This window comes from Nicotiana tabacum, chromosome 23 (genome assembly GCF_000715075.1).
Source record: "Nicotiana tabacum cultivar K326 chromosome 23, ASM71507v2, whole genome shotgun sequence".
NCBI classification, from domain to species: Eukaryota; Viridiplantae; Streptophyta; class Magnoliopsida; order Solanales; family Solanaceae; genus Nicotiana; species Nicotiana tabacum.
The window spans coordinates 144204576-144276664 of record NC_134102.1 but is presented as its reverse complement, the minus strand read 5'-3'; the positions used below and the strand labels follow the sequence as shown (position 1 = coordinate 144276664).

At 36.1% G+C, this 72089-nt stretch overlaps 2 protein-coding genes across 3 annotated transcripts; one reads left to right on the top strand and one right to left on the bottom strand.

Moving 5' to 3' along the window:
* The first annotated feature begins 33465 nt into the window (after positions 1 to 33465).
* On the top strand, positions 33466 to 47663 carry LOC107759507 (uncharacterized). Its single transcript, XM_016577466.2, has 7 exons — positions 33466 to 33972; positions 34382 to 34565; positions 34648 to 34898; positions 45072 to 45186; positions 46502 to 46594; positions 46848 to 46991; positions 47336 to 47663. The coding sequence occupies exons 1-7, from the start codon at positions 33575 to 33577 to the stop codon at positions 47450 to 47452; spliced, it is 1302 nt and encodes a 433-aa protein (XP_016432952.1). The 5' UTR covers positions 33466 to 33574; the 3' UTR covers positions 47453 to 47663.
* A 650-nt stretch (positions 47664 to 48313) lies between these two features.
* On the bottom strand, positions 48314 to 58569 carry LOC107759506 (putative inactive purple acid phosphatase 27). Of its 2 annotated transcripts, XM_016577465.2 has the most exons (12): positions 58102 to 58569; positions 57465 to 57556; positions 57221 to 57290; positions 57009 to 57131; positions 56527 to 56619; positions 56220 to 56349; positions 55086 to 55167; positions 54854 to 54986; positions 50673 to 50878; positions 50457 to 50582; positions 49546 to 49855; positions 48314 to 48711 (listed from the first exon to the last, which is right to left on the bottom strand). In XM_016577465.2, exons 1-12 carry the CDS (start codon positions 58273 to 58275, stop codon positions 48406 to 48408), a joined length of 1845 nt encoding a protein of 614 aa, XP_016432951.1. In that variant the 5' UTR covers positions 58276 to 58569; the 3' UTR covers positions 48314 to 48405. The 2 variants fall into 2 exon arrangements, with proteins under 2 accessions (XP_016432951.1, XP_075102733.1); XM_075246632.1 differs by lacking the exon at positions 57009 to 57131.
* Between the last annotated feature and the right edge of the window lie 13520 nt (positions 58570 to 72089).

Genomic DNA, 72089 nt, shown 5'->3' with positions numbered 1-72089 from the left:
ATCCATATTAATCACTTCCCATTTCCAAGTTGGAATCTCTATAGCCTGTAATAATCCACAGGGTTTCTGATGCTCAATCTTAACCTGCTGACAATTAGGGCACTGAGCAACAAACTCTGCTATATCCTTCTTTATTTCGTCCCACCAGTATATTCCCCTGATATCATGATACATCTTCGTCGCTCCTGGATAAATAGAATAACGAGAATAGTGAGCTTCTCCCATAACTTGCTGGCGCAACCCTGCCACATTAGAACACATAATCGACCTCGATATCTGAGGACTCCATCTCCTGTAATCCCAAATGGTGTATTCTCTTTTTGAGGGGATGTATCTCTATAATGAGCTAGCACAGGATCCTCATACTGGCGTTCCTTCACTTCAGTTACTAAAGAGGATGTTGTCGTGTCCTGAATAGTAACTCTGGTAGCACCTGAGTCCAGTAATCGAATCCAAGACTAGATAGCTGATGAATCTAATGGGCTATCCCACACTTTTCTAGCTGTAAATATGACAGGCTAACCTTAGATCTATGGTTGAGGACGTCGGCTACTACATTCGCCTTCCCCGAATGGTATAAAATATCAACATCATAGTCTTTTAGTAGTTCCAACCATCGCCTCTGACGTAAATTCAATTCCTTTTGCTTGAATATATATTGAAGGCTATTATGGTCCATATAGATATCAACATGAATGTCATACAAATAGTTCCTCCGCATCTTTAGTGCACGAACCACCGCGGCTAACTCTAAATCGTGGGTCGGATAATTCTTCTCGTGCTTTCTTAGTTGTCTTTAAATATAAGCAATTACTTTTCATGGTAGTTCTGCCACTTGTTGCATGAATACATGGCTTATCTCATTTCCCACAAATACTGGAATTTCCTGTAACTCATATGATCTCAAATATCATCTTTTAATTTTTTTTCCATTCATTAGCCAGGATAGGTGCCACTTTCTTATGGAGTACATATAATGTTGTTGTGAGACTATTGTTACAAGACCATTTCTTCCTTATGTCACTATGCTTAAGTTAAAGCCTTCTTCCTTATTCCCTCAGCTAGTCTTTCTTTATAGTACTTAAGAGAAACCCTTTGACTTCTGTAAAGTTGCAAGCTTATTACATCGTATACCCGAAATAATTTTTGATGTTTTTACTCACCAATAATTATCTTTAGTTACTTACCTCTGCACCCTTGTGCTCGTAAGGTTGATTCTAAACTAAAAATTTTGACTGACTTCTCAGTGGCACCGTTTTTTATTTTCGTAACACTTATACGGTACCTTTAACAACCCTAACTCCTATCTGAATATTTCTCAAGGATTACGAGGTCATCAGATTTGCGAGACTGAATTCCCTATATTGGGTTTCACTATGTTTATCTTGCACAACTTGCTAATTTGTCTGTATCTTCTTGTTTAGCCATGGCTAGGCTCTTCATGAATCAACTACTAACTACACGTTAGTCCATTATCTTATCTATATTCTGCGTAATCTCTCATGGGTTATATCCTTTGTCTTAACTTACCCCGCACACTGGCTCCTTATGTATCCATTGTTCATTTGCACTTACTTATCAATAACATCTAGTGATGGAACCTTATTGCCTCTCCCCGTCATCATACTTACATAATGTTCTAGAGTCGTATCATATCCGTAGGATCTGAATAAATGCAATCTCATTTCTTTAGCCTTTCTACCACATTCTTCCTTTACTATTCCATAGTTACCTTAACCACATAACTTCGACTTAATACCATATCACACCATCTCCCCCCCCCCCAGGGGAGTACTAACATTTATTGCTATGAAGATTTACCTATAAATGTTTTACTTTTTTATATTTGGCATCTTTTCACATCTTCACGGACTCTTACTTGCCTTACGGTAACCCTTCTGTACCAGGGATAATTTAATTCCTTACACACAAAGGTGACACCTAGTGTAACTGTCACACTTAGTCCATTAAGCTTAACTCTGCTCACAGTGCTTGTTTTAGGGAAGCGTCTTCCTTATTTACCTTTAAAGGTTATTCTTCTGTTGTCCATTCAATTATCGTCGGAATGCAACCTCTGAAATTCTCATGATGTTAACTATTATCAAATCCTTCGGTCCCGAATTCATGTTCAGTTTATCTTATTCACTAGATCATACTAATTTCTATTACTCCAGGGTCTAACTTTTCCTTCTCGTAATCATGTATGAGTCACTAACTCATTTCTCGAAATGGGGACATGACTTTATGGCTTATACTCTTTTATTGTCTCAAGGCCTGTAACTTCTTGTCTTTTCCTTCACTTGACTATAGAATCTGTAGTCCTGTCATATTTTGATTTACCGTTATCATCCATTTATCACATCTTACTCATAATGCTTCATTTACTTTCTTCTTATTCTCCTACTAATATTTCTGTCTATCACCTTATTATAAAACTTCTTCAAAACATTCTTTCACTTTTAGCCCCCCTTGATTAACCTTACTGGTTCTTCGGGTCGCCTAACACTCTCTCTTTACTAGGGACGAGAGTCATACAAAGGTAAATATTTATCCCTTCTAGGATTCTAATGCCAATCTTCTGAAATTTTTGAACATTTTAGTATTCATATCTGATTGTACTATTCTAGAGTGCACCATCTGGGTGTCTCACAAGGAGAACCATTACCACGTTTGCAATATCCCTCGGAAATGTGAGCTAATGATAATAATCCGTCCATAATTATGGGTTACTCTAACCCTAGCTGGATGCTGATATCCCATCCTTCTCTTAATTATATCTGTTAGCTCCCACAGGGCATAACTGAAATGGGTGTTGTCAAGTGAATATATCTTTGTTATTGTTGAAAGTAACTCAAAATGCTTATATTTCTCTGCCTGAATTGTAAATACAGATAATCTTCACTAACTGCGTACCTCGTATCCTTCATCACCTAGCTTCTTTTACTTGTTGAAACTTGTATCTACCTTGTGATTCTCTAGTTGCTTTTTACCATAGGGGTAGATAGATATTCATGCCTTAGGGCTCCTTATCAAGAGGCTCACACGTCGTAGTACACACATATCTACTGAAGGCCTTACATTTACTCATCATAAGCATGACACAAAATCGAGTTTCTCTGACTCAACTCTTCCACAGCCACATTCAATCTCTTACCAACTATCTTTTTGGATGTAGATGTCATTGTATAACGAATAAAATAGAATTTAGGAGTCTGAATTTCTTACAATTAAGCTCTACCACACGATCTAGAGTAAGAAGAAAGAGTGATAGTCCTAAATGCCCCGTAGCCTCCTGCTTATAAGTGTGGTGCACAACACACCCATAAACAAGACTCTACTAAACACAGCTTGTAGACTCCCTAGGACAGAACTGCTCTGATACCACTTCTGTCATGACCCAAACCGATGGGCTACGACGGGCACCCGGTACCTTACTCAACCGAGTACCAACGTAACGTATCTTTCGTATCATACTATCATAGGTAATTGAGCCGGAGAGGCTGTCGCGAGATAAGTAGAATAAAACATGAGGAAATACTCAATATAGGGTGACCCAACTTGATATACCGACTTATACAAATGGCGTACTGGCCTATAAGGCCATACCAGTATTAGTATACATGACATTTGTCTACAAGCCTCTAAGAGTACATAAAAATCATAAAGATCGGGACAGAGCCCCGCCATACCAAACAATACATATTCAAATCATACTGACCAAATAGGCAACTCCGGAGCAAGTGGAGTGCACAAACACCTTCTGCTGAGCTGATAGCCTACTAGGAGAACTCTCAACCTATCTATCGGGACCTGCGGGCATGAAACGCAGCGTCCCCAGGCAAAAGGGACGTCAGTACGAATAATGTACTGAGTATGTAAGGCATGAAAATCAGTACATAAAAGACATAGATGAAACATGGAGTACAAAATTTCACCTGTGAGTCTAAATAACTCTGTGAATCATGAAAATTTATAGTGTCATGCATGTGCGTATAAATGTCATACAATGCATAGGTATATGCGTACATAACATCAACAAGCCTCTGAGGGCATCCCATCATATCATCTCAGCCATTGTGGGCAAAATCATCAACGTATACCAGCTGATCAGGTGGTGGTGCGTATATAACACCTTAACCTTTTTCCAGATCCCATATACATATAATATACGCGTATATAACGCCTTTTGGTCATGGGTCAATGTACATGTATAAATGCATGAAATACATAAGAAATACGTTAATAAGATTTCTTGAATATAATAAAATTAATATGCCTTTCGAACAAACTTTATCAAATACATATTTTTCTGAGACCCATGAACAGAGGATATAATAATAATTCACATGGGGAATCAAGAATATAGACATTCCTAGTATTTCTATGAATAGAGTCTTTTATGAAAGTTGCATATTTGCTCGTTTCGTTTGTATCGTACGGATCATGCCAAAAGGAAAAGAGGGATAGCCTTAACATACCTTAAATCCATTGAGTCCTTAATACCTTCCAAGAAATTCTTCAAACAACTCAATTCAATCTACCACATCATAAGGAGATTCAAAATCAGTGTTGAGTAAAGGCTAAGTCTGCAACTTAAACTAGTAGTTCGTTTACGTAAATCTGGGCAGCATCTCCCCTATAACTAGGCCCTCCTCCAATACCATATACCAACAACAACAAGAACACAACAATAACAACATGTGAGCATCATTTTACAACCTTATCTCCATCATAATATACCACAAAACAGCCCACATACCTTAATCACTTCATACATAAAATGACAACCAAAGTAGTGTCAAATAACTTAAAATAATATAACGATGAACGTCCAGCCCACCATTCCGTCATTATGTGGTGTTTATCCACACCATTTATCCTCCAAAACTCCATTAAACAGTAGAAAAATATACAACCCAAAGGAAACACGAAACAGTCGATAAAACAGTCCACTACAAGTCAAATAACTCGAATTCACGACTTCCGATCACCGTCCCGTAAGTTCTAACTATTAGGAAATGAATTTATCAACCTTAATTGATATTTAAACACTTAAATACAGAAATTACACGTTTTCTTAACTATGAAGTACCTTCCAAAACTCAAACTACAAAGAAAACGAGAGGTGATATAGCGATACTTACATTATAGGGATCGTTTTAATGTTATCGCTTCTTGATTCCGTGCCTGGGATGATAATATTATTTGAAGCTCTTATAGAGAGATTAAGAGTAAAGTAAGGGGTGTTATTTGGGCGAGCTCTCTGGAAAATTGGAGAAAGAAACGAGATGGGATGCAAATATCCCAATTGTTTTAAAAGTCATAAAGGTGATACTTGGCACCCCTTGATTTGCCCTTCTTCCAACACTTATAACTTTCTATCTGGGTGTCGTATGAACAAACAGTTAAGTGAGTTGGAAACTAAATTCCAGTACCTTCAATTTGATATATAATATCTCCCAAAAAGACCTCATATAGCACACGAAATATATTTCTCAAAAAGCTCTGTTACATGGAAAATCCTTAGTCGGTGTTTCCACAACTTTAATCCAATTTTTCTCAAACTTCATATTTTCTATCCAGACATCATATATAGACATATTATGACTTTAAAATTATTTAAATCATGATTAAAAAGTCTCATATTCATTACGTCATCTTGGGACGCACAGGGTGTAACACTGTGGCTAATGAACGGGAAGTAAAATCAAAAGTGATATTCAAGATCATATGAGTTGTATGGGATTCCAATATGCATGGGCACGAAGATAAGCTACGTATGCATGCAAAAAGGGGGGGAGAAAGATCAAGAAAAGTAATTGCTTACGATTGAAGAAAGATGAGATGGAACAAAAAGAATTATTCGATTCATGATCCAGAGTTAGTTACATTATAAACGCACTTAAGAGTTTGGAAGTTTTATACATGCAGCATATACAACCGTAGAAGATTCCGGTATAAGTTAAAAGAAAAAATTGAGCCCAGGTCATAGACGAAGGATTTTATTATTAGAGGATTATAGCATGGATATTCCTCAGCACCCATGAAAGGCTAAACGTAATAACTAATACCATGAACCGCAGATCAGGAGGTAGCTTAAGCCTACATAAAGGCTGATCAGAAGAAGGAGGAAACTAAAGAGTTTCATCAATGAAGTAAATTAGGAATGATAGCAGCGTCGCCAGTGGCGTACCTTCCAGCCTATGGTTTCTAAGTACCGAGAGATCTAGTCAGGAGAATAAAGAAGAGTTAGAGACGATGTGATATTTCGCTTGGTGTTCCAGAATAACACAAGGAAATCTATGGTGCAAGCAAGTTGAAGGAAGTATGCGAATAGTATAAATAGATATGTATAGGTCACAAGCTAAAGTATAGTAAAGCGATAAGGTTTTAGGAAGACAAGAGTAAGGACAAGAAAGGGTGAGTCAGAAGGTAACGAGAAACGGATAGCCCATGAAAACAAGATAGTTGATGGCTTCTCTAAGTTATAGAAAGCTCAGTATAGTCTGAATAAAATCAAAGGAATTTAAGACTAGTAGCATTTGGAAGAGATGGAATGCTGCCCTGGTAATAGAATAAAGGTGTAATTATGATAGATAAAGGATGACGTTTGAGCCCTCGACTGAGTAATGATTTGAAGAGGATTTCATGGATTGTACGGAATTAAAATACCCATGTAAGGTGAGTCACATTGGGATGATATGAATTACGGTTATTGAAGCATGGTATCACCCTAGGTGGATCAGTCTAATCATTTTAGATGTTCCCCGAGAGACATGAGCCCTAGCGGCAGTGTTATATAAAAGGTCAAGTTATCAATGGTAGATTATAGATAAATATTGAGGTGAATCAACAATGGATGGATAAAAGTTATAAAGTATGAAATGAGATTAGGCCGTCATTCTTAAAATGAATAGTAATGTGGAAGCATTAAAGGACATAGATTTATACATATTGGATAAGCAATGAAAGTAACATGGAGTTCGGTAGCAGACCTCAGTAACGATAAATCGAAGTAAGAGTTATGGTATAGTATGACCTACGTAAATGCATTAAAGTCATACGAATGGATAACCAGGTCTATGAAATAAGATATAGCAATATTCGCAAGTTCTACAAAGTACCGAGCGAAGAACTTCAGTATACCTATAGATGCCTAGAGAGACATCTTATTAAGCTCTGTATAAGTAAGGCCTAGAGATTGGCTAAAAGCTGGAGGAAAAAGGAGAGAAGAATCGCATAGGCGCACTTACAAGGTCAAAGTCGTACAGGTTGCGTGATAGAAGGTAACAACAGTGAGGAGATTGGAAGGATTCCGACCATAAGTCATGGTGTGAGAAAGAGGCCTAAAGGGGGAAATGCCCTGGCCTTTGGAATTATTCACAGAACAATTGCCTATATGGAAAGAAGAGGACTAAAGTATTCGGAAGGCATAAGTCATGAAAATGATAAGTGCATCAGTCAACATTCGAGGACGAATGTTCCAAAGGGGGGAATAATGTTACACCCCATATTTTCGTACGTGAAAGTACGCCATAAGTAAATTGATATAAGCTCGGAAATAAGATATTACATTCCGCATTTTCGTACGTTAAAATTTCGTCGTAAGCTAATCACGTAAGTTCGGGAATGAGATTATTTAAGGATTATAAGTATTATGTTATTTCAAACAAGTAATAAGTAAATTCGTGAAGGTGAGAGGGTGATCGAGTGGAAGAAAATGAGTTTCGTCGAAATTTGACAATTTGGGATAAAATACGATCCGAGCTATAATACCCGATATTTATGGACTAGCGCCATACAAGGTACCACATGACCATGATAGTAAGATGTATAAAGTGTGTTAAAGGTGAGTAGTATTTTAAATAAGTTGAGATAATTCTTAATTATGTGGGTAATTGGTTAATTACTGGGTAATGGGATATTACCTAATTAATTAAGGATATATTGGATACGGATAAAAATGGATTATGTGGCAGCCCCAACTTTACATTAAGTGACTCATGCATTTGGTTGAAAGGTGGCAAACTAAGAGGTTAAGTACAAGACACTATATATCTTCCTACGTGTAAAGACAAAAGATTGGCATTTGGACTTTAAATAATTAAGGGAGTGATCTTATGATGCTTTCCTATTGTAAAGATTACAAAGCATACGGTTAGAATATATAAATAGAATCCATAACATTCCAACCAATTCCTATAAGGATGATTATGCATAAGTTAAGAGAAAATTTCATAAGCTTAAAAAATAAGAGCTTACGGATGAAAGTTTCAGCAAAAGTCACGCACAATATATTGATCAAATTCAAAGGAAAGATTCAGCAACTTATTCAAAATATTAGCAACGGAATTTTGCGATTATAATGGAGTACGGTGTAATATTTCTCAAGAATATCATACGGATTTTTTCTACTCCGATCTTGTCGTTACGTGTTATCGCAATTGACGTGTGTTAGAGGGATTGTCAAGAGAATCGACTCAGATATGTTAAGGCTATTCTTTCTTTCTTTTTGACATGATCTATACGACACGAACGAAACGAGCAAATGCACAACTTTCATAAATGACTCTATTCATAGAAATACTAGAGATGCTTATGTTCTTGATTCCCCATGTGTCATATTATTTTATCATCTGTTCATGGGTCTCAAAAATACGTAAGTTGGTAAAGTTTATTTCATGGTATTAATCAGAGGCATAATGGTCTTATGACGTACTGAGAGATTTTATTAACGTATTTCATATGCATTTCATGCATTTATACATGCACATTGACCCATGACTAGATGACGTTATATATGTGTATATATGTATTTTATATGTATATGGGATATGAAAAAAAGTTACGGCGTTATATATGTATATATTTATATGTACATGGGATATGGAAAAGGTTATGGCGTTATATACGCACCACCACCTGATCAGTTGGTATACGTTGATGATTTTGCCCATAGTGGTCGAGATGATATGATGGGATGTCCTCAGAGGCCTGATGATGTTATGAAACATGTACCTATGCACGACACTATAATTATTTCATGATTAACAGAGTTATCCAGACTTACAGGTTGAGTCATTTACTCTATATTTCTTTCATGTCTATTATGTACTTATTTATGTGCCTTACATACTCGGTACATTATATGTGCTGACGTCCCTTTTGCCTGGGGACGCTGTGTTTCATGCCCGCAGGTCCTGATAGACAGGTCGAGAGTCCTCCAAGTAGGCTATCAGTTCAGCGGAAGGTGTTGGTGCGCTCCATTTGCTCCGGAGTTGCTTATGTGGTCAGTATGATTAGGACATGTACTAATTAGTAGGGCGGGGCCCTGTCCCGACCTTTATGACATTTATGTACTCTTAGAGGCTTGTAGACCTATGTCGTGTACGTGAAAGATTGTACGGCCTTGTCGGCCTATGTTGAGTTTATAAATGATCATGTTGGCCTATTAGGCCCGTATATCACATGTATATGATGAAGTAATAAGAAAGATATGTTACGTTGGTACTCGGTTGAGTAAGGTACCGGGTGCCCGTCGCGGCCCATCGGTTTGGGTCGTGACAGCTCACTCAAACCTTTACGGTATTTATCTACTCTTAGAGGCTTGAAGACATATGTCATGTACATAAAAGATTGTATGGCTTTGTCGACCTATGTTCAGTGTACGAGTGATCATTTTGGTCTTATAGGCCCGTACGTCTAATGTATAAGTTGGTATTATATATTTTATTCTAGTTATCCCACGGCAACCTTTCCGTTTCATGTACCTATGATAACATGATACGAAAAGATACGTTATGTTGGTACTCAGTTGAGTAAGGTACCAGGTGCCCGTCGCGGCCCATCGATTTGGGTCGTGACAAAAGTGGTATCAAAGTAGTTCTATCCTAGGGAGTCTACAAGTCGTGTCTAATAGAGTCTTGTTTATTGGTGTGTTGTGCACCATACTTATAAGCAAGAGGCTACAGGGAATTTAGAACTGTCACTCTTTCTTCTTACTCTAGATTGTGTGGTAGAGCTCAGTTGTAAAAACTTAATTTTCTAAACTCCATCTTATTCATAATACAGCGATACCTACATCTAGAAAGACGGTTGGGATTGAATGTAACTGTGGAAGAGTTGAGTCAGAGGAACTCGATTTTGCATCATGCTTTTGATGAGTAAATGTAAGGTCTCCAGCAGATCATGTGTGCACTAAAACGTGTGAGCTTCTGGAAAAAGAGCCCTAAGGCATGAATATCTATCCACCCATATGGTAAAAAGCAACAAGAGATTCAGAAGGTAGATACAAGCTTCAACTAGTTAAAGAAGCAAGGTGAGAAGGGCACGAGGTACCCAGTTAATGAAGATTATTGGTATTTACAATTCAGGCAGAAAAATATAAGCATTTTGAGTAACCTTCAATGGTAACAGAGGTATGTACAATTGCCCACACCCATCTCAGTTATGTCCTATGGGGGCTAACAAGTATAGCTTAAGATAAGAACGGGATATCAGGATCCGGCTGAGGTTAGAGTAACCCAAAATGGTGAATGGATTGTTTGTGCTAGTTGACATTTTCGAAGGATATGGAAAATGTGCTAATAGATCTCCTTGTGAGACACTCAGATGGTGCACTCTAGAATAGTACAGCTAGATATGAATACTAGAGTGTTCAAAAAGAAAATTTTATAAAGATAGGCAACTCGAAGAGCCAGTGGATGGAGCAAAGGAAGCTAAAAGTAAGAGAATGTCTTATTGAAGTTTTCATAATAAAGTGATAGACATAAATGTTAGCGGAAAATAAGAAGAGAGATAATGAAGCATTATGAGTAAGATGTGATACATGGATGACAACGGTAGATCAAAAAAATGACAGTATTACAGAGTCTAATAGATCTCCTTGTGAGACACTCAGATGGTGCACTCTAGAATAGTACAACTAGATATGAATACTAGAGTGTTTAAAGAAAATTTTATAAAGATAGGCAACCCGAAGAGCCAGTGGATGGAGCAAGGGGAGCTAAAAGCAAGAGAATGTCTTGTTGAAGTTTTCAGAATAACGTGATAGACATAAATGTTAGTGGAAAATAAGAAAAGAGATAATGAAGCATTATGAGTAAGATGTGATACATGGATGACAACGATAGATAAAAAAAATGACAGTATTACAGAGTCTATAGTCAGGTAAAGGAAAAGATAAGAGGTATCAGGCCTTGGGGCAATAAAAGAGTATAGGGCATAAAGTCATATCCTCATTTCGAGAAATAAGTTTGTGACTCCAATGCGACTACCAGAAGGAAAAGTTAGACCCTAGAGTAATAGAAATCAGTATGGACTGGTGAACAACATAAACTAAATAGTCGGCATCATGAGAATTTCAGATATTGCATTCCGACAATAATAGAATAGACGACATAAGAATAACCTTTAAAGGTCATTCAGGAAGACACTTCCCTAAAGCAAGCAATGTGAGCAAAGTTAAGCTTAAGGGACTATGTGTGCCAGTTATACTAGGTGTCTCCCTCGTGAGTAAGGAATTTTGTTATCCTTGCCACAGAAGGATTACCGCAAGGCAAGTAAGGGTCATAGATGATGTGAAAAGACTCCAAAGATGAAGAGGTAAAACATCTATAGGTAAAATCATCGTAGCTATAAATCTTAGTACTCCCCTAAAGGGGGGAATATGGAGTGATGTGGAATTAAGTCAAAATTAAGTGGTTCTAGTAATTATGGAATGGTAAAGGAAGAATGAGATAAAAATAAGAAAGGAATGAGATTTCACTTATCCAAATCCTACAGATATGCTACGACTCCAGAACATTACGCAAGTACAACGCCGGGGAAAGGCAGTAAGGGCTTCCCCCAGGATGTTATTGATAAATAAGTGTGAATGAACACTTGAGAAATAAGGAGCTAGTGCGACATGTAAGTTAAGACAAAGAAATAACCCAAGAGAGATTACGCGGAATATAGCTATGAGAATGGGCCAACGAGTAATTAGTAGTTGATTCAGGAGAGCCTAGTTATGGCTAGACAAGAGGATACAGATAAATCAATAGATCGTGCAAGATAAACATAGTGAACCCAACATGGGGAATACAGTCTCGCAGATATGACATTGTGATCCTTGAAAAATATTCAGATAAGAGTTGGGGTAGTTAAAGGTACCAGATGAGTATTACAGAAATAAAAGAGAATGTCATTGGGAAGAAAATCAAAATATCAAGTTCAGAAGCAACCCTACAAGCACATGAGCATAAACTACGGATAATTATAGGCGAGGAAGGACATCAAAAATTTCGTCGAGTATTCAGTGTAATAAGCTCGCAGTTTTATAAGAGTCAGAGGGTCCTCCCTAAGTACTACAATGAAAGACTAGCTGAGAAAATAAGGAAGAAGGCTTCAACCTAAGCATAGTAACTTGAAGAAGAAATGGTCATGTAAAAACAGTCTCACTACAACTTTGTATGCACTCCATAAGAAAGTGGCACTTATCGTGACTAATGAACATGAAGTAAGTGATATTTGAGATCATATGGGTTACCTGGGATTCTAGTATTCGTGAGCGCCAAGATAAGCCAAGTATGCACGAAACAAGGGGAAGAAAGACCAGGAAAAGTAATTGCTTACGTTTAAAGAAATGTGAGAAAAAACGAAAGGAATTATTCGATCAATGATCCAAAGTTAGTTACGTTATGAATGCACTTAAGATTTCGGAGTAGTATCCATGCAGCATATATGTTGACAATGATATAACCGTAGAAGACTTCAGTATAAGTTAAAAGAAAGAATTGAGTCCAGGTCATAGACAAAGGATTGAATCGTTAGAAGATTGTATCATGGATATTCCATAGCGTGCATGAAAGGTTAAAGTAATAACTAATACCAGGAGCCGCATATTGGAAGATAGCTTAAGCCTACATAAAGGTTGACCAGAGGGAAGAGGAAACTAAAGAGTTACATTAACTAAGTAAATCAGGAGTCTGATTATTGGACCCAGAAAATTATAGAAATCATGATTGAGAACATTGAAGAATCACTCTTAATATCAGAGGTACATGAGATATAGTACAACAACCATTTTCTATAACGGCTCTACAAGAAAGCCAGTTAGAAGAGTACCAGCCTCATAAGAAGTCAGTATGAAGCTACTATCGGATTGTGTATGCACCAGAGGTGCAAGTATTATAATAGAGCTTCAAGTGGTGGGTGTAAATTATACCTATACGGAAGGGAGGTCATGAAAGAGATGAAGATGTGATGCGAGACTTTAAGGTAAGTAAGGTAAAGGTGAACAACGTACAAGATACTCAAATGCAGAAGGTTATGAATAGTCCATACTTCGGATAGAAGGCTAGAAGTGCGGGGATTCTGTATCCAGGAATGATAGCGGCGGCGTCAGTGGCATGTCTTCCAGCTTATAGTTTCTAGGTATCGAGAAGTCTAATTAAGAGAGTAAAGAATAGTTAAAGATGATGTGATGTCTCACTTGATATTCCAGAATGACATAAGAAAATCTATGATGCAAGCAAGTTGAAGGAAGGTTGCGAATAGTATAAATAGATATGTGTAGGTCGCAAGCTAAAGTATGGTAGAGCGACAAGGTTTTAGGAAGATATTAGTAAGGATAAGGAAAGGCGAGTGAGAAGGCGACGAGAAGGGATAAGTCCTCGGGATTAAGCCCATGAAAACAAGAGAGCTGATGGTTTGTCTAAGTTATAGAAACCTTAGTATAGCCTGAATGAACTCAAAGGAGTCTAAGGCTAGTAACATTTAGAAGAGATGGAGCACTGCCCTGATAGTAGAATAAGGGTGCAATTGTGATAGATAAAGGATGACGTTTGAGCCTTCGATTGAGTAATGATTTGAAAAAAAGGGATTTCATGGACGGCACGAGATTAGAATACCCCCGTAAGATGAATCATATTGGAAAGCTATGAAATACAGTTATGGAAGTATAGTATCACCCCTAGGTGGATCAACCTAATCATTTTAGATGTTTTCCAAGGAGACGTGAGCCCTAACGGCAGTGTTACACAAGAGGCCAAGTTATCAATAGTAAATTGCAGATCAACATTGAGGTGAATCAATAATGGATGGATAAAAGTCACAAAGTATGAGATGAGAATAGGCCATCATTCTTAAGATGAACAATGATGAAGAAGCATTAAAGGATTTAGATTTATACATATAGGATAAGCAACGAGAGTAACCTGAAATTTGGTAGCAGAACTCAGTAACGATAAATCGAAGTAAGAGTTATGGTATAGTATGACCTACCTAGATGCAATAAAGTCATACGGATGGATAAACAGATCTACGAAATAAGGTATAAAAATATTTGTAAGTTCAACAAAGTACCGAGCGAAGAACTTCAGCATACCCATAGATGCCCAGAGGGACATCTTATCAAGCTCTGTATATGTTTACAAAGTGAGGCCTATAGATTGGCTAAAAGCTGGAGGAAAAAGGATAGAAGAGTCGCATAGGCACATTTACAAGGTCAAGGTCGTACAGGCTGCATGACAGAAGGTAGCAACAGTTACGAGATTGGAAGGATTCTGACCACAAGTCGTGGTGTGAGAAAGAGGCCTAAAAGGGGGAATGCCCTAGACTTTGGATTTATTCACAGAACAGTTGCCTAGATGACAAGAAGAGTACTAAAGTATTCGCAAGAACTATAAGTTATAATAATGATAAGCTCATCAGTCAACATTCGAGGACGAATGTTCCAAAGGGGGGAATGATGTTACACCTCATGTTTTCATACGTGAAAGTATGCCATAAGTAAATTGGTGAAACATCGGAAATGATATGTTGCATTTCGCATTTTCGTAGTTAAAGTTTCGTCATAAGTTAATCGACGTAAGTTCGGGAATGAGATTATTTTGGGATTATAAGTATTATGCTATTTCAAACAAGTGATAAGTAAATTCGTGAAGGTGAGAGGGTAAGCAAATCGAAGAAGATGAGTTTTGTTGAAGGTTGTCGATTTAGGATAAAAAATGGTCGGATGTATAATACCCGATATTTATGGACTAGTGCCATACAAGGTACCACATGACCATGATAATAGGGTACATAAAGTGTGTTAAAAGTGAGTAGTATTTTAAGTAATTTGAGATAATTCTTAATTATGTAGATAATTGATTAATTATTGGTTAATGGGGGATTAACAAGTTAATTAAGAATTAGTGAATGATTAATTAAGAACCTTGGATAAAACCAAGGGACCCCTTATCGTGGCAGCCAAGAGAGCCAAGAATTTTGACTCATCAATTTCATATATAGGTGGCACATTTAGAGGATATGTTGCTTAGTCATCTAATATGTGGGGCCCACACCCACCAAGCTTTATAAACATCTCTAATTCACTTAAAGAGATATTGATATCTCTATAATATGAGAAATGAAGGCTTCAGCAAATTCAAACAAAAGTTTGCATCTTAGCATCTTAGTAACGTGATTTTCTTGAAACAAAATTCAAACAAGATCTCTTAGCATCTTAACAATGTGAGATGTTGCAATTTTAAGGGAGTACATTGCAATCTTTCTTAAGAATATCATACGGATTTTTTCCTACTCCGATCTTGCCATCACGTGTTTTGTCGCGATTGTCATGTGTTAGAGGGATTGTCAAGAGAACCGGTTCAGGTATATTAAGGCTATCCCTTCTTTTCTTTTGGAATGATCCACACGATACAAACGAAACGAGCAAATGTACGACTTTCACAAATGACTCTATTCATAGAAATACTAGAAATGCCTATATTCTTGATTCCCCGTGTGTCCTATTGTTCTATCATCTGTTCATGGGTCTCAGAAAATATGTAAGTTGATAAAGTTTACTTCATGACATTAATCAAAGGTATAATGGTCTTATGACATTCCGAAAAATCTTATTAACGTACTTCTTATGCATTTCATTCATTTATACATGCACATGTTCCATGACCAGATGGCATTATATACGCGTATGTATATGTATATAGGATATGGGAAAGGTTACGACGTTATATAGGCACCACCACCTGATCAGTTGGTATACGTTGATGATTTGCCCACAGTGGCCGAGATGATATGATGGGATGCCCTCAGAGGCTTGATGATATTATGTACGCATATAGCTATGCATGTTATGACATTTATACGCATATGGATGACATTATAAATATGAAATGATTCACAGATCTATTCAGACTTACATGTCGAGTCTTTTACTCCATGTTTCTCTCATGTCTATTATTTACTGATTTTCATTCCTTACATACTCGGTACATTATTTGTATTGACGTCCCTTTTGCCTCGAGACACTGCATTTCATGCCCGCAGGTCCCGATAGACAGGTCGAGAGTCCTCCAAGTAGGCTATCAGCTCAGCGGAAGATGTTGGTCCGCTCAATTTGCTATAGAGTTGCTTATTTGATTAGTATAATTTGGACGTGTATTGTTTAGTATGGCGAGGCCCTGTCCCGACATTTTTGGTATTTATCTACTCTTAGAGGCTTGTAGACACATTTCATGTATATAAAAGATTGTAGGGCCTTGTCGGCCTATGTTTAGTGTACGAGTGATCATTTTGGTCTTATAGGCCCATACGTCTTATGTATAAATTGGTATTACATGTTTTATTCTAGTTATCCCACGGCAGCCTTTCCATCTCATTTACCTATGATAGCATGATACGAAAAGATACGTTATGTTAGTACTTGGTTGAGTAAGGTACCAGGTGCCCGTCGCGGCCCATCGGTTTGGGTCGTGACATGAATTGAAAAAGAAAATAAAATTTTTTGTTGTATTGTTGTGCATATATATATATATATATATATATATATATATATATATATATATATATATATATATATATATATATATATATGTGTGTGTGTGTGTGTGTGTGTGTGTGTGTGTGGATCAGGTTGCACTCCGCAACGAGCCTTATGGATATTTATATATTATGGGATCGGGCTGCATGCTGCAACGATATAACGCTTGTGCTAAAAGGAGCCCATTCAGAGTTTGCACACACCCAGTGAGTGCATGTACCTATCGAGTGTGAGTGTTGAGGGTTGAGAGTCGAGTGATGAGCTATTGAGAAAGAATGAGTGACTGTTGCCCTGAGAGACGGTATTTGCTTCCATTGTTGTTGCACATAGTTGTTATATATCATTGTTTTGAAACTTCTAAGGGATATTATATCAGGATTTTACTTGAACTTGGAATTTATAAATTGATTTGACTTAAACTGCCGAATTTGAAAGCATGTCTTCTTTCTTGTTGGTATTACTAAAAATGAACTATAACTGTGTTGCTTGTCATTATCTTTCAGTTCCTTATTTATTATTATTACCTACTGAGTTGGTTGTACTCACGCTACATCCTGCACTTCGTGGGCAGATCCAGGTATTCCCGGTCATAGCGGGAGTTGATATTTGAGCAGCTAATTTCGGAGACTATCGAGGTAGTTATATGGCATTCGCAGGCATTGGCTCTCCTTCATTATCTTTATCGCATTTCAGTTCTTATTCCTTAGACGTTGTATTAGACTGCTCCTGGTATAGATGCTCATGTAATCGATGACACCCCGGTGTTTTTGGGATAGATTGTATTGTGATGCGAGTTTATTTCTGTTCCACAAAGGTTTTTCTTAAATATTAATTTCTTTCGTCTATAATTTTGAAAGCTTTTACTGTGTTAAGATAGTGAGTAATGGCTTGCCTAGTACCACGATAGGCGGTATCACGACCGTTGAATTTTAGGTCGTGACACCCGACCTAACTTCAGGCGAAAATATCTGAAGTTTTGCTTTGATAAGGCCACACTTCAGACAAAAAATTCAGAAGTTCAAACTTCAGACATAAATTTTTGCTATTTCAGACCCGTATGTCTGAAGTTATCCAAAAAGTGTGTAGATTTGTAGTTTTTTGTGTAAAGTGGATATAAGTTCAATGATAACCTAAAAACTGGGTATAAATACAAATGCTCCTTCAACTTTTGATCCTTCTTTGTCATATGAACAAAATTTTATTAAATATTAAAAGTAAAGTAAAGGGCAATACTTGTTAAATTTGAAGACCGGTTCATGGAGCAAGTGGGGACAAATTTTTTAGATCACCTAGTTGGGTGTGATGATGACCAAAACGTCCCTCATATTTGATATAGGTTTATATTAAAATTTTAGATACATTTCTGAGCAGTTTTAATCTTTGTTTGTTAAATTTTGGTCTTCGTTAAATATTTAACAAATTTTGGCAGCCAGATTTAATAGAAATTGTAAAAAAGATAACTAAAATACCGAAATATTTTTATAAAATTCAAAAAACTACAATACCAAAAACAGTACCAAATGTCACACCTCCTTTTTTCCCCGAGGGATAGGGAATAGGGGTATTTTTCTAATTAAAGTGACATTAATCGAAATGGAATTAAATATTTAATCAGAGTCGCCACTTTGAATAATTTATGGTGTCCCAAGTCACCGGTTTATTTTAAATCCCAAATCGAGGAAATTGACTCTATTTATGGTCCGCGAACACAGAAGATCGGGTAAGAAATTCTGTTAACCTGAGAGAAAGTGTTAGGCATTCCCGGATTTCATGTTTTTAGCACAGTCACTCAACTATTAATAATTGGCCTAATTATCTGAATTATTACATGTTTAAACCTTTTATGCGTTATTTTACCTTTTACCGCTTTTAATTATTTGACCGCTTTTAGTATTTATGGTATTTATTTGAACAAGTCGCGATGTCGCGCACTCGTTTGTTTTTATACATATTATGAATCGCGCCACGTGAAACGTACCCGCGATTTACATGTTAATTTTTATTATTATTTGAAGTTATGGTTGAGTCACGTGAAACGCACACTCGAATTGGGATTTACGTATCGTGACCATGCCACGGGAACCGTACTCATAGCCACTGTGATTTATTAGTCGCGCCTAAAGCAAAACTACGAATGTTTATAAGTTATTTATTTTACCACGCTTTGAGATCAATGTGTAAGGCTATTAATTTTGGAATTGTTTTGGGAAAATCAGTGTACATGTGCCTAATCTCATGAATGATGGAAATTTGAAACTTAAAAGGAAATGCTAAAGGACAAAAACTTTGGTGACAAAGTATGATAAGAAATTGATGAGGAAAACGTGAATTGCCCCTTTATTCTGGTTCGCAACATTTGAATTCAAGCATTTAACCTCTCAAACTCTTATACCAAAAGCAACAGTACTGGCCAGATTCAGTTCAAGTTCTTAAAACTCACTAAACCCATTACTCGTAATAATATAATGGCATTTTGAACTATGACCCTACTCCATTAAGATAGTTCTACCATTAATAGCAACTAAACTAATTAATGCATAATTTGTAGCTTTAAATTTCATCCTAAAATTGAAAATCAGATCTTCAACCTAACATAGAAGCAGTTATAAGCAACAATCAAACCCACAATATTAGTCATAGAGCATAGAAGATAACATCAACATTTCCGACTAACCTTAGAGCAAACAATTTCAAATGCTAATCAATTAACACACAATTCATTTTGAAGCTCAATTAGCACTTAACATCTGTGACTTACGACTTTATAGCAAAATCAGATTCAACACTAACTAGATAACCTTAACACAAAATTTGAGCAAACAAACATCATCCAGGACATCCAATCTACAGATAAGTAACTCAGTAGCTCATTTTCATTGAAGAATACTCATATATAACATGAGTTTTTTTTGTATTTACCTCTCTGCCAGAAGAAAAAAAAAATGAAATGCCAAATAAAGGCTGAACACTAAGGCTGGCGCTTAGCTACGAACTCAGCAAAAACAACAACAACAACAAATCACACTTCTCAAGCTTGTTCGCACTTGAATTTCCAGAAAAAGTAGAGCATGCGAGTAGAAGTTTAAGCTAGCTTTCAAATCCTTTTTTTTTTATTTCCCAACTTTTAGCTGTTCTCCGAGATTATGTTCAAAAATCGGATAATGAGAGCATGTGTGTGAGTGTGAGGAGTGTAGGCAGACCTTAGGGAGTGGAGAAGGAGGGGGTGGCGGCTAGGGTTTGGTGTTCGAGAGAGAAGGAGTCTGTTTGGAGATGATGGAGAGAAAAAGAAGAAGAGGCGGCTTAGGGTTTTTTTTCTTGAGGGAGGGGGTTCTGTCGAAGATGAGAGGAGGGAGGGGTGGCGCTAGGGTTCTCTAAAGGGTGGGGGTCCGGTCTCTTCAAATAGAGGAGGAGCATTTATAGGGATAGAGGGAGTTGCGACGGAATGGGCAGACGGGTTGGGCAGGGGAATGGGATTGGGGCGGACTGGGGGGAAATAGAGGCAACTGGGCCATTTAGAGATTGGCCTAGTCTGATTTTCAACTTCACAATGGCCCATTTTCCTTTCATTCTTTACTTTTCTTTGATTTTAAATCCTAATTAAACTAAATAAAACCAACATTAAATTCTAAAAATGTAAATAAAAACCTAAAATGCTATGCAATGGAAAAATTAACATTTTTTATGATTTTCAATGATTTTAAAACAACTCTAAATATGCATGAACAACTCTAATCTATTTTGGAATATTTTTAGGAGTGATTTGCATTAGGGCAAAAATTAGGTGCTCACAGCTACCCCTTTTTGCTCGGAAACACGAAGAGTTTTCGGACAAAGATAAAGTGAGCAATCATGAAAAACCTTTGCCTATTTGAAACTCCATGGGAAGTGTTTTTGAAAGAGTTCGACTGAACCTTGCTTCGGAGGTTGCCTACATATCCTTGGCTATAAAGGGATCAGGTTAGTGTAGTTCTGAAAGTTTTGGGTAGCTAGGACTACCATGAAGCTGTGGTTTCACTGTTGTTGTTGTTGCTGTTACTGCTTGTTGAACCCCTTATTACACCAAAATCAAAATGAAAAGAAACTAAACAAGCCTATATCAGCTATGGGTTGCAAGATTCCTATCTCTATGTCTTCTCAAACTTAATCTTGAGTCTTGGTTGGTTCTTCTTGCAGACTCTGATATGAACCCTGATGCTTGCTAGCTGCAGGTGCTAGTTCATTCTTCTACGGCTTCTTCTGATAAAAAACGGAAAATTCAAAGCTCGTGACTTCAGTCATGTGTTGAGCAGTCCACATGTTTTCACCCGCTTCTGTATTTTGGATTCAATTCTGTTTTTTTTAAGTTCTGGATTGAGACTTCTTCTTTTGGTCATCCCGAACCGTATGCCCCGAGGTAAAACCTACTCAGACACCAAAACAAACAAACAAACGAAATTTTTCTGCCCCAATTTTTACTAGAAAAAGTTTGTAAGTTATTTGTAATAAAAATCTAAACTACTTCTTTATTGAAAGCAATAAAAAGGTCGGAAGTGGTGTACCCCGAAAAGATCATGATGATTTTTTTTGTTTTTTTTGGATGGTGTTCATTTATTATCGAAAAGATGTCTCAACTAAGGATTGGTGTACCTTATGTTGGGAAAATATGGCCAAGGAATGGTATACCCTATATTGGCAAAAATATCAGGGAGTGGTGTACCCTGCATTTAAAATCAAATTAACTAGGGAGTGAAGACCCTATGTTGGAAAATGAGACTAGGGAATTGTGTACCCTATGCTAAAACAAACTAAGAAGGATTTTTTTCTCTTTTTTTTGGTTGAGAAAACCAATTTCATCATTTGTTATTTTTTTTTTTTGAGAAAATCATTCTTTTAAACAAATTGCCCCAATGCTTATTTTCTGAGGGCATGAACAAATGACCTTTTTTTTCACACCACACTTCTTTTTCTTCTTTTTTAACTATCCTAGGAAAAAATTAATCAGACTAGATTTTCTTATCTTAGGAGAAAGATTCATCAGACTAAGACGTCTATCCTAGAAGAAAGTTTATCAAACTAGGTTTTCTTATCTTAGGAGAAAGGTTCATCAGACTAAGACTTCTATCCTAGGAGAAAATTCATCAGACTAGGGCGTTTTATCTTAGAAGAAAGATTCTTCAGAGTAAGATGTTTATCCTAGGAGAAAATTCATCAAACTAGGTTTTTTATTTGATATCTTTGGAGAAAGATTCATCAAACTAAGATTTTTATCCTAGGAAAAAATTCATCAGACTAAGATTTCGATCCTAGGAGAAAGATTCATTAGACTAAGATTTTTATCCTAGGAGAAAATTCACCAGACTAGGTTTTCTTATCTTAGGAGAAAAATTCATCAGACTAAGACTTCTATCCTAGGAGAAAGATTCATCAGACTAGGTTTTCTTATCTTAGGAGAAAACTTCATTAGACTAAGACGTCTATCCTAGGAGAAAGTTCATCAGACTAGGTTTCTTATCTTAGGAGAAAGATTCATCAGACTAAGACCATTATCCTAGGAGAAAGATTCATCAGACTAATTTTTTTTTTTATCTTAGGAGAAAGATTCATCACACTAAGATTTATTATCCTAGGAGAAAGATTCATCGGACTAGGTTTTCTTATCTTAAGAGAAAATTCATCAGACTAAGACTTCGATCATAGGAGAAAGTTCATCAGACTAAGTCTTTTTTTTTGCTATCTTAGGAGAAAGATTATTAATGGTCGGTTTGTGGCCTTGAGTCTTGGGCAGGTTGGCTTTTGCTCAATCAGCTTGAGTCAGTTTCAAGAGACTTTTGCTCTACATCAACCCTGATTATTTTACACCCAGTACCAATTGTATTTGTGGCTCAATCAGCCTTATCCCAACAGGAGATCTTTGCTTAGGTGACCTTTTCTGATATCTTGAATGGCTTCTTGCTTTTTGAGTAATTTGTCCGTTAGAGAGAATCATAAGTTATCTTTGCTTGTGCCAAGTAGGCTGACAAGAGTCTTTTGGGGAGAGCCCTTGCATAAATCCTCAAGGTATGTTAACAGTAACAACTAAGTGCGCTGGTCAAATTTACTTTGTGCAACTTAAAAGCTGGTAGCAGATTTTAAAATATTTTCTTGCTTGTTTTGACAAGGACGGACTCAAAGTTACAGACACAATGATGCGAAGAAACAATATTAATAAGAAATGCCCCTGTCGGGAAGGAAATGATGAATTTGTTTTTTGGGCAGCTAGCCTTAATGATCATGACATGCATTTTGGACTTAGCGGCCTAATCTTTCAATTCAATCTAACATTTTCTCTTGTCACTCCTTCGAGCTTTGAAATCGAGCATCTCTGTACCAATTATTTGCATTACACTCACGACTCACCTTCGACTAGTGATGCCCCGAGGAATTTTCACCAACAAGCCTCTCTCATTTATTTTCTCTACTTATCGTCGCCTTACAGTGCCCGTGAGGGTTTTCACTAGTAAGACTCTCTCATTTTTTTTATTTTTTATTTTTCTTGATTCCTCGAGTGAGAACCATGACCATGTCCTCCATATGACAACCATTGCTCATTGCGGATTTCCCTTGGCATTCTCAAAACTGATCAGGAGGTCTTGTTTGGAAGGCTATTGGATATGGTTAGAAAAAAAGGATGGTATGAAGGTTCAAAGTAGATTCAATATGATGGGTTGTACACTTACAACTCTTGGAATCGACTCTTAAAAAAAACTAAAACAAACTCATGCCCCAATTTTAGATACTAGGATTTTTTGATTTTTTTCTTCTTCTGAATTCTTATTTTGTTGGACCGAACCATGTAAGGCTGCCTACATATCCTCTCTTTTTTTAAAGGAATCAGATCAAACGTAGTTCAAACATCTGACCTAACTATTTTTTTCATCTTTCTTTCTTTTTCTTTTTCTTTTTCTTTTTTTTTTGTTTGTTTTTTGTTTTCAGAACAAGTTTCCCCAACTTCTATTTTCTGGGTGCATGGACCTTTGACTGTTTTTTTTTTCAGTTGATTTTTCTAAGAGGTTGCCCCAGTTTGTACTCTGGCAGCATGGACTTTTCTTTTTATTTTTTTTTCATTTCATTTTCTTTTTTTGAACTTTTAACTCGAAACTTGATTCCAAAAGAGGGTGGTCAAAGAAAATAACACAGGCTCAAAAGGGGTAACAAAAGGGTATAAAGTGTTTGGGTAGCAGAAAAAGGGCCTCCCAGCCTTGAGAACGCCAAACATAGTATACTTTTGCGGTCACAACATTGATGACCATGTTTGTCTTCTTAGTTTGTCGTGGTCGAAAGACACTTTTTATCCCTTAATGTCAAACTTTCCAACAAACTTCAATTGATTCTTTCTCAAACCCGATCTTCACAACGATTTGAAGGTGAATCTTACTCGAGCTTAATTCCAAAGTGTTTCGATTCTTTGTTCATCCTCAAAAATATTTTTTCTTCAGTTATCCGATTCAAGATTAAATCAATTTTCTAAGATCTGGCCAAAAAATTCGCATGCATGTCATGTCACTAGAACTAGCGGCGAAAGAACTAAGCATAGAATGAGACAAAAGGACAAACTGTATTTCATTGAATAACGGATGAAAGGATTTGACAATAAGACAAACAAACTGAAATCTGGGTTACAACCCTGGATAACTCAGATAATAGAAAAGACGACAAAATAAGCTACCAAGACTCCTCCCTATCAAAAAGAGGAGTGACTTTTCAGTTGCTAAGCAACATCTTAGCCACAAATTTGTACATCATCACTAAGACGACATTGAATCCTTTTATTCCTTTTGGTTCACCACTCAAATTTTAACTTTTTGACCGAACCGTTCCCATATTGGCTGTCGGATTTCAGTACTGACGTCATGAGAAGTTTCAAAGCAGCTGATTTACCAAAGGACTTCAAAGAATTCTCATATCTTCCTATCATCAAGTTATCCCGAGCAGGGCATGTCCTATCGCTCAAATCTAGTAAAGTCAACCAATACTTGCGTCCTTTTTTACCACCAATTTTGTCTGCTTGCCTTTCCGTGACCTTAGTTGGATCCACAATAGTGATACTTGTTCCTTCGGTTGAGATAATACTTTTATTTCTGAGAGATCCTGGACTCGCCATTGCAAACCAACAAACCGACCACCTTAAACCAGATTTTATTTTAAAACTACAAATATGTTAGAATGAACACTCTTTTTTTCTTTTTTTTTCTTCTTTTGTCACTTTCTTTTTCTTTTTCTTTTTTTCAAAATTATTTGATCGAACCTGATGTGGGTTGCCTACGTATCATATGAGAATATAAATCAGATCTTGCATAGTTCGGGAAGATCAGGAATAAAGAAAATACACTAAGTTTAAATTTCCGAAAGAAAGACTTATAAAGATGAAAGAAAATATTTTTGGATTTCGATTTGCTTGTTTTGTTTTTCAGAATTGTTGAAAAGAAAGACTTCTAAAGAAGAAAGATTTTTTTTTTTGAATTTTAATTTTTTTTATTTTGGAATTTCGAAAGAAAACTTCTAAAGAAGAAAAGAAATATTTTTGGATTTTTTTAGAATTTTATTTTGAATTTATGAAAGAAAGACTTCTAAAGAAAAAAGAAAATATTTTTGAATCTTGAATTTTCTTTTCAATTTTCGAAAGAAAAACTTCTGAAGAAGAATGAAAATATATTTGGATTTTTAGAAGAAATTAAAAGAAAATATTTTTGTATTTTTAAAAATTGGGTCTCAAAGAAAGAGTTTCCTAAAGAAAGAAGTAAAGGAAAATATTTTTGAATTTTTAAAAATTATGGTATAAAAGAAAGACATTTCTAAAGAATAAAGTAAAAAAAATATTTTTTGGATTTTTTAAAAATTGGGGTCGGAACCGATGAGGTTTGCCTACGTATCTCACATCCGGTGAGAATCAGACCTGTGTAGTTCGGTCAGTTTTGATACAACAGGAAAATATGACTTATTTTGAATTTTTTTCTTTTTTTTCGGCAGAGTTTCAAGATATTTTGAATACCGGAATTTTAAGAACCTGGCGACTTTCTCTCTTACCTCACTCTTGGTTTTTCTTGATTTTATTTCCCTATTCTAGAAGCCGGTCAGTATGCAAGACAAAACAAATAAATGCACAAGTAGCGCATAAAATGCATCAGGATGATCTTTTTATTTCGGGTACACCTGTCCTAGATGGACCCAACCCTTGTGTTGATTCCCCAAAGTCAAATGTATGTGATGCAAACAAGCGTTCCTCATAGGGATCCGGCATGAGGCTATGTTATTCTCGGTTTAAAGCCTGGGTGTATTGTTCTAGACCTGGCTTACCCGAGTGGACAACTCGAGCCGGGGGGAGGCAAAGTACCAGTAACCAAAAGATCATCCGGCTTTGTAACTGATCTGATCCTCGTTCTAAATTAGGGTATGGAACTAACAGAAAAAAAGTCACGTCAGCGTGCACTTCCCAAAAGATTTAGAAGACTTAGAGAGAAGAAGGGTTTCATAACAGTTTTATATATAGTTCAAACAATATCAAAGCGGTAAAAAATATCATTTAGCACATTAGGCCCAAATATGTAATATCAGACAATCACAAGAAAGCCAAGTATAACAATTATTCTAAACTCGAATTCTGAACCCTGAACCAGAGATTCTGGGTTCGATCCCCAGCAGAGTCGCTAGAGCTGTCACACCTCCATTTTTTCCGAGGGATAGGGAAGAGGGGAGTTTTCTAATTAAAGTGACATTAATCGAAATGGGATTAATTATTTAATCAGAGTCGCCACTTAGAATAATTTATGGTATCCCAAGTCACCGGTTTATTTTAAATCCCAAATCGAGTAAATTAACTCTATTTATGGTCCGCGAACACAAAAGATCGGGTAAGGAATTCTGTTAACCCGAGAGAAGATATTAGGCATTTTCGGATGTTGTGGTTTTAGCACGGTCGCTCAACTATTAATAATTGGCCTAATTATCTGAATTATTACATGTTTAAAACCTTTTATGCGTTACTTTACCTTTTATGCTTTTAATTATTTGACCACTTTTAGTATTTATGGGATTTATTTGAATAAGTCGCGATGTCGCGCACTCGTTTATTTTTATACACATTACGAATCGCGCCACGTGAAACGCACCCACAATTTACAACATGTTAATTTTCATTATTATTTGAATTTATGGTCGAGTCACGTGAAACATACACTCAAATTGGGATTTACATATCGTGACCATGCCACGGGAAACGTACCCATAGCCACAGTGATTTATTAGTCGCGCCTAAAGCAAAACTACAAATGTTTAAAAGTTGTTTATTTTACCACGCTTTGAGATCAATGTGTAAGGCTATTAATTATGGAATTGTCCTAATCTCATGAATGATGAAAATTTGAACCTTAAAAGGAAATGCTAAAGGACAAAAACTTTGGTGACAAAGTATGATAAGAAATTGATGAGGAAAACGTGAATTGCCCCTTTATTCTGGTTCGCAACATTTGAATTCAAGCATTTAACCTCTCAAACTCTTATACCAAAAGCAACAGTACTGGCCAGATTCAGTTCAAGTTCTTAAAACTCACTAAACCCATTACTCGTAATAATATAATGGCATTTTGAACTATGACCCTACTCCATTAAGATAGTTCTACCATTAATAGCAACTAAACTAATTAATGCATAATTTGTAGCTTTAAATTTCATCCTAAAATTGAAAATCAGATCTTCAACCTAACATAGAAGCAGTTATAAGCAACAATCAAACCCACAATATTAGTCATAGAGCATAGAAGATAACATCAACATTTCCGACTAACCTTAGAGCAAACAATTTCAAATGCTAATCAATTAACACACAATTCATTTTGAAGCTCAATTAGCACTTAACATCTGTGAGTTACAACTTTATAGCAAAATCTGATTCAACACTAACTAGATAACCTTAACACAAAATTTGAGCAAACAAACATCATCCAGGACATCCAATCTACAGATAAGTAACTCAGTAGCTCATTTTCATTGAAGAATACTCATATATAACAAGAGTTTTCTTGTGTTTACCTCTCTGCTAGAAGAAAACAAATAGGAAACGCCAAATAAAGGCTGAACACTAAGGCTGACGCTCAGCTACGAACTCAGCAAAAATAACAACAACAAAACACACTTATCAGTCTTGTTCGCACTTGAAATTCCAGAAAAAGTAGAGCATGCGAGTAGAAGTTTAAGCTAGCTTTCAAATCTTTTTTTTTTTCCGATTTCCCAACTTTTAGCTGTTCTATGAGATTACGTTCAAAAATCGGATAATGAGAGCATGTGTGTGAGTGTGAGGAGTGTAGGCAGACCTTAGGGAGTGGAGAAGGAGGGGGTGGCGGCTAGGGTTTGGTGTTCGAGAGAGAAGGAGTTTGTTTGGAGATGATGGAGAGAAAAAGAAGAAGAGGCGGCTTAGGGTTTTTTTTCGTGAGGGAGGGGGTTTTGTCGAAGATGAGAGGAGGGAGGGGTGGCGCTAGGGTTCTCTAAAGGGTGGGGAGTCCGGTCTCTTCAAATGGAGGAGGAGCGTTTATAGGTATAGAGGGAGTTGCGACGGAATGGGCAGACGGGTTGGGCAGGGGAATGGGATTGGGGCGGACTAGGGGGAAATAGAGGCAACTGGGCCATTTAGAGATTGGCCTAGTCTGATTTTCAACTTCACAATGGCCCATTTTCCTTTTATTCTTTTCTTTTCTTTGATTTTAAATCCTAATTAAACTAATTAAAACCAACATTAAATTCTAAAAATGTAAATAAAAACCTAAAATGCTATGCAATGGAAAAATTAACATTTTTTATGATTTTCAATGATTTTAAAACAACTCTAAATATGCATGAACAACTCTAATCTATTTTGGAATATTTTTAGGAGTGATTTGCATTAGGGCAAAAATTAGGTGCTCACAGCTACCCCTTTTTGCTCGGAAACACGAAGAGTTTTCGGACAAAGATAAAGTGAGCAATCATGAAAAACCTTTGCCTATTTGAAACTCCATGGGAAGTGTTTTTGAAAGAGTTCGACTGAACCTTGCTTCGGAGGTTGCCTACATATCCTTGACTATAAAGGGATAAGGTTAGTGTAGTTCTGAAAGTTTTGGGTAGCTGGGACTACCATAAAGCTGTGGTTTCACTGTTGTTGTTGTTGCTGTTATTGCTTGCTGAACCCCTTATTATACCAAAATCAAAATGAAAAGAAACTAAACAAGCCTATATCAGCTATGGGTTGCAAGATTCCTATCTCTATGTCTTCTCAAACTTAATCTTGAGTCTTGGTTGGTTCTTCTTGCAGACTCTGATCTGAACCCTGATGCTTGCTAGCTGCAGGTGCTAGTTCATTCTTCTACGGCTTCTTCTGATAAAAAACGAAAAATTCAAAGCTCGTGACTTCAGTCATGTGTTGAGCAGTCCACATGTTTTCACCCGCTTCTGCATTTTGGATTCAATTCTGTTTTTTTAAGTTCTGAATTGAGACTTCTTCTTTTGGTCATCCCGAACTGTATGCCCCGAGGTAAAACCTACTCAGACACCAAAACAAATAAACAAACGAAATTTTTCTGCCCCAATTTTTACTAGAAAAAGTTTGTAAGTTATTTGTAACAAAAATCTAAACTACTTCTTTATTGAAAGCAATAAAAAGGTCGGAAGTGGTGTACCCCGAAAAGATCATGATGATTTTTTTTGTTTTTTTTGGATGGTGTTCATTTATTATCGAAAAGATGTCTCAACTAAGGATTGGTGTACCTTATGTTGGCAAAATGTGGCCAAGGAATGGTATACCCTATATTGGCAAAAATATCAGAGAGTGGTGTACCCTGCATTTAAAATCAAATCAACTAAGGAGTGGAGACCCAATGTCTAAAATAAATTCAACTAGGGAGTGAAGACCCTATGTTGGAAAATGAGACTAGGGAATTGTGTACCCTATGCTAAAACAAACTAAGAAGGATTTTTTTCTCTTTTTTTTTTGTTGAGAAAACCAATTTCATCATTTTTTTTTTTTGAGAAAATCATTCTTTTAAACAAATTGCCCCAACGCTTATTTTCTGAGGGCATGAACAAATGACCTTTTTTTTTTTCACACCACACTTCTTTTTCTTCTTTTTTAACTATCCTAGGAGAAAATTAATCAGACTAGATTTTCTTATCTTAGGAGAAAGATTCATCAGACTAAGACGTCTATCCTAGAAGAAAGTTCATCAAACTAGGTTTTCTTATCTTAGGAGAAAGGTTCATCAGACTAAGACTTCTATCCTAGGAGAAAATTCATCAGACTAGGGCGTTTTATCTTAGAAGAAAGATTCATCAGAGTAAGATGTTTATCCTAGGAGAAAATTCATCAGACTAGGTTTTCTATTTGTTATCTTTGGAGAAAGATTCATCAAACTAAGATTTTTATCCTAGGAAAAAATTCATCAGACTAAGATTTCGATCCTAGGAGAAAGATTCATTAGACTAAGATTTCTATCCTAGGAGAAAATTCACCAGACTAGGTTTTCTTATCTTAGGAGAAAAATTCATCAGACTAAGACTTCTATCCTAGGAGAAAGATTCATCAGACTAGGTTTTCTTATCTTAGGAGAAAAATTCATCAGACTAAGACGTCTATCCTAAGAGAAAGTTCATCAGACTAGGTTTCTTATCTTAGGAGAAAGATTCATCAGACTAAGACCATTATCCTAGGAGAAAGATTCATCAGACTAATTTCTTTTTTTATCTTAGGAGAAAGATTCATCAGACTAAGATTTATTATCCTAGGAGAAAGATTCATCAGACTAGGTTTTCTTATCTTAAGAGAAAATTCATCAGACTAAGACTTCGATCATAGGAGAAAGTTCATCAGACTAAGTCTTTTTTTTGCTATCTTAGGAGAAAGATTATTAATGGTCGGTTTGTGGCCTTGAGTCTTGGGCAGGTTGGCTTTTGCTCAATCAGCTTGAGTCAGTTTCAAGAGACTTTTGCTCTACATCAACCCTGATTGTTTTACACCCAGTACCAATTGTATTTGTGGCTCAATCAGCCTTATCCCAACAGGAGATCTTTGCTTAGGTGACCTTTTCTGATATCTTGAATGGCTTCTTACTTTTTGAGTAATTTGTCCATCAGAGAGAATCATAAGTTATCTTTGCTTGTGCCAAGTAGGCTGACAATAGTCTTTTGGGGAGAGCCCTTGCATAAATCCTCAAGGTATGTTAACAGTAACAACTGAGTGCGCTGGTCAAATTTACTTTGTGCAACTTAAAAGCTGGTAGCAGATTTTGAAATATTTTCTTGCTTGTTTTGACAAGGACGGACTCAAAGTTACAGACACAATGATGCGAAGAAACAATATTAATAAGAAATGCCCCTGTCGGGAAGGAAATGATGAATTTGTTTTTTGGGCAGCTAGCCTTAATGATCATGACATGCATTTTGGACTTAGCGGCCTAATCTTTCAATTCAATCTAACATTTTCTCTTGTCACTCCTTCGAGCTTTGAAATCGAGCATCTCTGTACCAATTATTTACATCACACTCACGACTCACCTTCGACTAGTGATGCCCCGAGGAATTTTCACCAACAAGCCTCTCTCATTTATTTTCTCTACTTATCGTCGCCTTACAGTGCCCGTGAGGGTTTTCACTAGTAAGACTCTCTCATTTTTTTTATTTTTTATTTTTTTTGATTCCTCGAGTGAGAACCATGACCATGTCCTCCATATGACAACCATTGCTCATTGCGGATTTCCCTTGGCATTCTCAAAACTGATCAGGAGGTCTTGTTTGGAAGGCAATTGGATATGGTCTTGTTTAGTCGCGCCTAAAGCAAAACTACAAATGTTTAAAAGTTGTTTATTTTACCACGCTTTGAGATCAATGTGTAAGGCTATTAATTATGGAATTGTCCTAATCTCATGAATGATGAAAATTTGAACCTTAAAAGGAAATGCTAAAGGACAAAAACTTTGGTGACAAAGTATGATAAGAAATTGATGAGGAAAACGTGAATTGCCCCTTTATTCTGGTTCGCAACATTTGAATTCAAGCATTTAACCTCTCAAACTCTTATACCAAAAGCAACAGTACTGGCCAGATTCAGTTCAAGTTCTTAAAACTCACTAAACCCATTACTCGTAATAATATAATGGCATTTTGAACTATGACCCTACTCCATTAAGATAGTTCTACCATTAATAGCAACTAAACTAATTAATGCATAATTTGTAGCTTTAAATTTCATCCTAAAATTGAAAATCAGATCTTCAACCTAACATAGAAGCAGTTATAAGCAACAATCAAACCCACAATATTAGTCATAGAGCATAGAAGATAACATCAACATTTCCGACTAACCTTAGAGCAAACAATTTCAAATGCTAATCAATTAACACACAATTCATTTTGAAGCTCAATTAGCACTTAACATCTGTGAGTTACAACTTTATAGCAAAATCTGATTCAACACTAACTAGATAACCTTAACACAAAATTTGAGCAAACAAACATCATCCAGGACATCCAATCTACAGATAAGTAACTCAGTAGCTCATTTTCATTGAAGAATACTCATATATAACAAGAGTTTTCTTGTGTTTACCTCTCTGCTAGAAGAAAACAAATAGGAAACGCCAAATAAAGGCTGAACACTAAGGCTGACGCTCAGCTACGAACTCAGCAAAAATAACAACAACAAAACACACTTATCAGTCTTGTTCGCACTTGAAATTCCAGAAAAAGTAGAGCATGCGAGTAGAAGTTTAAGCTAGCTTTCAAATCTTTTTTTTTTTTTTCCGATTTCCCAACTTTTAGCTGTTCTATGAGATTATGTTCAAAAATCGGATAATGAGAGCATGTGTGTGAGTTTGAGGAGTGTAGGCAGACCTTAGGGAGTGAAGAAGGAGGGGGTGGCGGCTAAGGTTTGGTGTTCGAGAGAGAAGGAGTCTGTTTGGAGATGATGGAGAGAAAAAAAAAGAAGAGGCGGTTTAGGGTTTTTTCCTCTAGCGAGGGGGTTCTGTCGAAGATGAGAAGAGGGAGAGGCGGCGCTAGGGTTCTCTAAAGGGTGGGGGGTTCGTTCTCTTCAAAGGGGGGATGAGCGTTTATAGGGATAACAGGAGTTGGGGCGGACTGGGGGGAAATAGAGGCAACTGGGCCGTTTAGAGATTGGCCTAGTCCGATTTTCAACTTCACAATGGCCCTTTTTCCTTTCATTCTTTTCTTTTCATTGATTTTAAATCATAATTTAACTAATTAAAACCTAAATTAAATCCTAAAAATACAAATAAAAACCTAAAATGCTATGCAATGAAAAATTTAACATTTTTTATGATTTTCAATGGTTTTAAAACAACTCTAAATATGCATGAACAACTCTAATCTATTTTGGAATATTTTTAGGAGTGATTTGCATTAGGGCAAAAATTAGTTGCTCACGCCAGACATTTAAAATAAAACAAAAATAACATACTAGAAAATAAATAAAAAATATGAGAGACGGCAAAAGTTGCACCTCAAAATGTAAGTTCTCTTGTTAACTATTTGATGTAGACTAATATTGCTCACTTTTGATAAACTTTTAAATGATCAAAATTGTTTAGGGTATTTAAGGGATTAATTTAGACCTTCCCAAACATAAAGGACCATTTTTGCCAATTTCTCATCACTATTTCGTACTTAGGAAAGTACTTTTACAACTTAGGCAAAGAAGAGGGATCGCTGCAAGTGCAAGTTTAAACATAGCCATTACCAAAATTTCTACTTTCACGTCGAGCGAGACAGAGGATGAGCTCACACGATATACGCCGCCCGTTCAAACGGCCGGCGATCTCAGACCAACAAAGACGCCGAGAACTTTCATTGCTCCGGCAGTGCCAAAACCGCCGCGACGCTCAGTTACAAGCCCGTCGTTTAGCTTCCACAGTCCTCTCTCTTCAACCCACGCAAGACGATGACTACAAGTCCGCTTCCGAAGAGCAACAGCTGGATATAGAAGTTGCTTCCGTCCCCGAAGTTGATTCCTTTCCGGATGAAACCGACGCCGATTTTGGACATCCTAGGGACGCACATGATATTCGTCAAGCTACTAAGCTCAGAGGACCTGAAGCTCGTCAGTGGTTCGCCAAGCAGCTTATGCTTCCTGAATGGATGATTGATGTTCCTGATAACTTGAACACGGATTGGTAACATTTTACTTGCTCCTTTTTGTTTCCTGTGAATTTAGAGGCTGTATTTATTTATTTATCACTTGTCAAATTAAAAGGTTGAAATTTTTAGTTTCAGTTAAAAAATTTGAATTTTGATTCTTGTTGAACGAACTGATGTTAAGGATTTAAAAATTTCCAGAAGTTGAGTTTGGCAATTCAACTTTGTGATATGGTTAAACTTCAACTTTAGCCTAGGTCAAAATTGAATGCTTTCAGCTTGACTAGAAAAACTTTTAGCATAGTGTTTTCGAATCCACTCGTTAGAATTTCTGGCTCCGTCACTGGTTGCTGGTACTGTACCTTTGTTGTGGATAGTTTACTTAATTCAACCTAAAGATTATCATTTTAAGCGTATAACTAATTTTAGGTCGAATTTGGTATGCAGGTATGTATTTGCTAGGCCAGCTGGAAAGAGATGTTTTGTTGTTTCTTCAAACGGAACAACAATCAGTAGACTGCGCAATGGAATTCGCTTGCACCGTTTTCCTTCTGCTCTACCTAACGGTGCCAGAATTAATAACAGTAAATCTGCTCAATCATACTGTATTCTCGATTGCATATTTCACGAGGTAACAATTGAATCATGTATCATTGTTGCTCGTATTTTGTTCTGTATACCTATAATGTTCTGCATTGTCTTTGGTGTGGCAGTCTGATGAAACATATTATGTCATTGACGGTGTATGTTGGGCGGGACTTTCGTTATATGAGTGCACGGCGGAATTCAGATTCTTTTGGTTAAACAGCAAGCTTGCTGAGACGGGGGCTTGTGATGCTCCCTCTACTTATCATAGATATAAATTTAGTACACTTCCTGTCTACAACTGTGACAAAGAAGGACTACACACAGCTTATGTAGGACAAGTTCCATATGTCAAGGATGGATTACTGTTTTACAACAAGTAAGATTATTTTTTTTGCTGTTTATCTCTTATTTGTTTAGTAGAAGGCAATGTATTTACAAACCATGAACATAATTTGCTCTTGAAGTTCGCAACTCTTTTTCTTCATCTCTTTCAATGATAAAAAGGAAAAGGAAAAAGAAAATAGCAAGCATTTAAAGAGGTAAGTCACACAGAAAATAAGCTTTTCTTTAACTTGTTCGTTTGACCATTAAAAGCTCACATCACAAATAGTGTTTGCTATGATGTTTCAAGTGTTATACATGAGAAAGTAAGCTGGCATTCAGAATTAGTTTCTTTGATGGGAGGGCTTTCTAAATCTTGTAAAACAAGTGGATGGCCATCTGACTAATCTGGTTAAAGGCCTCTGAAGTTCTTAACAATCTTTTTCCGTTTTAGTTGTTTTGAGTTATTTCATTGAGGAAGGATGCTACACTTTCTATCTGATTTATCTGATTTTTAGTTTACAAAAGATGCCACTCTGTCTTTCCTTTACTTATGGTAGAGTCCTTTGTGGCATCTTTAGGGGGAAAAATTCTCTACGGTCGAATATGGTGCGAGGCCAAGAATGATGCACAAAACGTAAGAATAGTGTTGAAATGGCAACAGTAAAATAGAGAGAAAAGAGAGAGTATTCATATTATTGTCATCGGACTTCACGTAGTATAATGCTATCTCCGTGAGATAGAGTGTTATGGTCACGCAGAATGGATCTTGTCACATGGCGATTCACTGGAAAGTCTGTGTTGAACAGATCCTTTCCCTTGTTTCTATTCCGTGAGCGACCTATTTTGATAACAATAAATAAGCTCGTTAAAGGGAGCCTATAACCTTAGGACTCGTTAGAGAGAGACCCAGATCTCTTGTTTTATATAAATCTTGCATGCCTATTTTTTTATTCCTTCTGTCTCTTTAAATAGAGAGTCTTATTACAAAGCTATTACGCATAACTAGGAGTCTACGGATATAAGAAATCTACTAAATTAAGAATTCTAGTAAAATTAAACTACTGACTATTTAATGCTCAACAAATATCTGCCAGGTGCATTTGCATTCCTATCTACTTATCCTCTTTGACGTTATTTTCCTCAACTCAAGGGCCCCGCCTTACATAAACTTTACCCACGAATGAGTCTGTAACATTACCCCCCTTCTCTTGAAAGAGCTTGTCCCTAAGCTCGAAGTCTGGATAGGCATTACGAAAATGTTCAACATCCTCCCAAGTAGCATCTGACAAATCAAACCCACACCAGTGCACTAAGAGATCCCAAGTTCTCGATTAAGACGAGCTCGTAGAACAGAACAAGGCATAGGAACAACACGACCATCCGCTAGTGGTGGCAGAGTCGAAGGAACTGTGGGAGCAACACCCTTAAAAGCTTTAAGGAGAGAGACATGAAATACATTATGCAACTTACAGTCACTGGGCAGCTGTAACTCATACGCAACTTCCCCTATTCGCCGCAACACAGGAAAAGGCCTAAAGAACCGAGGTGCAAGCTTATGGCGTAGTTGACCCGCAACAGATTTTTGACGATAAGGATGTAAACGCAGTCAAACTAGTGAACCTGGCTCATATGCAACCTCACGGTGACCTTTGTCATAATAGTCTTTCATCCTAACTTGAGCTTGTTGCAACTTGCTGCGAATGTCAAGCAGAACTAAATCACGATCCATCAATGCATTGTCAATAGCCTCCACTCTTGAAGAACCAACCACATAGGACAATAGACGAGGAGGATCTCGTCCATAAACAACCTTAAGGGAGTTGCTTGCAATGCAGTATGAAAGGAAGTATTTTAGCAGTACTCTGCCTAAGGCAACCAATCAACCCACTTCTTTGGATAATTCCCAACCAAGCAATGCAAATACATTTCAATAATACGATTCACAACTGGGTGATAAGCAGAAGAGAATGCCAACTTTGTTCCACATAGACGAAACAATTCTCTCCAAAATGTGCTTGTAAAAATCACATCCCTGTCACAAGTAATCGATTCGGGTATCCCATGCAAGCGAACAATATTCTCAAAGAAAACATGGGCAACACGGGTTGCAGTGTAAGGGCGAGACATGGGTATGAAGTGTGCATATTTGGAAAAACGATCGACTACCACAAATAATACTGTTTTGCCCCAAGCCTTTGGTAAGCCATCAATAAAGTCCATTGAGATGTCAGCCCATACCTGTTCAGGAAGTGCAAGTGGCTGTAGTAAACCTGCAGGGCTTAGATATTCAGCCTTGTTGCGTTGACAAACTGGACAAGCAGCGACATAATTCCCAATAACCGACTTCATACCTTTCCAGTAGAAATCTTGTCGTATGCACTGCAGTGTTTTCTGTACCCTTTCATGGGCATTATCATGATATCCTGACAGAATAGTAGCAATCAATTGGGAAGAAGGCAGCAAGTAGATACTGCCTTTATAAAATAGTAGCCCATCTTTGATTGACCAGGAAGCATCAAGTTCTTGATGAAGCACTTGTTGGACTAATTCTTGCAAGGAAACGTCATTGCGTATCTCTTCTCTAATCGCATCAAGCAGTAGTACACGTGGTTGGCTGATGGCATACGGTAATTCCTCCTTACCAGGACAACGTGACAAGGCATCAATAGCCTTATTCAAGTGGCCTACCTTATACTCCACACAAAAATCAAACCCCATAAGGTTGTTGATCCAATGTTGTTGAGGTGAAGTCGTAAGCCGCTGTTCCAACAAATATTTAAGGCTATAGTGGTCTGTGCGAATCAAGAAAGACCTGCCCCATAGATAAGGACGCCAATGTTGCACTGCTTTAGCCAAGCCAATTAATTCTTTCATATGCAGCCAATTTAAAGTGTCAAGCTGCCAGTTGTTGACTGAAAAAAGCAATAGGATGGCCATTTTGTTGCAACACCGCTCCAATACCACCTCCCGAGGCATCACATTCAATTATAAATGGATCATTAAAATTTGGTAATTGTACAACAGGAGCAGTTGCAAGTGCTTTTTTAAGAGTGTCAAAAGAAGTCAAAGCTGTTTCATCCTACTGGAACGAATTTCTTTTAAGCATGTGAGTTAAAGGGGCTGCTAACTGACTGTAATTTCTTATAAATTTACGGTAATAACCTGCTAAGCCCAAGAATCCGCGCAAGATAGTGGTGGACTGTGGTTGAGGCCAATCAATGATAGCCTGAACCTTGTTTGTGTCTGCTGCCACGCCTGTTTCAGACACCACATGGCCAAGATATGCTACTTGGGTCTCTCCAAAAGAACATTTGGATCTCTTGACATAAAGGTTATGAGCACGCAATAACTCAAAAACGATGCCAATATGAGTGAGATGATCATCCCATGTTTTGCTATATATATTAAAATGTCGTCAAAGAAAACCAACACAAACTGACGCAAGTGTGGTTTAAATACCTCATTCATTAGTGCTTGAAATGTTGATGGGGCGTTTGACAATCCAAACGGCATAACCAAAAATTCAAAGTGGCCATGATGCGTGCGAAAGGCTGTCTTCTCAATGTCTAGGGGATCCATGCGGACCTAATGATAGCCCGACTTCAAATCTAGCTTCGTGAAATATCTGGACCCGTACATTTTGTCTAATAATTCATCCACTACTGGAATTGGAAATTTATCCTTCATTGTCTTGGCATTGAGCTCACGATAATCAACACAAAAACGCCAAGTTCCATCATGCTTACGAACCAATAAAACTGGAGATGAGAAGGGTGATCTACTAGGCTGAATGATTCCTTGTCTTATCATATCCGCACACTGTTTTTCTATCTCATCTTTCTGCAAATGAGGATACCGGTATGGTCGAACTACCACTGGTTTGGAACCAGGCAATAAGCAAATGCGATGATCACAATTTCACATAGGAGGCAGCCCAGTAGGCTCTTGAAATAAGTCAGCAAATTCGGCCAAGACCTGCTCCAGTTTGCTGTGGTGCTCATCTAAATCATGCAATAATTGAAGCTGCAATTTCGAACAGGTTTGCTGCCCTTGAAAGACGACTTGTTTCCCATTTGAAGTAAAATTCATTTCAAGTGTAACGAAGTCCCAAAGAATGGGGCCCAATGTTTGTAACCAAATCACCCCTAAAACAATGTCAAAGCCATCTAACGGAATAACAAAGAAGTCAGCTTCAAAGTTTTGGTTATCAATACCGAAGGATACCGCTAGGCAAGTTCCTTTGCTGTAAACCCTTTCTCCATTAGCCACTGATACCTTGGCACTTGTCCCAGGCTGTACTTGCATCCCCAAGTGTTGCGCTGCCGTGTAACTTATGAAATTGTGTGTTGTGCCCGAATCAACCAGGCTCAACAATGGTTGACCTTTCATGATTGCCAGTAACTGCATTGTTCTTGCGCTCTTCTGTCCCGTGATGACATAAGGAAATTTCAGGTTCTTGTGCTTCTTTATGGTTAGGTTCTTCATCATCTAGATCAGCTAGTTCCAACCATTTCAGCCCTTGACAACTTTTTTATGAAAAGGAGCAGATGAACTTACCAACTTTGGTTCAGTAATACCACATGGGGTATTGCTGCCCTTTGGGGTTGGAATTGTTGAACTTGTAGTAGTACTGAAATAGCCTTTAGTCCCTTGCCAAGTCTCCCTTCGAGAAGATATCGCCCGCACCACCTTCTGTTTCTTTTCAAACGCTCGAGCTATATTCATGGCATGAACCAAATCTGGTGGACTACGCATTTCAACATCAAGCCGAATGGAATCGATCAGCCCGGCAGTGAGAAGACTAACTTGCTGGTCCACGCAAACACACTTACTGGCCCCGGCTAACCGTTCTTGAAATTGGCGTTGATATTCTTCAATTGAGCCCGTTTGCTTAAGGTTAACCAGATCACTTAGTGGATTACTGCCCAGTGGAGGCCCAAACCTGAGAGCACAATATTCTTTGAATTCCGCCCAGTCAACAGAGGGATACTCTTGTTCCACTTGATGATACCATAATTGTGCCTCACCTAGAAGATGGAATGCTGCCAATCCCACCTTATCTGCTTCATTTGTTCTCTTATTGGAGAAGAATTTCTCACAACGGTGCAGCCAAATCAATGGCTCTTCAGATCCGTCAAAAGTAGGAAAATCCAGCTTTGTGTACCTTGGTACTACACTATTTCCTGTCAGCTGATTAGGTCGATTCTCCGGTCTGTAGGGTTGGTTACCTACATTGCTGCTTGCTCCAGCATCAGAATCCTTACCTTGATTTTTGTTAAACCCAACAATGAACTCCTGCAATTGTAACGATAATTGTTGCAGTTGATTAACCATCCTTGATTCAGATTGTGCCACTGCTTCTGTTATTCGTGCTTCGTTGGCAGCATGCGCCTCTTGAAGGAGAGCCTGTAACTCTTCACGTTTGCTTGGATCGCCCATAGTGTTTGGCTCTGATACCAAGTTGTTATGGTCACGCTGAATGGATCTTGTCACAAGGCGATTCACTGGAAAGTCTGTGTTGAACAGATCCTTTCCCCTTGTTTCTATTCCGTGAGCGACCTATTTTGGTAACAATAAATAAGCTCGTTAAAGGGAGCCTATAACCTTAGGACTCGTTAGAGAGAGACCCAGATCTCTTGTTGTTTTATATAAATCTTGCATGCCCGTTTTTTATTCCTTCTGTCTCTTTAAATAGAGTGTCTTATTACAAAGCTATTACGCATAACTAGGAGTCTACGGATATAAGAAATCTACTAAATTAAGAATTCTAGTAAAATTAAACTACTGACTATTTAATGCTCAAATATCTACCAGGTGCATCTGCATTCCTATCTACTTATCCTCTTTGACGTTATTTTCCTCAACTCAAGGGCCCCGCCTTGCATAAACTTTACCCACGAATGAGTCTGTAACATAGAGGCCTAGGCTAAATTACAAGTATGGGGACAAAGGAGTACAAGGAAACTAAGCTAGCGTTTGGACATAGATTTGATTGAAACTTGAAAAAAGAGTTTTTGAAGTTGTGTTGAAAAATAATTTTTGAAAGTTGAAGTTGTGCTTGGACATACATTTTATTTGAAGAAAGTTGAAGTTTTGTAAGTGGAAGAAAAAATTTCACCATGGTTTAGACCAGTTTTTGGGAACTTGAAATTTTTTGAATTTTGTTTCTTCCCAAAACATGATCATAGTTCATAAACAATGTTTTCAATTTTTTTTTTTGAAAAAATGAAGCCAAAATCTATGGCCAAACGGAAGCTAAATATGGAAGGTACAGTATTCTTTAGAGAAAACACTAGTGTAAGACAAGGAAACATAAAAGTCTTGTATAGCAGAAGGCTGTGTAGTTGAATGCTTTTGAGTATTATTGGATGCCCTGGTAGCTTGTCCTTCATCTCACATTTATAGTCGTCCAGGTACTTGGAGTCTAAGTTTGACTTGGGTCTTCCATTAGTCCGTTGAACTTAGTCGTTGGGGCCGGTATCTGCTCCAATGATCTCCATGGAGGTTGCTGTGGAAATTAAATTGATGACATATTTTTCCTAGTGGTATTTTTTGATAAGGTGTGTCCTGGACTCCTGGTGGGATTGTGTCTGTCTAATGCTTCATACAAATATAGCTATGAAGCTTGGGACACCGGTTCAGATACGACATGAAATTTTTGTCTCCTAGTGGTGTTGTGTCCTCTTATTTTCAAAACTTCATTTCATACCTGACGTGGGTGTCCAATGATTCATAATGGTGAATTGGTGATCTCTCAATTTATGTAAATGCTTAACTTTTTTAACCATCATGAAGGAGAGAAGCTCATTAAATTGTTCTAGCTTGTGTGAACAATATATGGTAGTCCAGTTTAGGGAATTAATGAAGTATATTATTTATAGCTACTAGGATGTTTTCTTAAAATATCCTAGGTCAGATATAAACCATGTAAATATAAAATGTTATGTCCTAGTGGATTTGTGTCCCTCTAATTTCAGAACTTCATATCATGCCCGACACTGGTGTTCCATGCTTCGTATTTGTTCTATCTCAATTTGCAGAACATGTCAATTAATTTTTTTGTTCAAAAGAAGATCATGAGGGAGAGAAGCTCATTAGAGATGACGTAACATTGTAATATGTTCCAGTTTTGGAAATATTCATGCTTAGAATCTATTACCCTTCAACTTTGTTTGTAGGTTTAAGAAGCTTTTGCGCGTTCTTATTACAGAATTCTGGTAAAAAATTAAGACGCTTATTCAAAATGAACTACAAAGGCCTTAGAGGTTCTGAAACTCTGAGTGCTGCGTCCTCTGTTCGAAAAGCAAGTTGTTTGCATATATGTGCGTTCATTGGAAATGAATATCCAACTAAGGTGTTAGTTACATGGGTCGGTCCTTAGAGTTATGTGCTTTCTAAGCAACTTAACCTTTGTTTATCTTTAAATCTTTAGAGGTTCTGAAACTCTGAGTGCTGCATCCTCTGTTCGAAAAGCAAGTTGTTTGCATATATGTGCGTTCATTGGAAATGAATATCCAACTAAGGTGTTAGTTACATGGGTCGGTCCTTGTTATGTGCTTTCTCAGCAACTTAAATGTTTAATTCATTTATCTTTAAAAGATAACCTTTGTTTTAAGGAATACGTATCTACGTACCATTTTCTATTAATAGTATTGTTGGGGTGTACCCATTGAGCATCTAGACTCTTCCAATTTATTTCAAAGTCATCGGCTCAGATTACTTTTAGTTGATCAATTGTTTCTGCAGCCGGGCTCCTTGGAGTGGCTACAAAGGGTCCATTATGATAAATAACTTGGGGAACAGTTTTATTAAAATCTACTCCCTTAAGTTTTGAATTAATTTCTTCGATTAATTCTTCATTGCTATTGTTACTTCCATTTCCCTCCGGGGGTTTAGAAGAAGAAGGTCTAGTAAAAGACATTCTTCTACTTAAAGAAGCTTTACTAGCTGAGCCTAATTTAAGTCGATGGCTCCTGTTGGATATTGAATGACTTGTTCGATGAAGGAACTCTCAGGTTCATATTTTGGTTGGGTGATGGCGTCAAAACGCCATTCATCTTTTGACAAAATTTCATCCCACTGAATCATTCTGGGGACGAAAGTATTACTATGTTCTTGGTTTGCTTCCATGAGCATAGTTACTCCTTTATTACTTTCGATTTTAGCGTTTGGGGCTAAAGTTGTTGTCATTAGTCTGTAATATACTCTATATATCACATCTATTTTTCTTGTATTAACTTTGCTATTCATGTTTTTTGTTTTTATATTAAGAGTTAATGTATCCAAAACATTCTGGTCATTTATGTCAACCGAAAAGTTTGAATAACAGTTAAAGTATACCGGGCCTTGGGCTAGGTTACTTTGTAAGACTATTAATAATGAATCATCAAAGTTTAATAATCGGTCATCTCTTAATAAGAGACAAAGAGGGGTGTCTAAACCTAATCTATATAAAGGTTTGACTGCCACTTGTACTAATCCTATGTGGAGAAAATTATATTTTTTCCTATATTGTTGAATATCTCGTGCTGCCAGTAACTTGATCATTTCAATCGAGTTATTGATAGCAACAGTGGATTCGCAAGTCTTGATGTTATAATTTTTTATAAAATCAAACTTACCAGTATGGTATATTGTACTGTAGGATTCTCTTGGAATACTCCAATTTTGTAAATCGTTTTCAATTTTGGGCTTTTGGCAATATTTGTTACTGCCAGGGATTGGTTTATATTATTAAGGATTTTATTCTTATCTGAATTATTCATTTCAGAATTGAGATGTACACCTGTTAATATTATTTTTATTAGTTTTTAAATAACTAATGAAATTAATTTTTTGTTTGGTATATCTATCGAGGGTTCGATGTTTATACCTAATTGTTTCTAATACCTCTTCTAGAGATATTCTTGGGTTATTAACTTTTCTATAGAAAATGAATAGATTTCTAAGAAAACAAAGTTCTTCAGTTACTTCTGAGATGTATTTGCTTAGTTTTGTTTTAAATTTTAAAAGAAACCATCTGTGTTTATTATGAAAATCTATTTGCCTAAATGAAGGATGTTTTTTCATTATATTTAAAACTTTTCAAAGTTTTACCAGTATTTGAGAAGCATACTATTCTTAAGGCGTAAGTCTACTTTCTTTGTTATCCTATCATGTATTATTAATCTTAACAGTTCTATATTGTTCCTAACTGTATAGTGTCTACTATTTATCTTCTTCTTCGCTTGCAAATCTATTTCTTAAGTTATCTTAGTTGTGTTCTTAGTCCTAAGTTATCGTGGGAGTTGGAGATTAAACGTGTTAACTGTGTCCTGTTGTGTCCTGTCTCTGACGGCACTCCCTAGCCTATGGACGACGGCAACTGACGGCAGTTTAATAGGGTTTAATCAACATCCTACAAGGATCCCTTACACTATGAACAGAGAACGATAACCTCACACTAGAGAATAAGATCTTGAAGCTTTAAAGAAGATGAACAGTAAACCTATGCAGAGATGAACAATATAGAGTAATTAAGATTTATGACATGAACATGATAACAAGATTTCGACGAACCCTAAGGTTAGTATGAGAGGTTTAGCCTCTCATACTCAGTAACATGGCTCTGATACCATTGTGAGGATCATAAGTTTTATAATGTAAATTATAAAATAAATGCGGAATTTAAAGCATAAGTAAGAACACTTACAAGATAGGAGCTTTATTGAAACATAAGCAAATTGTTTTTACTGGGAGGGGAGAGAAGGGGGAGAAAGTAAATCTTAAGAAATTTTCTGATGCTTAACGATTACATTTTGAAAATCTTATATAGACTTCTGAGAAACGTTGAGTTAATCTCAACTTTACAAATGGACGGTCCTTGTTGGATGTCTTCTGCTTTGTTGAAGGGGCAAGGTACTATTCTTGTCTCTTTGTGGTTGTCGCTGTCCGGTGATTCTTTCTTTTCCGAAGAATCGTTTGCTTCATCCATGGAACAGAATACAGCAATCATATGATTTCGAAAATTTATATTTCATGCTTTACCATGGCCCTCTAGTTGGTCTATGCTATTCTAGTGTTAAATTGTCTAGTTTTACTGTAGTTTCTCTAGTACTCGTCAGTTGTCAAACCTTTAAGTTTCTGTACCTTATGACTTTTGGAAACTCCAGGAAACTTTTTTCTTCTTTCATTTGATCATGATCCTTATTCTGCTTTTCGTTGTAATTGTCCATCGCGCACCCAGGCATGCACATTACCAAACAGGAAATACACCGTTAACATTGGTTTGGAAGGATGAGAACTGTAGCCAGTATGTCATTGATACAGATAATAGAGGACAAGTTCCAAGTCAACAACAGGTACATCACTCTGTGCCCTTCCATTATATACCTTTTGATTTTGAAAGTTGTTATAAGTCAAGTATGTCATTGATAAGGTTACACAAGGGGGCTGTAAAACGAATCAAGCCACTAAAAGACCTCACTCCCAAGGCAACTAAAGAAAACTGTGTTTTGAGTTTCTTTTGTCGAGCAATTGAAGTTCTTGCCAACAATTTGAGCTTGGTTGAAGCTTGAATTGGTAAATGATTTGGCATATTTAGGTATTATGAAAGAGTAAGTTAATCAACCTCACTTAAGGTTGTCTGAGCTTGATCCCTAAAATAGACGTGATTATCATGAAGAAAATTCTAAAGCTCACCATTTTACTTGACTTAGGCCTCTTCTCCTTAATCCTGCTCATAAGCAGTTAAGGATATATTTCTTGATTTCACAGGTTTTTGCTTAGTAGTTGGTTAGTACATCAAAAATCTACTCACCAGACACTGTAATGTACTAAAGTCCACCTATGGATGCGAACGACAAAATTACCTTATTTAGACTTATGTTTCTGGCATATCGGAGTGCTTGCTGGTCATAATTAAAAATTTAGTGAATCATTTGGTTTCGTTCGCATCATGTGGTTTATAGCATTATGAACAGGAGATCTGTCACACATATAAAGGCTAGAACTAGAAATTATGTCCCTGATTCAAGTCGAATCTCTTAGTAGAAAAATTAAAGGGTGTAACTTTATGTTGTAAGGATTTTTCTGAACCTTAGGCTTGGGGTCATAAAGTGATATAATCACATTCGGCAGTGATATCGTTGTAGTATTGTTCTTGTCGTTAGAAACAATAACGTGGATTTGGAATTTGTGTTTATAAAAATGTATCTTTTAGCTGTGAGGGTGGATGTTCTGGTACAACGGTACATGACCAAAGCTGCCAGCTTGGGACGATGTAATCGAATTTGTCGACTACTTCGGTTTATGTAACAGGAATGAGTTTGTAATCCGCTTTCCTTACCTAAAACCCGATTTGCTAGATATTGACTTTTTTGGGTGACTGGGTCATATCTATACAATTGGAGGAAAAGATTAGTAATCTACTTTTCTTTCTTGAGTTTTAGAGAATTTGGAAGGTTTAAAATTGTAAAATTATTATTTTTGAGCTGGAATTAGGGATAAAAAGTGCTGCTGAATTTTTCAAATCGTTATTCTATTGTCTTTGGATCTAGCATTCCACATCGCTATTGTATTGTTTTTGGAACGGAGGACGGATTGTATTGTTCACCATATGGATTTAGTGAATTGTGGTAACATGGGATTCACACATTCTGTTTCTTGTACAACCAGGTAGTTTTGGAGCTCCTAGATGATAGCAGACTGGCTACATCTGATGATCCTCCTGTCATATTTGGTTGCTTGCTTGGGGAATTCATACAAAAGGTACGATCGTATCATCATTTTGCACTTTATTTAATTGGGATTAAGAGGAGGAAGGATAGAGGAGAGGCGTGAAAAAGCCCTCCTAGTCAGCTTTCTCAATCCTCAAAAATTAGGAAGAAGTAGATCAGTTTGGTACCAAAAGAGTGGAATTCATAGTAGCTCTTTTCTTTCTCCTTTTTCTTTTTCTTCCCTTTTTCATATACCGTTCCTTGTCTTGTTATCCATTACTGAAATCTGTTCTCATGGTCTTCAGACAGAACTTCAGCGTGGAGATCTTATAAAGTTTGCTATAGGTGAAGGCGGATTAGTTTTTGTTGACAGTAAACTGGAGAAAGCTGATCTACAATACTTGGGCAAATCCAATCGTGCTCGTGCTTTTGCTGATAGTTACTCGAAGGTTAGATGGTGGATTTCAGATTCCATGTCCTATATTGGAGTTGCTGATTCAACTACCAGTTTAAAATGTTAATCACGTAAATTTGGTGCCAAGTGTGGGGAGGATACTCTTTTTCTTTTCTTTTTTTAATCACAAGTGTCCATCCTATATTTTATGGTACCATGCCATATCACTGTTGTAGTCCATGCGCATATTTGTTGGATCATTGCAATGGTTTGCTCTTTAATTAAGTATCTTGGCATGTTTCGACAGAATTCATTTCACAAATTATGTCATTCAACTCAGATGTGCTTCATTATCATTGGATGCTTCGTTTGACATAGTAACTTGGTTTTGTTTGTCAGGTCTTGTTCCAGTACGCTGCTCGACATTCTCCTCTGAGAATTGAACATCTTTTTGCATCAATCAGTTCATGTGTCGAAGATGGAAGATCAACTCAAGATGCAGATATGGCTGGTTAAAGGTGCCATGCACGGGAAACTTTTTTCAACTAAGCCTTACAAAATTGCGTTGTTAAGAAATTAACAACCCAGAGTGATGGCATGATCTTTCTCGTCTACATTGTTTTCCTTGTTTGGAATGTGTATATATGACCCCAGAAAATACATATTGGCGTCGTGTAAGATGAGAATAGTGGTGAATTAGTAAGATATATGCCGTGCTTTTACTTCATCCTGTGAGGTTCTTCCCCTGCTGAAATTTAGACCTCTCCCCCCTCATCTCATCTACTCTTTCTTCTTAATTTGGGCAACTAAGCTTTTACAAAAGAAGATTAAGGAGGGGAGACCTCTGAAAATCCTAAGCTTCTGAATGCAGAGTCGCAGAGACACAGCTGAACTTATCTTTGGTGTCAAACAGTTAATACTTTGAACGTGATATTGTTAAAACTGGCTCAAAAGTTAAGTGCATGCAGTCTTGAAGGTAAAAAAAGTGGTAAAGAAGAAATGCACGATGCTCTCTTGGTCAATACTTTGGCATATTATTCTACAACAGAATATTTTGGAAATCATATTGTTCGTTATGAACAACTCCAACACTCTCTTCGTCCCCCCACCCCCCACCCAAAAAAAAATTATCATGGGAGGATATTAACAAGTTAAGTGAGACAGCTGCGTCTAATGCACAATAGCGGGTAGCTGATTCATTTTATTGTTAAACCATCACATCAACGCTGGTAACTGTATTCAGCAAGTGGTGGGAGTGAAAATGGATGGATTTGGATAGTGTGGCGACCATCCTGAAGAAAGAAGAAACGAAAAGGAACTCCCAAATAACATCTTTTCCAGCTGCAATGAAAATCTGAAGGTGCTAAAAACTAAAGCTAGTGTACAATTATGGCATCTTTTATTGTATCGGAACAAATTACAACAAATCTTATAGCAGAATGATTTCGCCAGTGTACATTTAGATCGGTTCAAGAAGCAAGAGTGGTTGCCTCACAACCATCATGGACACAAGCTAAGACATCTTTATAGTCCCTTGAGAAGGTGAAAGAATCATAGACTTTACCATCCCTGCTCTTTTTGTATTCAAAAAGAAGCGATGAATGATTAAAGGCTGTAAGCTTGACGAACCCCCAATCATAATCCTTGTAAAGACTCCAAGTGGTATTAACAGGACTGAATTCTGATAAGTGGCTCCCTCCGCCACCTACAACAACATGGATTGTCCCATTGACAACACCAGAATAGTGTGATCTTTCCGAGTTCACGCATTGGTTCTGCATCATAGGAAAGTCCAATGTTAAAACACAGAGAATGGACTTATGTTATAGTAAAGGGTAATGGATCACATGCAGCTAGTTGTTCTCTAAAAAATTTCATGTTTTTGCCTTTACTTAAGAAAGGTCCAGATATCAATCCTGGTATAAAATGCCCTTGTCTATTAAGTTAATCGGTTAGTTTCTTTATTTTTGAAGACCGAATAATAAGAGCATGAATTACTGCCAGCATATGTTCTTGCTAAAGACAGGTTTATTGGTAAAGGAAAAAGAAGGAAACAATAAGAGAAGCCAGAAAACAAAGGTGTTTTGGATAGAAATGAAACCAACGGAAAAGTTCCATATTTTTCCTTTTAATTCTTTTGATGGAAGTATCCTCTCTTATCTTAATGCAAGTAAGATTAAAGTGTCTGGTGAAATGCTGACGGAACTATCTTGATAGCCAAAACTCCCTAATAAACTGTATTTGCATCTATTCTTTTCAAGCTATCTCATTTTAATGTCCGTCTTTCCAGAAAGGGAAATATAAAGAACACTTCTAAAAATTAATTATCTAGTATAGTAGATGAGACCCTCGGAGCTATACTTGTCCATCTTTGTATTATAAAAGAGAACCAAATTATAGTGTTATCCAATAAGTTTATTCACTTGATGCCAATGCTCCAACATGTTGAGACGTACAAGTAGTAAAATGCAGTTTCAATACGGCCATATAAACTTTCCCAACTATGGATGTGATTTCTAGTTCTGAGTCTATACAACTCAGACGTAAGCTTCGACATCAGAAACGAATTGTATGATTCAAAGTTAGAAAAGATAAGGAGCAATGCTTACCTGGTAAATGGGACAAGTTCTTTCATAGTTATGAACATGACCATAAAATGCAATATCCACTTTATATTTCTGCCAAAGCTTCTGCAAGCTCTCTCTTCCCATGGGCTCCTCAAATGAACCACCTATGCCATACCATTTGTCAGAAGAGTAACCAAGAACCCGATGAGCAGAAAATATCAGCCAAGGCTGCTTCTGTCTGTCTACTGATGCAAGACAATGTTCAATAAATTTATATTGGTCAGATCCCTCTCTCCAATCATGCTCGCTGTCTGCTATGCAAAAGTGAAACATGCCATAATCTGTTGAATACCTACAGTTAGGATACATAAGTCATAGCAAAATGTCAGAAGTTGACGGAAGAGAGTGTTCTAATATAAATGATTCAAGCGCTTTCAACACACATGCTGCAAGTAAGCTTTCTTTACGAATGTAACTTGATCATCTCTCGCTTCCACATCCCAAATTGAATATCTTGATATATTTTTTAAGGGACAAGCTTCAACATCTTTGTCCATAACTTCTAAAGTTTTTTTTTCTTTTCCATAACTTCTAAAGTAGTGAAAAATATCAACAGAAAAAAAACAATGAATTCATCTTCTTTCACTATGGAGACTGGACAAATTAAAACCAACCAAGATCTTCAATTGGAAAAATGTGCACAGGTACAAGCTAGTCTTCAGTACAAGCACTTAAACAATCTTTCAAGTCCTTTTTTTGTTCAATAGAGAAAGGTTACCCACCCTTTTTAAGCATGAAAATTCCTTTTACTTGTCACAGCAGAACCTGATTCTTTCTTTTCTTATTGTGTGTGTGTGTGTGTGTGTGTTGTGGGGAGAGGGAGAGGACTCTAAACAACTGATTGCCCAGACTTTCATGTCAAATATAATGAATGATAGAGAATAGTTTATTACCAAAACTTAGCTCTATTATCCGCGGGAACATAAAACATGGTTTGAGCTAGCACTCCACATTCTCCACCAGAATCATTACCCTCATAGAAGGAGCCAGTTCCAGGGCAATCACGCTCATGATTACCACTGCAAGGAGTTCATATTTCATAGAAAAAGAAATAAATGAAAAGTAACGGGTGAAGCTTAATAACACACAACATTGTTGAGGACACGAACCTTGCAATCATATAGGGTACAGTTGATGCAATAGGTTCCACTTGTGCAGTAAATTGGTCCCATTGTGATATATATCCATTGGCATACGTAATGTCTCCTATATGAAAAACTATGTCAATGTTTTTTAGATCCTTGATGAGTTGGTCTGTTGTATTGAGTGAGCCCGGTTGATAATTACTATACTCATTTGAACCATCACGCTCAGCCTGAAAATCACTATAGAGTTTAATATTTTCTGATTTGCACATTGACAAAAACTTTATTGAAGCAAGGTTCAAAGAAGATGAAAGCACGAGATTCTGTAAAGTCCGTTTTCTGCTCAAAATGAACTACTACAAAAATAATCCACATAAAGCATCTCAAGATATCTACCACAACCATTCGATGAAACACACTCTTTAAGTTAGTCAATGGTTAGTGATTTCAAGTTCTCAGGAAAAGAGTGATGCTTTTTTAAAATGCAAAGGGTACACTAGAAGGGCCTGACCTGACAGTAAGCAAAGGGGATCTATGAAAGATTACCACAACATTCAGATTACATCAGTGAGAGGTAGCCTACTAGCAAATAATTCCAAACTGGATGTAAGTGCTCAGCAAAGGAGAAAATACAAGCTTAGTCTTTGGCCATCATACCAATTATATCAGTTACCAAAGATTTAAAAATAAATGACTGATGCCACATGGAGTGGCCTTACATTCTCATAAGATCAGTGGTAGCACAAGCTTAGAACTTGTAGTTTATCAGATCATACACATTCTAAAGAAAGGAAATATGATCATGAATGATAGTTTGAACTCAATATATATGATATGATAGTAAATGAAAATTTTGTTGCTCAAGTTACTCACATACGTCTTAATAACTCGAACTATATGCAATTACTATACTGCTCCTAAAAACAAATTTAGTAATAACCTAGTAATGTGATGCTTAAATCAATGCCTATAAGACCAATGTTTTAAAAGGCGTGGGCGTAAGGCGAGGCGTTTTACATATGCCTCAGCGGGGTGTAAGCCCCATAGGTATTTAGTTTTTAATATTTTATAAAATAATATAATGACAGTAAATATTTATAAACAGGTAAAATTGCATAAATATTGAAGAAAACTATATATATGTGTGCTCCATCCCCATAAAAAACTAATCAAAACAATCTATTATACGTTACTTACAAGCACAACTAATTTGAGTCAAAGAATAAAGTTTTCTATATGGAGGAACAAAAAGGATGATTAACTTGCAATTTGACCTTTGAATTTGCTGCTATGAAAAAGAATGTAGTTCTCTTTGTATTTATAAAAAAATTTAAATATTCGTTGCTTTTGGGAGATATTAGCAGACTAGCGGACAAGATAAAAAATTGGGAAAACCATGAATTAGGGCTTAAATCAATAAAAAAGGTCTTTACTTTTAAATTTAATACTTTTGAGTTCCTTTTAAACCTTTTGAGTAATTACCAAACTGACTTTTAAGAATTTGGATATTATATGAAGGACTAATTCAACAAATTTTGTTTTAATTTGAAGAAGTCTCTGGGGCTTACTCCTTACTAAAAAAACCGCTCCCCGAATGCTCGGGCGTACATCCGGGCTTACGCCCCTGGGCGTTTTTGGTACGCCTCGCCCCGGGGCTCGCCCCATAAACGCCTTTTAAAACAGAGTATAAGACATGTCTCACATTAATCGCACGAATCTGCAGAATCAAGCTGTCATATAAGACTAAACCTGTTTAACGGGCCGGGTTGACCCGTTTTCGGCCCGACCCGGTAGTTAGGGGGCCGGGTGGGCTGGGTTAGGGGGGTTGGTCCGTATAAAAAAAAATCTGGTTAACCGGACCGGTCGAAACCGGTATAAGAAAATAGTTGTTGAACCGGTTAACCGGACTGGCCCGGACCGGTTCAACGGCTATTTCTGAATTATTTTTTTTAAAAATGGATTTGACCGTTGGCAACAGTCAACTTCAAATTTGACCGTTGCCCAACGAAATTATTGCAAGAATGGCCCTTTTTTGGGCAATTGTTTTTAAAAATAACACTTTCAGTATTTACTAATTTAGCCCTTTAAAAAACTATAAATACACCCCCTCTTCTTCATTTCTTCACTCATCTCTCATTTCTCAAACTCAAATCTCAATTGTCATTCTCTCATTCTTCACCTAAATTGCAATCAAGTATTTGGTTCTCATTTTCTTTGGAATTTAATTTATCATATTATTTGAAGTTTGAACTTTGAACAATTGACGTTTCTTTGTGGTAACATTGGAGTTGCGAAAATTATCAAGTGTTCAACTTATTGCGGAATTCGGTGCACTTCCTCCAACTCTTTCTCTTATTTACTATTTTATTTGTATATTTAATTTTTGTTAGTAGTTAAATTTTCACAATATATTTAATGCTGCAAAAAGAGTTTGTAATAGGGTTGCTAATCGGGGTAATCGGGGAAATAGAAAAAGAGGTACTACTTCAACATCTAGTAGTAATTTAAATGACTCTACACATGTTTCTGAAACATCATCTAATAATAATATAGATTATGAACAATTACAGGAAGATTTCGATATAGAAGATAATGAATTAGAAATTGAAGATGAGACACCACTTACACCTAGTAGTGTTGGAGTTGGTAGCAGGGGTGGTGGTCGTGGCACTAGTAGTAGACCACCCGTGGCCCCGACTACTAATCGGAGGAAAAGAAGTAAAGTTTGAAAATATTTTGACGAAATAGAGAATTCTGATAGAGTTAGATGCAAACTTTGTAAAGATGATTTTAAACATAAGACTGGAGGAAGTTTAGGGGGGACTGGAACACTTAGTAGACATTTGAAAATTACTCATCCTATAGAATGAGGCTCTGATTTAGATGAAAATCAAGGAACTCTAAACCCTAGTACTGGAGTACTTATAAAATGTGATAAAATGAAGGATCGTGAGGAGTTAGCAAAAATGATTGCTTTGGGTTGTCTACCTTTTTCTTTTGCTTCTTCATCATATCTGACTATGTATATTCAAAGGATTTATAATCCCTTATTTAAAGATATGTTTCAGAGATTGAATTAGATCGGAACGAAGAAATCAAGGACGTGAAGATGTTGATAAACCAGAAGACGAGGAACTTGGAGATATATTAAAACATGGTCACCCATCTGAATTTAACACTCCAGAAGATGGCCAAGAAGTTCATATTGATTATGAAGAACTTACTAAGGCAATGCAAAACCTTTGAAGTTCTAGATTTATATTTAATAATTAAACTTTGAATTTACTCTTTTTTCGTTAATTTAGTTGTTGTTAAATGTAAACTTTAATTTGCAAGTTTGAAATAAAAAAAGAACTTGCAAATTATAAGTGCAATTTTTTTCCATCTTCGTTGTATTATATTATCTTAAATTCTTAATGAAATATTCAAATATAAGAATTTGAAAGTCTTTGCATCCTTTATTCAAACACTCTTTTTATAAGATTATTTTTTTGTTTTATATTTTAACTTTACTTGTACAAAAAAAAAAAAAACCCGGCCCGGCCCCTTAGGCCCGGAACCGTTACGGTTCAATTTTTGACCGGATGAGGCCGGACCCGTTAATCCCAGTTTGTAAAACCCGGAACCCGGCCCGGATTGGTGACCGGCCGATCACTATTTTTCTCGACCCAGACCGGCCCGGCCCACCCGTTTGTCACCTTTATATAGGACCCATATTTGAACTCCTTTGCTAACATCAGAATGTAGGTGAATTATCATATTCAGAGTAGGAAAGGTAATAATTCAATGGACATAAAACTAGTACTCCCACTATAACAATTTAAATGACCTTTCGGGACATGGTGAATGATTTACTCGCAATTGTAAGTAAGAATGTTCAACAATCTCATCACAAGTTTCTTTGATTTCAAGTTCATTTGGAAATACATATTCTACAAAAAACAATGCTTTTTTCCTTTCAGAAAAACTTTTCACGTATTTCATATTTCACTTTGTCCAACTTGAAATTCCAGAGAAATTGTCTCTGCTGTATCCTACAGAAAATGAGATGTTAGCCTATAACTTCGCACAATCCTTAGTTTGAGGTAAAGAAACTGATTTCGGAACCTTGTAACTCTGATTCTATTTTTGGCACTCTATCCAAGAAGAGAAGAATGGATGAGAGACGGATTCTCTAATTTTTCAGTATTAGTACTTGATGTTACCTTTCCCATGTCTCCAAAAATTATAACCCGTTGCAACGAGTTCTGTCCCGGATATGGGGATGATCTAAAGGAATACATCTTACTCCAAACATAGGAACCATTTGATAATATGTGACCCATCTTGTATGTGTACCTGACAAATTTGTTGTTTAATCCAACAGAAATATACATGAACATTGTCTCAAGTCAAAGTTCTATTCCTGAGGCAACACAAATTGTACTACAAACTTACAAGTTGTTTGGCCACAAATCCTTCATGAAGCTAGTGTGTATGAACCCTGGATCACGCCAACCAACTGTACGAGCAGGCGAACCTGAAAGTGCACATGAGATAAGTATTACTTGCAGGCTGATATATCTCACTGGTTTTGCTAACAATGGAGCACAGATTAAATGAAACAGTTGGTTAAACTGGAATTTAGAGCTTATTCAATGATTGCCGGAATTGGTTCTTTGCCTCAATTAAGCTTAAATATCATGATTTCTCAACCCTTTGGAGTGTCTGCATAGAAATTCTAACGTCCAGCATTCATTGACGACCTCTGCTAACACCCTTCACTGAAGATGGACTAGACTCCAATAATCTGTCTTATATAGTTACCACCATAACCACATGCAGCATCAGTCGCTTAAGAATAATAGGGGACAGAGCTCTATGCTAGTTTTAGTGTTAGAAACTGGAAGAGCATATGCATAAATCATAAAATTCAAACTCGAAAAGTGTTAGTTTGATAAAAAAAAAATGTGTAAATTTTTGCACATGCTTAAAAATGTCTACAACAGAAGCTGCAGGCCAAAAATAGCGCAACTCACTTTTATCTCAGTCAGAGTTTGCAATGATTATTACAGAACAGGGAAGCACCTGAGCGCAAACCATAGTTGTCTTCCTTAAATAATTTGTAGGTACGATACTTATTTTCTTTCCCTCATTTTCTTAAGGTTGAAGCATAACTTTAAAATAAAAAGGCTACTCAGGTCCAATGAAGCCACTCTGTTGCTCCCAGAAAAAGAGAAATGTGTGAGATTGATTGTTACCATTTGGTGTTCTTCAACACATACCTCTTGATCATTGATAAAAAAAAATGAACCTTGGTCCTAATGATAAAGAAATGAAGGGTTGAGTTGGGACCAAGGTTCATTTCTTTAACAATCATCATGTTTTTAAGTTCTCAATAACTTGCTTTACCCTCTTGGAAATACATATGGAAGCATAAACGTAGACAACCAATTTTAGCGTCACTGCTTCCTAAAATTAGCAAGACACATGGTGAATCTTAAAGTTTGTGATTGATAACTTGATCGATTTCACTTTCCAAGATTTATACGATGCTACATGAGGAATGCTGTCATTAAAATTGTAACATACCACACATGGTGTTTCTATCAAATGTCAATGTTCCTGCTGGTGAGCGATGTTGAGGATCACCCTTCCGGCCCCACTCAATGAAAGGAACAGCTTCGTCTATATCATAGCCACTTGTCCAGGTCACTGTCATCTATGGAAACAGAATAAAACATGAAGATTACATCACATACAAGAAAACATGAAGATATATATCACGCAGACATGGCTAGTGCACATATCGAGCCAAATGATGGAATAGCACAACAGGGCGAGGATGATGTCCCTTCCTCTATAGTAGAGAAATAAACTAGGATTAGCACCAACTTACTTCATTCCATGACTTCCCCAAAGCAAGCCGTGGATAAAGTGGTGCTTTAGGATTTGCAAATGATATGGAATTTGAAACTGCCACCAGCTTTGGCTGCAACAAATAGCTTATATTTAGTTAACTTGACAAAAATACTAAAACTAGCAAGCATTTGAGCAGCTATTTTGTTTGTAGACTTGTGACGGATCAAATTATCATCTACAGCACTGGTATGCAGCGCTTGCTGGATGATGTATATTTTGGAATTTGAATGCTGAGTTGTATGGAGGTTTTTTTCAACAGATATATCTAGAAATCAAATACTATATGATAAGAACATATAGATGAGCAATGGAAGCCTTTAAATGTAAGCCAAAAAAGTGAATCCTAATGTTATTTTTGCATGTAACTTCTATAAACCTAAAGTGCAAAGCAATTTGGTGTGGGAGCGAAAAGGAAAAAGGAAGAAAAAATGAAGCATAGAGGTCAGTTGGTTTACAGACATTTGACAACCCCCCGGTAAACAATGCAAAGGAGAAATCTGCCCGCTGATTGATTAATTGGAACTTCAGAGAAGTTTTTCCTGTTTTCACGTAACCAGAATTGGAGAAATTTGCAAAGTTGTACTGCGGCAAACACATTATTTTGGTTAGAAAATGCAAACACATCTCCTAATTGCTTTCAGTTCTTAAGAATATGCGTGAACTATACTAACCTTAATTGGTGCTGTACAAATATATGGAGCCTGTTCTCTGGGATCGTTTTCAAAATAACATGTGGATCCACTGAGATGCAAAAGGACACATCAACTCGTTACTGGAAGATCTATTATCAAGCAGCAAATTTAAAAAGACTAGTCTGCCATAAGTTCAAAGATGAACTTACTATAAATTAGGATGCTAGAGCTTAAGACTACTAAAGGCATTTAGGAAGTAGAGATAATACAAAAATGAACATACTTGAATTTTGCTGGAGAGAAAACTGCAACCCAGTCATCATGAGATGGCTTCGGGTGCTCAATATCTACTGTTACCCATTCAGTGTCACCACCCTGTCATGTTAACGAATATATCATAGCTTACAAAGAGTATCCAGACATTTCTAGAATCAGCGGCGGAGCCAGAAATTCACTTGTGATCTAAGGAAATTTAGCCCCCCCCCCTCTACCACCATACTAGAATCTTTTCTTATATCAAGGGGATTCAATAGTTCATATATAACCAAAAATTACCCTATTTGTACAGTAAAATTTTCTGGAAGGGGGATTCAATTGAACCCCCTTGGCTCCCTTTAGCTCCTCCAATATCTAGAACGATGCAAGACTAGCTATAATGCAAGAAAGGTCCATAAATATGGTGAGAACAAAACAGAAAGAAGCTAGTGGTGAGTCAAGAATACGTGGAATGTACATTGATTTCTAATATCTCTTGTAAAAGCTAAGAGAATACTTACAGCTATCAAGATAAATGTTTCAATTTCGCCCCAATATCCATGTAAAAAGCTTCATATTCCCAACCCAAAGCCCCATCACGAAATGGAAAAAAGAACATTTTTTAACAAAAGGATGAATTTGCTATATAAATTCAGAAGAAGTACCTTGGCACCAAGAATTAGTGGATAAGCTCTAACGGTGACCGACTCCTGAAGTGCAAGAGTAGCTCTATGTATTGCTATATTTGATAAAGGCTGCTCCCCGCTATGAGCTGAAGCAACATACAGACTACCCAATAATACAAAAATCAACTTTGCAAAGCATAGAATACTCTTCATTTTTTCACTCAATTGGTACACAGAGAGTGAAACAAATACTTCCCTTTACTTATCAGGAATCCAAGAGAGTTAGTCAAGATTAGGAGTAGGAACCTAGGACTTCAGAGGTTTTAGCAAAAGTCGCCGGCTTTTGCGTGAAGATTCCAAGAAATATTCCAATCATGGAAGTCCACTTAAGTATGTCCACCAAAGACTTCAATTTTTGGCTCTCTAAATTTAAGTCTTAACTTGGTACACACTCTTTGGAGTTGTGTATTTGATTTTCTATGGTGAATTTTGAGATCTCAAATGAACATCTTGCTTGAATTGTTGTCACGTGTCTTTAATTATTATATTGTATTATTTGATAAATTTATAATATTACTAAAAAAAGTAAGATATATAGTAAAATTATTTTATAAAAATATAGGATAAAGGCTTTTTGAATAATAAGGATGGACAAGATAAGAATGGATAAGATAAGAGAAAAGTACAAGGTAACAATGTCATCATATCAAATATGTCGTTCTAAAAAGTGTCATTTTTCATAGTTATGTCACGACAACATTGTATTTAATGATACGATATAATAATATTTAAGTAACAAGCAAAATAAATATTATATTTAAAATAACAGTATCTTATAATAAAATAGGTAACAAACATCCAAACAAGCTGGAAAAGTCTGGCCAAAGGCGATGACCCTCTCGCCCACACTCATTGGCAGCTGTGTGATTGTAATTTACTTTGTCCAAGTGAAGGACAGAAATTTGAGTGGTGGACTAATGGTAGTGAAAATTAGGGTTTACGGGTTAGTTTGGTTTTGAAAACCAAATCAAATTTGAATTGGTTTGGTTTTATCGGATTTTTCGGGTTTTTAGATTTTTTTGTTACATAAATATTTTTCAATCTTACTTTGTTAAAGTTATAAATAAAGTTTTGATAAGTGAATATGTTTACTGAAAATTTAAAAATTGAATAACATATGATCTATTAAAATATTCTTATGGGAGAATTTTCTTAGTAACACATGATAGTTATTTTCTTAATTATATAACATTAATTTTTTTGTTAATGTATGCTTTCAAGGTTAACCGAATTTAATAATTAAACATAAAAATCAAGATGATACCTAAATAATGATATATTCTATTTAATTCTAAATCAAATTCGAAAAAGATATAAGAAATCTTGACATATGAATATGGAAAAATAAAGAGATGATTGACGCATTTCAGTAACACTTAATAAAAAAGTGATACAACCCATTATTTATAGTAAATAAAAATAAATGCACTTTATAATTTTATTAAATATTAATTACATCACTCAGGATCTCGAATATTTCTACATTTTAAAAAAATCAATATAAAGTCTTAAAAAAATATATAAAAAATATGTCAGTTTGATTCATATTTTTTTACTCAATATGAAACCAAATCAAACTAAACCTAGTCGGGTTTTTAATCGGTTTGGTGCGGTTTTCCGATTCGGTTTGAACACTCGCGATGATTGACATGAATATGTAACATTGCTCTATTAATTTTTATTTTAATTGATGAGGTCTGTGTTCATATTAATTTGTTAACAACTTAATTGTTGTTTCACCAACTACATGTCGTTACTCTGCTCATCAACACATAACAGAGAGAAATAAATCACTTACGCTTCGTTTGGTACAGCATATAAGAAGAAATAATCATAGTATAAAGGAGCTGTAAATGTTATTCCATATTTGGTAGTATATATTTCCTATTCATGCGTAGTCCTTTCTTTTTTTTTTGCTAATAAAGATACTGATATTAAAAGCTAAAGTGTATCATTATTAGTAGAATATCTATGTATAATTAATCCTTATATAAAATTATACATTAATTTTGGTAATTTTGGTATACCTTTATATCACTATTGACATGGAATAACTAATTCCTGTATAAGATAAAACATCAAAAGGATAAATTTATCTTTGTCTTTTCCTAGAAGCCTATGAAAGCAAAGTATCCAAGGATATAGTAAATTCATAGTCTATGCACATATTACTAATTCTTGTATTATTAATTTTTGTATTAATAACCCATGTATAACTTATTTTCGAACCAAACAACCCCTTATTGATTCTTTTTGTCCATGCTGAAATTTAGATCTTAATTTTCAATAATTTTCATTTCGTTTTATTGGCCGTTAGACTATAACATTGAAGCCTTGAGTGCAACAATATTGGTTAATCTTCTATGTTCTATTTTAGTCCTTTCCCAAAATTTATTCATTACTCTTCTTTTTTCATTCATTTGCATTTTTATCTCATCCGTAATGGTTGCAATTACTTTATTCCAAATTAGCTTTCATGCTAAATTTTAGGTTTAATATATAGTTAACCCCTCAATTTATCGGCAAATAGACACACTTCAATTTCACGAACAATCTTTCATACATCAAAAGGTTTGGAGAGATAGATTGAAGGAGGGGAGAAAAGTGATTATGGTGGAAGGGCCGGTGATAGTGTGACAATGGTGGAGAAGATGACGAAAGGTGAGGGTGGGGAAGATGAATTTTTTCCTTTTTTTTAATGTTGTCAATTTGGATGTAACTTAAGTAATTCTTTTTCTCCCTTGAGTTATGACATATGTCGACTGGCGTGTATAATGAATTTATACGAAAAGCGATCAAGCATAAAAGAAGAATGAATTAAACACACTAGGAAAATGTTTGATGTGCAAAAGATTGTCCGTGAAATTGGGGTATGTAAGAGAGATTTGCCTATAAATTGGGGATCAACTATGTATAAGCCTTAAAATAAAATTTAACATATGGACTAGCTTAAACTGTAGTTGTCATTCTTTTGTGTTAATGATACAATTAGTTATGTATCTTACTTGTATTAACCTAACAACTGAATAATAACAACACATGATTTCAATTATATACGTTGACACTATCAAAGTTTCTCACACTGTCGATGTAGTTTATCGGTTGTAATTTCCCATTTACCATATTTTTTAGATTACCGGTCCATTCTTGCTATAAAACTTAGACGTAGCTCGCTTTGAAGTAAGATAATATTTTTTACACTATCAATATAATATATAAGTTAAACTCTAAAATACAGTGGTAATAATTGTACATCCTGACTTTTTTTTAAGTTGGTAGAGAATTTTTTTTTACTGTTTATTGGTCCCAAATTGTAGTAGGAAATAAAAGCCCATTGCAAAGGAAAATACAACACTTAGTTATTTGTGAAAATAGCACGGGCTAGCCAGTTTTCGGACTAATAATCGAAAAATAGTTAGCGTTTGCAAAATCATTAAAAAATAGTCATTATTTTGCTGCAACACGGAAAGTTCCACCATAATATACTAGAGATTGGTGCACCTGTGTATGAACTTCTAGCATATTATGCTGGACAGTATATTATGCTGAAAGTTCACATGTAAAATATTCAAACTTCAGTATATCATGCTGGAATATTTTCCAGATTTTGAACAGTGTTTTTGTTCATATTTATCTTTACATGAAAAGTGGCTAAATTTCAATTACTTTTGAAACTGTGACAATTTTTTAATTACCACTTGTAAATCTAACTATTTTTGAGTTTGTCCTAGCTATTTTGAAGACAATCCGACAATTTTATATTGATTTGAAGTCCAACAATCTTAATATAGTTACGACACCAAGTTGTCCATTACCAGTAATGTCAATCAACCTAGATCTACCTACCTTTATAAATATCAACTAGTCAATTTGACCGCGTTTCGTGCGGTTGTAAAAAAAAAAATTATGATTTTGATCTTATTTTAATTTAATTAAAATTTAACATATTGTTAAAACAATAAATATATTTTCATAATTTTGGAGTATTAAAAAAAAGTAGAGTTATTTTTTCAAAAGACTGATCAAAAAGCTTGTACTGTGTACAACTAAGTTCCCAAAAAAAGTGTCACACCCCTTTTATACCCCAAAAAAGATATGTATTGTGGATTATTATGGGTTAAAGAGTTTTTTCAATTAAAGTGACAAATTTGAGTAGAGATTATTTTATTTACAGAGTCGCCACTTGGAATTTGGGTGTTCCAAGTCACATTTTATTTGAATTCCTAGTCAAAGGAAGGTTTGACTCTATTATTATTGGTCTGCGAAAATAATGTCCGGGTAAGAAATTCTGTTGACCGAGGAGAAGGTGTAAGGCATTTTTCGAGTCCCGTGGTTCTAGCACGGTCGCTTTATCGACTACATCTGGCTTGAATTAATTTTGGATAAATTATGATTTATTGGTTTCCATGCTTTATCTATCCGCTTTTAATTATTAAAATATGGAATTATCTTTAAAACGAATCACGTATGTGAATCCGTTTTATTTATTGTGCCAAAATCATGTCACGCGTACGTGTACACAATTAATAGCATTTTATTATATTAAGATTGTGTTTGACCAAAGTTGCACGAACACATACTTCAGTTTTAATTTTGAAAATCACAATTATGCAACGCGAATATATACATAATCTCGATAAACTAATTAAAAGCGCGCTTAATGCACTCTAACGATGTTCATTATTCTTCCTAAACTTTGAGATTATTGTGAGGTCATGAATTATGGAATTACTTGTGGAAGAAGTGTATGGTTTTAGATATTTGAATAAATAAACCATCATATACCAATACCATATAGCCCAAACTTATTAGGATCCAAATCTTCCCAACTTTAAAGCAAGTTTGAATACCATATTTTCATAAACATAATTAAGCATATAGCTTTTAAGGACTAATTTACATTATTATTTATTAACTTGTTTTGGGTGATGAATTGCTGGAGTTTTCGAAAGAAAGACGAAGAAAAAATGACACAAGTAGAAATTCCCTTAGTGTAGAAGAAGAAAAAATAATTTCTCTCAATTCCCTCCTCTCTTCTTTCCTTTTTTTTTCCTTATCCTCCTCACATTTCTCTTCTATTTATAGAAAAAAATTCGAAATTTTTTCAGATTGTTTTAATAATTTTATTATTTTATTATTTTTTAATTAAAAAGAATTTTCACTTTTCATTTTTCTTCTTTTTTAAAAAAAAATAATTTTCCACTTTTCTTTACTTTTATTTTTAAATTTTTCACTTTTTTTACTTTACTTTTTTTTATTTTCCACTTTTTTTATTTTTTTTTAATTTCCACTTATTTTACTTTTTTTTTTAAAATTTCTACTTTTCTTTACTTTTTTTTAAAAAATATTCAGCTACCTTTACTTTTAATTTTTAATTTCATCTTTCTTGTACTTTTCATTTTTTAAAATTTTCACATTCTTTTACTTTTATTTTTTTAACTTTCCACTTTCTTTTACTTTTTTAAAAAAATAATTTCCACCTACTTTTACTTTTAATTTTTTATTCCATATTTTTAATTTTCCTATTATTTTATTTCCATCCGAAAATTAAAAAAAATTTAATTTTTTCGTTTTTTTAAATTTATTTTATTTTAAAATAAAGATAAAAAAATAAAAATAATACTAATAGTAATAATTTGACCTTTTAAATTATTTTTAATTCTTACCCTATATTAAAAAAAAATATAACAAAGCTAAAAAAAATATATTAAATTTCTAAAAATATTTACATAGTAGAAGATGGTAAAAATTTAAATATAGTCAAAAATTAGGTGCTCACAAAAAGTCAAATCAAACCATCACATATATGTTTGTTTTAGGCAAAGGAGTAAAAATAAAAAAGTAGCTGTGGTGGCACCACAACAAAAAGACTAAATAAAAATCTTTAAAAAAATAATTTACTCGCTCACAGTACATTTTCGTCACACTTCTCCAAACTGATTCTTAAAAGTATAATCAAGCAACATGGTAATTCAGCCTACAATGTTGCAATGAGTTTTACTTCACTACGCATATATGAAAGCTACCGTTCAAAATGTTTAAACGTTTCTGTAGACATTCAAATTTTATTCAATTTTGACCATATAAAATTTGGTGTTAATTCCAAAATACAAACGATGTAGGACCAAATCAAGTTAAATTATTTAAGTCCAAGAAATGGATTTAAATCATAAGTCCAACTTTATTTGGGCTAGTCCATGTAATTAGGCTAAAGTGATGAGCTCACTTCATTAAATCCAAGATGTCTATCTTCCTAGAGGCCCAATTTGGTGCCACATGTCAAATGACGTGGCACGCCAAGTCAAACGGAAGAGCCAATAGGATTGTGCCACTTGTCAAAATGACAAGGCATGCCAAGTCAAATTAAAGGGCCAATGAAACCGCGCCATGCGTGTAAGTGACATGTTCTGGCCAATCAAATGCGGCATTGTCACTCTTCAATCTGATTGGTCGGAAAGAGTTTGTTCTCATCATAACTCTTCCCTCCCACAACTATAAAATAAGGGTCTTCATAACCCAGAAAAAGGACCAGAAGTTATAACAAGAAGCAAGAAAGAGCTCGTGGATCAAACGCTGCAAATTCCTCCACAAGTTTCAAGCTTCAAGCAATCAAGTTCAAGTTCAAGACATCAGGTCCAAGCTCGAGAACGAAGAACAAATCAAGTTCAAGCTCAAGAACGAAGAACAAATCAAGTTCAAGTTCAAGCAATCAAGCTCAAGCTCAAGAACGAAGAACAAATCAAGATTCAAGAAGTACGATTTCAAATCAAAGTTCGTGCTAGTTGAATTCAAGATCATTGTTCGTGACAACAAATATAGGTTCAAGATCAAGCTCAAAGGCCCTTGAATTTAATTGAAAAAGTAGAATCAGAGGAATCATAGAGATCGTATACTCAAATTATTTGAAATCAAATACTACAATTATTGCAATATTTTTCGATCTCGATTTTATTTTCTTGACGCAAATTTACTGTCTACAAATTCTGGCACGCCCGGTGGGACAATCTCTACCTCTCATCTCAACTTTTCAATCACCAAATTTCAAGAACATCGAAATGGCTTCACAAAAAATTAACTCCAGATCAACTTCTATTAAAGCTGCTAATTCTAAGTTCTATGCTGATGTGGAAAGCATACTCGATGCTACCTTTGAAAGCTTTGAGCCAGTTACAAGGAGCAAAGCAAGCTCTTTAGAACAACAAACACTTCAAGCGTCGTCCGCATCAAGCCCTATTGTCAGATCTTCATCATCAAAAGGAACAAGATCCTCTACAAGCGCGACTCAAAAAGGGAACGATGTCGCCAAAAGGATTGAAAAGGTTCTTGCCCAACTTAGTTTATCTAAGTCCAAGAAACCCTTCATGCAAGCCGATGATGATGACTTGAGCGCTGGATTTACTCTAGCCTTAATTAATTTGACCTTTGAACTCTATCTCAATAAAGATCTATATCATTCTTCATCCTCTACGTCGATCATGCAAGCAATGGTTATTGAAGCTTTTACCATAGAAGAACAACTTGCAAATTTGGTGAAAGCAGTCGAAGGCTTGTCAAAGCGCATGTAAGATCAAGATGCTAAACTTTCAAAGTTAACAAATACATTGGATAGCATAGTAGAGGAAGAATCCACACAAACACCTTTAAATCTTCAAAGATCACAAGAGAAAGAAGACTCCTCCGTAAAGCAAGCAACGACAACCAAGGAGATTCAAGTCTCCGCTGAAGGTCTGATTCCCGTTGAGAAATTAAAGGACTTCATCATGGAGGCTATCAAAGATAATCCTGAGTCGTCCAAATTATCTCTCACATATGCAAATCCGTACACGCAAAGAATCGATAACTTGAAGATGCATGTTGGTTATCAACCTCCTAAGTTGCAACAATTGGATGGCAAGGGAAACCCGAGACAACATGTAGCACACTTTGTTGAAACTTGTAACAATGTTGGAACCTATGGTGATTATCTTGTCAAACAGTTTGTTCGATCTCTCAAAGGTAATGTATTCGATTGGTACACAGATCTCGAATCTGATTCTATCGATAGTTAGGAGCAGTTATAGCACGAGTTTCTTAATCGTTTCTATAGCACAAAATGCATAGTAAGCATGATCGAACTTACAAACGCTCATCAACGAAAGGATGAGCCAGTTATTGACTTCATTGACCTCTGGAGGAGCTTAAGCCTCAACTGCAAAGATCGCCTTAGCGAAACTTCCGGCATCGACATGTGCATTCAAGGCATGCATTGGGGTCTTCGCTACATCTTACAAGTCATAAAGCCTAAAATATTTGAAGAACTAACAACTCGTGCTCATGATATGGAATTATGTATGGCCCCAAGTGGAGACCAAGAGCTACATGTCTTTGAGCCTTACGATGAAGAAGAAAAACAAGAAGGCGAGGATGGGGGCAACTTTTCATCCGAGAATGAAATCGAAGAGTCTATGCATGTCATAACACTCCTCAACGCACAAGCCTAAACTGCAAGTTATAATGCTCCTCGGCGCACGAGCATAAACTGCAAGTCATAATGCTCCTTAACGCATGAGCCTAAACTGCAAGTTATAATGCTCCTTAATGCATGAGCCTAAACTGCATATTACAATGCTCCTCAATGCACGAACTTAAACTGTAAGTTGTAATGCTTCTTGGTACATGAGTATATATTGTATGTCATGAAGCTCCCTAATTTTGAACTAAATCTTTAAGGCGTAAAGCTCTTCAAATTCAAGCAAAGTCTTCAAGTTGTAAAGCTCTTCAAATTTAGGCAAAGTGTTCAAGTCGCAAAGCTCTGCAAATTCGAGCAAAGTGTTCAAGTTGTAAAGCTCTTCAAATTTTGGCAAAGTGTTCAAGTCGCAAAGCTCTTCAAATACGAGCAAAGACTCAAGTCAAAAGCACTTCAAAGTCGAGAAAGGAGTTCAAATCGCAAAGTTATTCAAATTCGAGCCAAACTTCAAAACGTAAAGCTCTTCAAATTCAGCAAAGTCTTCAAGTTGAAGTCTGCAAGTCCGCCAGTCTTTAAGTTTAAGTATTCAAGTCCTCCAAGTCTTCAAGTTTGTCGGTGGTCAATTTGAAGTCCTCAAGTTCACCGGTCTTCAAGTTGAATTATATAAGCCCTCCAAATCTTCAAGTATGTCGCTCTTCAGGTTGAATTTTGTAAGTCCACCGCCCTTCAAGTTGAAGTCTGAAAGTTCGCCGATTTTTAAGTTGAAGTATTCAATCCCTTCGAGTCTTCATGTCCGTCGGCCTTCAATTTGAAGTCCTTAAATTCGCCAGTCTTCAAGTTGAATCATTTTACCACTACAAGTCTTAAAGCTGAAGTCTTCAAGTCTGCTAATTTTTCAAGTTGAACTTTAAAAGTTTACCGCTCTTCAAGTTAAAGCATCAAAGTCCACCAAATATTCAAGTCTATCAAATCTTCAAATTTGTTGGTCTTCAAGTTGAAATCTGCAAAGTCCGCCCAGTCTTCAAGTTGAAATTTTCTAATTTTACAATCTATAGGTGGACATGTTAGTCCCTTTGCACCTTAAGTTGGTCTCTTTGCGGGTTTGTCATTAAAAGGAACTGTAATTTTTCAATATTAAGGTGGACGTGGAAGTTCCTTTGCACCTTAAGTTGACCTCTTCGTAGGTTTATCCTTAAAAGGAACTATAATTTTCCAATCTTAAGGTGGACGTTTAAGTCCCTTTGTACCTTAAGTTGGCCTCTTCATTGTCACGACCCAAAATTCCACCACAGGCGTCGTGATGGCACCTAGTCTCTAAGACTAGGTAAGCTGATTTCAATTACATTTTTGAAGCCATTTTTTTAAATAAGTAATCAAAACTAACAGCGGAACAAATATGAATATACAACCTCCCAAGACTGGTAGTACTGAGTCACGAACTCTAACTGAATACATGGGATGATCACGAGGACCGAATATACAATATTGTTTGATAAATATTTAACAATACCATGAAATAAAAAGACTCCAAGGTACTGCGACGACCAAGCAGCTCTACCTTGAATCCTTACGATCCCACGTTACTCTGCCCAAGTCCGATATCTCCAATACATGGCTCTGCACAAAAATGTATAGAAGTGTAGTATGAGTACATCACGGTCGGTACCCAGTAAGTATCAAGACTAACCTCAATGGAGTAGAGACGAGGTACAGTCAAGACGCTCACTAGTCTAATAACCTGTGTAATATAATATACGAAAATAATAGGAGACAGATATCAATAAGGGCAAAATAAAACAACCAGTGATATGCATAGCAAGACAACAAGAACACCATTAATATTGCTCAACAATTAATAAATACAATACACCCAATTAAATCAATTTCTTCCAATAAATGTCTTTCACATATAATTCTTCCAAATAGCTCTTTTTCAAATATAATTTCCTCAAATAATTATTTTTCAAATATAATTCTTTCAATAAATCTCTTCAAATATAATTTTCTCAATTAATATCTCTCAAATACAATTCTTTCATATAATACTTTCTAAATAAAACCCTTCCAAATAAATATTTTGAATATAATTTTTTCAATTAAAAAGTCACCACGTGACACCTCATTTCATAATCATAAAAATACGGGTCTCAGCCCATTTTTATATTTTTCGTAAATACGGGTCTTAGCCCATTTTTATATTTCCACGGCACTTCGTGCCCATAATTAAATCATCATATTTCCCCGGCACCTCATGCCCACTTTTCATATCACAGCTGCACGGACAGTTCACGTACTAATATTATTATCATATTTTTCTCGGCACCTCGTGCCCTTATTTTATATCACAACTGCGCGGACAATTCACGTACCAATATCCCCATTATTTACTCACGGCACCTGGTGCCCACATTTCATTTTATAATCTGCCTGGAAATAGCCACAGGCTCTCAATTTCAACATAAATTAGATTGTTATCAGTTTACCAACATCAAGACAAATTATACAATGTATAAAAATAAACACAAGAAAATCATAATATCACATGAAAATCACCAACACCACAACTCCACATCATCACATACCGTCCCTGACAATAGCCACCCTTATCGCTCCTGTTGCCGCCCTTATCGCTCCTATAGCCGCCCTTATCACTCCGTCCAGACAATATCAATAGTCACCCTTATCGCTCTTATTGCCACCCTTATTGCTCCTATAGCCACCCTTATCGCTCCAGACAAAATTCCAACAAACACAACAACAGTGAAATACTACCCTTATACCCACATAATATCAACGGTGAAATGCCACCCTTATCTCCCCAAAATAATAACTCACACAACACAAAAATTTACACGAAAAATTATCTCGGCAACATAACATAATCAATTCATATCACAATTTGCCCAATGGCCACAACCAAAATTCCAAAGATACAACCAAATCAATTAATTTCGCAACAAATAACCGAAAGCCCCATACAATGTGTATAAAATAATCAATAGAGATAGAAATTATTCGGCATAAAGCAAAGCCTTTATTAATCCAAATTTAGATAATTATATTAACACTTCTTCTTAACCTTGCTTAATTAATTATTTGCATAGGGAAAATTCATATTGAAATTTAATTTTCAAGAAATATCAAACCAACAATACTCACGAAATTACATAAATTTTCAAGTAACAATCACATCAAATTGTCCTATAAAACAAATTCAACAACAAGGATTTAGGCATGGCAATAAATGATGTAATAAATACTAACAATTATCCAAATTACTACACAATTTGCCTAAGACTTTAACTCAATAAATTTTGCACATATAAACCCGAGTACGTACTCGTCACCTCGCGTACACGGCTTTTCATATTTCACAAATAGCATATAAGACTCGATGCCTAAGGGGTAATTCCCCCGCTCGAGGTTAAGCAAAACACTTACCTCGCTTCGCAACCAAATTCAAGATTCCAATAAAACTTTGCCTCGCGAATTCGTGTCCGAACGCTTCAAATCTAGTCACAAACAATTCATAATACTCAATACGAATCGTAGGAATTAATTCCATATGAAATTTCTAATATTCTGTATTAAAATTCAAAATTTATTTTAAAAATAGGTAGTGGGACCCACATTTTGAATCCCGTAAAAACTCATAAAATCCGAACACCCGTTCTGATAAGAGTTCAACCATACAAAAATTATCGAATTCCGACATCGGATTGCCCTTCAAATCTTCAATTAAAGTATTTGAAGATTTCTACCATTTTCAGCCCAATCTTTACCCATTTGAACTCAACAATATTCTCACAAAACTTATTGGTACAAGCATGTATAACTAATACTCTCACATTCAAGAATCATCTTACTAATTACCCATTTCTAGTTGGATTTCGAAATTAAAGAATTGGGGAAAGCAATTCTTACCTCTTTGAAGCCTTAGCAACCTTTTGATGCGATTTCAAGGTTTGATTCAAGGAAGAGTAGTGAAATCTTTAGTTCTTCCCTTTCTTCTCTCTAGATTCGCTCTCCCATCTCTCTAAAACACCAGAAATTTCCCCAAAAATGAACCCCAATCGAGTTAAATGAAATAGGGTCGGGTCATAAAAATCCATTTTTGTACAGCCGTGGAGCGTGGGGTGCCGCGGGGTGCGGGGCGGCTGTGCAAAAAGTATCTGGAAATGAAATTTCGGAGCGTTCTGGAATTTCCCACAGGCGCGGTAGTACAAATTCTGCCAGTGTTTGGTAATTTGGTGATAACGTATTGTAGGTGTGTCCAAATGATGAACGGTTTGAAGCGTTAGAAACTAGACTCGGAGATCTTTCATTTTATAGGTTGTCTATCACATAACTCCTTATATATATGTAGATATGCTCGTCCAAAATTTGGTCTTGTGCGTACTCATTTGGAACTTTAGTCTATTATGAAATTTTCCAACTTGGCTTAGACTTAGGACTTTCCTTAGACCCCTTATCACTTATAATATGCCTCGTACACTTATTATCATATCCAATAGGTATCCATCATATTGTTAGTCCTCGTAAGCAAACAAAATAATATAATTAGAACACGTCAACTTTCTACTTTCGCCAAAATGCGCTGAATTGTTCTACGGGCTTCCAACTCCAATTCCAGACATACGCCTAAGTCAGAAATCACCATACGAAACTACTGGAACCATCAAAGTTCTATTACGGGGTTGTTTGCATAAAAGTCAAACTCCTGTCAACTCTTTTCATTTAAGCTTCCAAAACAAGAATATATTGTTCTTTGAATTAAATCTCGAATCATCCGAAAACCAAACTCGACCGCGCGCGCAAGTCATAATACACATTACAAAGCTTCTCGAGGTCTTAAGCCGCTGAACAGGACGCTAATTCTTAAAACGACAAGTCGGGTCGTTACATTCTCCACCCTTTAAACAAATGTTCGCCCTCGAACGTGCTAAGAGTTATTTTGAGGTTATCAAATTGATGATTTTACTTTTACACATTTACTCACGGTTGATACCACATTACCGCATTCGACATAAGCCCGACAACACCATCTCAATTGAGATTATTTCTTTTATCCATATTTTGTAAACTTTAAGACCAATTTCTTACACTCCAAACATTTTCAAAAGACCTGATTTTCACAACAACGCATGGTATTAGTCTTAACTAGATATAGCAACTCGTGCCTACGCACACTTCAACTTTCTTGATAGTGTTGAAGTACTTCGAAATTTTTTTGGGGGGTTACATTCATGGATTTGATACTTTTATATGTTGTCATGGATTTGATACTTCTATATGCTGTCATGGATTTGTCTTTCCATATACCGTTATGGATTTGTCCTTCCATATACCGTCATGGATTTGTCCTTCCATATACCGTCATGGATTTGTCCTTCCATATGATGTTGAAGATTTGTCCTTCTATTTGTTGCCACGAATTTTTCCTTATATGTGCGTCTAACCTTGTTGACGAAGATATCTCCATTGCCTACAATAACAAAAAAGAAGGCAGCAAAAAACAATA

Excerpts from the sequence above, each read along its gene's own strand:
- LOC107759507 (XM_016577466.2), top strand. The coding sequence starts at position 33,575 with ATGAGCTCACACGATATACGCCGCCCGTTCAAACGGCCGGCGATCTCA. Across the intron at positions 34,566-34,647 it reads TCGATTGCATATTTCACGAG|TCTGATGAAACATATTATGT; the intron begins GTAACAATTGAA and ends TTGGTGTGGCAG. Across the intron at positions 46,595-46,847 it reads TTGGGGAATTCATACAAAAG|ACAGAACTTCAGCGTGGAGA; the intron begins GTACGATCGTAT and ends CATGGTCTTCAG.
- LOC107759506 (XM_016577465.2), bottom strand. The coding sequence starts at position 58,275 with ATGAAGAGTATTCTATGCTTTGCAAAGTTGATTTTTGTATTATTGGGT. Across the intron at positions 56,350-56,526 it reads TGGGGAAGTCATGGAATGAA|ATGACAGTGACCTGGACAAG; the intron begins GTAAGTTGGTGC and ends CTGTTTCCATAG. Across the intron at positions 48,712-49,545 it reads GAACTTGTCCCATTTACCAG|AACCAATGCGTGAACTCGGA; the intron begins GTAAGCATTGCT and ends CCTATGATGCAG.